Source organism: Sarcophilus harrisii, chromosome 4 (genome assembly GCF_902635505.1).
Source record: "Sarcophilus harrisii chromosome 4, mSarHar1.11, whole genome shotgun sequence".
In the NCBI taxonomy this organism is placed as follows: domain Eukaryota; kingdom Metazoa; phylum Chordata; class Mammalia; order Dasyuromorphia; family Dasyuridae; genus Sarcophilus; species Sarcophilus harrisii.
The window spans coordinates 86,314,357-86,386,445 of NC_045429.1; the positions used below are offsets into that span (position 1 = coordinate 86,314,357).

Genomic DNA, 72,089 nt, shown 5'->3' on the forward strand with positions numbered 1-72,089 from the left:
TGGTTTATGAGGAAATGGCTGACCACCACTACATAGCTCTTCTTCTTCTGACTATTGCAAATTGACTTCTTTCCTAATAGTACCTTCAAATCTACCTTAATATGAGGTAGACAATTTTTTTCCAAGAAGCTGCAGTGCTAGTCTCTTAAAGAAACACTTAAACCTATTTTCCTAAAGTTTGGTGGTTTTCTTCCCTTTTTTCTCTGTATAATTCTTTTCTTTCCCTCTACTAAATTCCTGAATACAAGTTAGGATTCTTTTCTTCTTTTCTGTATGCTTCTTTTTGTTATCTCTTTAAATAATTTTTCCATGAAATACTTTATTTCCCTTATAAAGCCAAAAATATCAAGCTAGTTTCCCAACCTTTTGATTTTCTCTTCTTGAAAACTTAATGTTTAAGACATATGTTTGTTTCTACATATAACATTTCTTTTACTTTAGCAGAAACAGAAATAGAGCATAATCTTCTGTACCTTACTGGAAAATTCCCTTAATTAAACATACTTATACAGATGATATTTTCAGCTCTTTTTTGTTGTTTGGATTTAATTCTTACCAATAATCATTATTTTGCCTTATGTTATATGCCATATTCACAGAGAAACAATACACACACAAATATCTGTATGTTTATATATTAGTCAATATCTAAGCATTTATAAATCACTGACACCTCAGTTCTTTTTACATCAAGGAAAAATTTAGAAAAACAGTATCCTGCAACTTTATACTTTTCACCTTTTGTTGGGAACACAATATATAACTTTGCTTTACCTCTGGTAGACTATTTCTTCTCTTCTTGTGAGAGGACAATGGTGATTCCAGACCGAGAGACAGTTGCTGTTCTCTGACCTCTCTCCTCTTCCCTTTCCCTCCAATTTATTTTCCCAGTCTACAAGCAATACCTGTGTTAGTAAAGGCTGCTTTGCAAAGCCTTCAGATGTTCACAGCTGTGGAGGGTCTTGGAGAATTGACCTGCCCCTTACAGTACACCTAGGCATGATCCTTAACAACGTTTTGTTCAATGAGCAAATATTTATTATCAAAAGGGGAGGGCAGAATATTATGTATTACCTAGTTCCCATCTTGTGGAATCTGGAGTCTATCAAGAGTACTGAAATTAACACAGTTCCCTGGTTTAATTCTATTTGCCTTCTCTAAAAATTAAAATAATAATTGATATTTATATCAATAAACCTGTCTAACTGGTCTGAATTTTTACCCTTTATATATATATATATATATATATATATATATATATGTGTGTGTGTGTGTGTGTGTATCTTTGTATATATATATATATATATATATATATATATATATATATGAATATATATGTGTGTATATATATATAACACATTCCTTAGTTTGAGATTAAGTGTGCAAGATGTAGCAAGTACAGTAAACAAGGTTTTCTTATGAACAGATAAAATTGCTTCTGGGTATATCTCAAAAACCTAGAGTTAAAATTTTCACAAAAAGCTCTGGTGATCAGAATAAATTGAGATTCAAAAGGACTCACTTGAGCTGGGGATGTTAATGGTGGCGGAAGGGAAAAGAAAGGGCAAAAATTTGATTATTTCCAATGGTATATTTCTATTGGAATTTTTCTATTTTAGTTTATGATGATTTTAAGGAATACCACATATATTGCTAAATGTTTTGTCTGCATGGGGAAACAACCTTGACCTCTAAAATTCTTTTAGATTTCTAATAATATATCAGTTGATATTCACAAAAAATAGAAAATTAAAGCATTTGCATAAATATCAAATACCTAACACGTGGAACACACACAAATAATGGGGAAGAATCAAAGTTTAGATAAGACATAGTCACTACCCTGAAGGAACTTATAAGCTACTAGGAGATAAGAGACTCATTATAGGAATATAAAACAAAATACCACATGATGTAACATCAGGAATGAATGGAGAAAGGGCAACATTCTTTTAGAAGACTGTGTTTTGTTGGGAAAAAAAGATGTATAAAAATTCAATAGGCAAAGAGAAGGAAACAAGGATATTCTTGATAAAAGAAAAAAGTGTTAAGAAATACTCAGAAACAGGAAGGTATAAACAATGTTTTGGGAAAAAAAGCCATAGTTTATTTTTTTTTTGTGAAAATAGAATTGTGGTGCTGTTAGTATGAAATGATTATACAAATGAAAGTAGAGTGGTTCTATATTCAATTCTAGTTTGCTAGTTTAATTGCTAAAAATAATAAGGTATCATTGAATATGAGAGATGTGAATGTAATTCACATATATATATATATATATATATATATATATGATTCTGAAGAGGGTATGAAGGACAGATTAAACAGAGTGAGAATAGATGAAGAAAATGAATAAGAAAGATATTAATAATCCAATTATGCATATGAGAACTTGTACTCAGATTGCAACAGTAGGAGTGGTGATGAGAGAAGCATTATGGAGGTGAAAATTATGAGAGGTATTTCTCATTTGATATGAGAAATACAAGATGGGAAGAATTAATGATAATCCAAAACTTCAAACTTGTGAGATATACTTCAGGATGGACTAGTGAAAGAGAAGCAGTGAAAAAGACAAATAATACTTTGTACATTTTTAGTTTGAATTTCCTGTCAGAATTCTAAAAGGATATGAAATTTAAGCAGGTGAAGAAACATGTCTGGAGTACAGAATAGAAGCAGGGCTACAGCTGACTTTTTTAGAAGATATCTATAAAAAAGTAGTTGTGGGAAAGATCCTTAGCAGGGAATGAAATTAGAAAACAAGAGTCAAGCTCAGAGATTCAGGGAACAATCATTCCAAGAGATCAAGAAAAACACAAAGATCTAATGAAGGGCACAAAAAAAGCACATATGAGAAAACCTATGATTGTAACTAAAAAAATACAATGAAAGGCATGATCTAGGAATAAAGGATGATCAACAAAATTAACTTATGTAGATAATGTCAAAAAAAAAAAAACTAACTAAAAATGCTAAAGGATTTGGCAATGAAAAGCAATCAATGACTTTCAAGGCAATAGTTTCACTAGTGTGGTAAATACAAAGTCAAATTTCAAAAGTGTGAGACCATAATGGATGGTTAGGAAGTAAAGACAAATGTCTTTATAGACAAATAGTAAAATATTACAAGACAATGAATAAGGCAGAAAGCAGATAATGGATATGTAAGTTATAGTTATCCTCGTGATATTTTTGCTAGGATTGTGAAAATTTGAATACATTAGTAGCTGGAAAGGAATAAACCATAGGAGAAAGAAGACTGGGGCTAGAATTGAATGGATATTGTTATTCAAGGCTGAGGGAGACAGAGTGAAATTAGATTAGGGGCAGTCATCATATTTCATTTTAATAAAGACCAGAAAAAGAAAAAAAAAACTGATAATGATGAGAGATTTTAGAGAATACAGAAGGAGAGTTGAGAGAGTTTGGCTGAATGGCTTCAATTTCCTCAATGAAGTAAGAGTTTTAAATCATTGGCTATATGTCTGCAAGACATGTATATAATTGTGGCTTGAGAAAAAGGTTTTTGAGAGTTCCTATGGAGAATTAGATAGAAAATCAATAAAAACAAGAGTAGGATAATTACCAAGCAGCAGAGAAGGTCCAGTTGAGGTCGTCTACCATAAATTTATAATGGATAAAATTTGCACAGTATCTTATAATCATCACTACCTTTTCAGATTTCCAAGCTTCCTTTAACATTAAGTTAGAATATCACATCATTTCTGAGGCCTTTTCTGATTCTTTTACCCTTTAACCCCCACACTCCATTCAGATGCTCCTGTTCTCCCTCTCAATATATTTTCTAGCAATTATGGATTTGTTCCACGTCTTATTCCCTCACCATAACAAACAAACAAATAAATAAATAAATATAAATTCAGTAAAGGTGGGAATTATTTCTTTTTTTTTTTCTATATACCTAATAATTGGCACACGGCCTTGCACATAGATACATGTTAAATGCATTTGAACTGAATGGTACAAAGGCAGAATTTTGAAATTTAGGATCTTGGAAATGATAAAATTCAGAGAAGTTATATAATGAAAGATATGACCATGTTAATGACTAGATGAATCTGTGAGGAGAAAATATCATCAGAATTGTAGACATTTAAGAGCTATATAGTTAGAATGTAGAAATGTCCTCCACATGATAATTAAGATGGTAAGAGAGATGGGCATTAATTTGAGGCTAGGTACTAATGACTTTGGGTGACTTAAGAAAGTAACCTGGAAGAGGGACAGTTACAAAACTGATGATGAGAGTAGGAATTCATAAATTTCATTAATCTCACAAGAAGAATGATCATGAATGACTATTTAGGGGAAATTATGCATCTTTATTTTGAGGCTAGGATTATACCTACTTTTCCCTTAGATTGTGAGTTGAGATAAGTTAGAAGAATGATTTCAAAAAAAAAAAAAAAATGTGAAGTCTTTATGGGAAAGTCAAATTTCAGTTAAATTAAGTAAATAGAAAGATTGTATATTCAAGAATTTGGATATCTATTAAAGTTTGCTGAGACTAAAATAAACCTAAAGAGAAATAGAACTCATTGAAACAGAATTATATGTAAAAATAGCATGAAGATGTAGTTTGTGTCTAAGATGGTGATTGGTAATCTAAGTTATGATATGAATAAGAGTACCTGTTACTTGGGAGGTAGACTGAAGTGATGTGTTAGAATGGGGAGGAAAAAAGGTGTTGGTGGGGAGAAAATTAAAGAGTTGATTCATCACAGAACATATACAGAAAATTAAGCAATGTACTTGAAATTTTTGTTATTCTTTAATTTAACTTACCCTAAAGTTCTCTTCAAATGTTTTATTAAGTTTAAAGGTAAGCTTACATTCTCAAAGACTTTGATGTTGGAACTGAATTTAATAAATTTTATCTCAGACAAGCTTTATATATGGGCCAAGTAATATACCATATGTCACCTATAGACCAGAGAAGCTCACCTACAATTTGGCTGGAGAGTGAATAATTGATTAATTAACTAATCAATTAATTACTTAACATCTATTCATTCCTTTCTTTAGTGATTTATCCATCTTTAAATGTGAATTGGTTTATTGATTATAGTGAAAACATTCATAATGGTAGTCTACTAAATTTTAGAAAGGTTATTTGTGTCAGTGTAGAGAAAAGAAGCTTCTTCAAGTATCAAAACAAAGGAACTGCAGAAGGCCAAAATATTTAATTTTAATTTTGTCTACTAGTATTTGGTATTCTCAAATAATTGCTTTATCTTTATCAATTAAGAATTTAATGACATATGAAAAATGCTCTAAATCACTATTGGTCAGAGAAATGCAAATTAAGACAACTCTGAGTACCACTACATCCCTCTCATATTGGCTAGATAACAAGAAAAGATAATGAATGTGAGAAAACTGGGACAGTCAATTGTTGGTGGCATTTTGAATTGATTCAACTATTCTGAGAAGCAATATGGTACTATGTTCACATGACTATCAAAGTGTTCATACCCTTTGATTCCACAATGTCTCCATGAACCTGTATCTCAGAGAAGTCATAAAAAGGGGGAAAATTCACATGTACAAAATGTTTTTAGCAGCCTTTTTCGTAATGACAAAGAACTGGAAATTGAGTGGATGCCCATCAGTTGTAGAATGACTGGATAAGTTATAGTATATGAGTGTTATGGAATATTGTTCTGTAAGAAATGACCAACAGGAAGATTTCAGAGAAGCCTGGAGAGACTTACATGAACTGATACCGAGTAAAGTGAATAGAACTAAGAACAATAGAACATCATTCACAGAAACAACAAAATTATATGATGATCAATTATGACAAACATGGCTTTTTTTCAAAATTGAGGTGATTCAAGCCAGTTTCAATGGTCTTGCAACGGAAAGAGCTATCTGCACCCAGAGAGAGGACTGTGGGGACTGAGTGTGTTATATCAAATTAAAAAGCCTTTGTACAAACAAAACTAACATAAATAAGATTAGAAGAGAAGCAACAAATTGGGAAAACATTTTCACAATTAAAGGTTCTGATAAAGACCTCATTTCCAAAATATATAGAGAATAGACTCTAATTTATAAGAAATCAAGCCATTCTCCAATTGATAAATGGTCAAAGGATATGAACAGACAATTTCAGATGATGAAATTGAAACTATTTCCACTCATATGAAAGTGTTCCAAATCACTATTGATCAGAGAAATACAAATTAAGACAACTCTTGACATACCACTACACACCTATCAGATTGGCTAAGATGACAGGAAAAAATAAAGACAAATGTTGGAGGAGATGCAGGAAAACTGGGACACTAATATATTATTGGTGGAGTTGTGAATGAATCCAACCATTCTGGAGAGCAATCTGGAATTATGCCCCAAAAGTTATCAAACTGTGCATACCCTTTGATCCAGCAGTGCTACTACCAGGCTTATATCCCAAAAAGATATTAAAGAAGGGAAAGGAACCTGTATGTGCCAAAATGTTTGTGGCAGCCCTGTTTGTAGTGGCTAGAAACTGGAAAATGAATGGATGCCCATCCATTGGAGAATGGTTGGGTAAATTGTGGTATATGAATGTTATGGGATATTATTGTTCTGTAAGAAATGACCAGCAGGATGAATACAGAGAGGGTTGGAGAGACTTACATGAACTGATGCTGAGTGAAATGAGCAGAACCAGGAGATCATTATATACTTCAACAACGATACTGTATGAGGATATATTCTGATGGAAGTGGATTTGTTCGACAAAGAGAAGATCTAACTCAGTTTCAATTGATCAATGATGGACAGAAGCAGCTACACCCAAAGAAAGAATACTGGGAAATGAATGTAAATTGCTTGCATTTTTGTTTTCCTTCCCAGGTTATTTTTACCTTCTGAATCCAATTCTTCCTGTGCAACAAGAGAACTATTAAATTCTGCACACATATATTGTACCTAGGATATACTGTGACATATTCAACATGTATGACTATTTACATTCTCATTGTAAATGAGGACTGCTTGCTATCTGGGGGAGGGGATAGAGGGAGGGAAAGGAAAAGTCAGAACAGAAGTGAGTTCAAGGGATAATGTTGTAAAAAATAACCCAGGCATGGGTTCTGTCGAAAAAAGTTATAATTATTTTAAAAAAGAAAAAAACATAATTACAAATGTAAACAGATATCAATATTTATCTGTTCCTTCTGATGTGTAAGCTTTGAGCACAAGATAGCAATCTTTCTAATAAAATAAATAAATTGAAAAGACATTATTTAAAAGTGCTTTATTTGCATATAATGCATTAAATAATAAGGATTATAAAGGTTTTTTTTTTTCGTAGCATAGATTCATTTAATAACATTTAAAGAATTTTATGGTAGTAAGTATGAAAAAAAAATTAAATGAGTTTATTCTAAACATAATGAAAATGCCTCTCATTCTTCGTTGTGAATTGCAGGTAACTTTATCAAAGGAAGTGAAAATGACTAAATTTTAACTTCCACAATTTGTGCAGGAAAAAAACACCCTAATTTTAAAATGCCAACATTAGTGGAAAAGCTACAGCAAATTGTAAATCACCCAATTTGTCAACGGCCTAATTTAGATGCCACTATATCAAAGTGTAAACAATTAATGATTTACATATGTGAAATGCATCTGCTGTCACCTTATAATTTATACTACAAATGTGCTAAACTATGAGAATTAAAGAATTAAGAATTAAGAAATTATTGAAATTATAAATCCTTACCATAATAGTCATTAGAAACATGATAAGGGACTATTGTGTCAACTTCATAAATAAAGTAGTAGTAATCTAGTGCTGGCTATCAAAAAAAAAAAAAAAAAGGTGGGAAGGAGCAAAAACAGCATTCAAGGAAATTGACCTTTAGTACTTTGAAATTACTAGAGAAATAAATGTAAATTAGAAATAGATTATCTGAAACAGTAAATAAGATTCTAATGGACAGAATTATAGCAATTTTTATGGTTTAAGCAAGTAGTGGCTATATGAATCTCTCTCACACACACACACATTCACTATATACATATACATACATATATGTATTGTGTATGTGTGTGTGAACTCCTACTATGTGCCACAAAGGAATAAATGATACACCATTTACAGAAACAATAAAAGTACTCATTTGATTTAGATTTAGATTGCAGAAATGTTGGTAGGGGAAGAGAGTAAAGGAAATTAAGATCCAAAGATAGTAATATAATTGGGGAGAAGATGATGGAGAACAAACTGAAATATGTCTTAAAGGGTTGTAATACATAGAGCCATTCTCTAAATAAGATAGAAAAGTTTTTATTTGTGGAAGGTGATGAGAAGTTATGGAGATGAACAGGACTGATCTTGACTTACTACCAAAAATAGAGAAGGTACACTTAGAATGATAAAGCATCTCTCACCTTTGAGGTATAAGACAAAATATCTTGCACAAAAATCATAGCAGTTTACCAAACAGAAAAATCTTCTCTTCTAGAATATACAAGATCACAGGATCATAGATCTATAACTGCAAAAAATGCTAGTAGTCATCTTGTTCAATCAACTAATTTTAAAGGTGAAGAAAATGTGAGGTTGAGTGAATTTTTCATGGTCAAACATGTATCATGTGGCAAATAAAGAATTCAAAACCAGGCCCCCTGAATCTATTTTTCTTTTTGCTTTTGACTACTATATGATTTGTTGTATACATAAATAGAACTTAGCCTAAATTACCTCAAGGAAATAGAAGGGAGGAGAAGAATTCAAAATAGCAGTAGTACCTAAAGGTTCTCTCCCACATACTAGTTTCTATCTGTGTTTAGAACATAGTGTCAATGAAGAAAGGAGGCAATACATTTAGTAACTGAACTTACTGTTATCCATCTGTCATAGGACTGGTATGAGTATTTTGAAGGAACTATTTAAATACACCTCAATTCCTAGAACTATTTAGTAGCTATGGGGCAAAAATATATTGCCTGGTTTTGGTATAGATAGTAGAAATGCACTTTTAACTTTATCATCATGAAATATAGGTAAGTCATCTCATTGAAGACATCCTGTTTTGTACTACTAGAAATCAGAATGGTTTGTAAAGCCTAAACTGAGCTTAGATCTCTTAGAATAGCTCAAAGTTCAATACTTTTCTTAGGAGAGATCATTGGTCCTTCTCAGGAAAAATCTTCAGTTAATTCTGAAGAGACATGCAGCACCATTTTCTCCCTAAAAGTTCTGAGTAAAGAAAAGGAAAGGCTTTTCTTTTAACTTTTTTGTGAGCTGTCACCTATTGATTGATAGGAGTAGTAGATATCCAATAGGACGATAAGCTCTCTTGACCTCAGGAATCCAGGTATTAAAGATGTGGAAGTGACTCACTCAGCATAAGAGGCAAGGATACATAGTGTAGAATCAGACACAGTAGCAGTTGTAGTCATAGGAAGGCGAATTCCTCGCTTTTCTCCCAATGATCCTCAACCAAGATCACAGTATCACAACACCACAGCAATAACTTCCCATTGAGGACCTCACCAGTTAAAATAGCAATAATGCCCCCTCTTTGTAATTTCTTTTAACATGAAATGGTTGATGCAGCATTAGACTGGAGTTACTAAGACAATTGTCAATATATGTTTGCTATCTTGAGGTATATTTAATTTTACAAGTTTTTAATTTTTTCTGTTGTTTTTCTATTTTGAAACCTATTTTGCAACTGCTCTCAGTTAAATTTAACTATTCTACTATCATCAGGACAGTTATCTGGTAACATAAATTAGATTGCAGTACTGATTGTTATAGATGAATATATATGTTATAGTTGCTCAAAGTCTTTATAGATGGAAATGTATCAGATCCCATTCACAGAAGTCAAATTGGAAAAGCTTAGCAGATACCTGGATTTGATAGAGAGAAAGAGAGAAGACAGACAGACAGAGACAGAGAGAGACAGAGAGAGACAGGAAGACAGAGAGACAGAGAGATACAGAGAGACAGAGATCTGGTGAGTTGGTTGATTGTTGTACTTTATGAAGAGTACCATAACAATACCATGTTAGAATTGAGTTGTGTGTGTCCAACTGTGCCTGATCAGACAAAATGAGCTCAGAATGCTCAGAGATTTCTAATTATTGAAACTCAATTCTATATCCACCATTATACACTTCATAATATATAGTATTCTTCCATATCCTTGGCCCTAAAGTCATAAGCACAATCTCATAAGATATTTAGGATTTGTTTTCCAGTCATTTTAGTGGGTAGTATAATCTACATTATTTGCATATTAATGAAGTCTCAGATACAAACAACTCCATCTACCTATCAGATGCCATGATGTTATTGAAGCAAAAAAAAAAAAAAGACAGAGAGAGAAAGAAAGAAAAGAAAAGAAAAGAAAAAAAGAAATTCTGTTAATATGCATTCTTTTCCTTTTTTTCTGGATGTATTCAAAACTAGTTTCACTATAGATGATATTTATGTAATGTTTAAGAACAATAATGAGAGGTAACACTCATATACTATCTTAACATTTATGAATAACTCAAAATACATTATATATATATATATATATATATCACAAAACACACAAACACGCATATGATCCAGTGTGTTGTAGCTATCCAGACTTATCTAATAACTTACAATAAGACAAATTATAATGTAGTCAGGATCATAGGCTCATTGACACACACACATATATAATGTCAGGAAGAGTTTTTGGTACAGTGCAGTGATCATTTTACCTTTGAGTTTTTGGTTCATAGTTCTATTTTGCTCTTATTTTTGTAGTAGTTTTGAAGAAATAAAATTTAATCATATTCATTCAGAAGTATGACTAGCCTGAGGTGAATAGGGCTGTCCTCCATGACAATGAGATTCAGTAATAAGGAAGACATAATTTCTTAGTAGAGAGCTATGTTTCTTCCCTTGATATCAACTATCCAAATGCTTCACCTTGACCTAAATACCACTTTTAGGGATACTACTGCTACAACTCCATCACTGTGTCACCTTTGTTGTGTGACTCAGAATCCCGCCCCCAAATACCCCAAAGAAAAAGATCAAATCACTTCCTCTCTGATAACAATAATACACACAGAGATTTCATTTGTACTTCTTCTACCAAATGGCACTACATTTTCCTTCCTTTGGGTAGAAATTATTTAAATTACTTATCTGTGTTTATTCCATTTTACTATACTAATATCCAAAATCACATCCTCTAGGAAGTCTATTAACAAATGAAAACATGGGGAATAGAAATAGTTCCTCCAGTAAAAAACTTAATATATCCTCTACTCCAGAATATTATGGGATTGGTGTTTAAAATGTATAAACTGTGTTGCACTGAAATATTTGATGTCAGAAGCATAAAATTTTTAAAAAGAGGGATTGTTTGATTCTGAAGAAAAACATACTTTATGTTTTCTATGCCTATCACAGTACCTTGCACAGTGTAGGTGTTTAGTAAATTTTTAATAATATTTTTGAATTGAATTTACATATTTTAAGATACTGTATAAATATGTCTCTAGGATATTGATTAATAGAACTAACAGTTAAAGAAATACCAAGACCAAGAAACAATGAACTTGGGACAATCATCACAGAAGTGAAAGGAGAGTCAATAGAAATATTGGTGGACAGAAGTTTAAAATTTATCACATAGAACTTGGAGTTGAAAGTAGGAGTTATAATCCAAAAATTGTTGGAACAATTCAAGGAATGATTGGACTGTGAATAAAACAGACCATCTTCAAAACAAACAGTCTTTCTCTGATAGTACTTCCATGCAAGCATAGCTTACACATGACATCAATAATATTTTTTTTAAAGAATAACCCACAAAAAGTTAGGAGCTTTACAAAGATCAGGTCTTTTTTTTTATTTTATTTTGGTCATACTATATGCAACACATCCCTGAACAATTCATGCAAAATTATTGGCTAAGATGAATTTGGTACTTTGGAATTTATTCTGCTTTGTAAAGTTTGTGAGGAGGTTTGAAACATGCCAAATTGTTCAGCTTTACTGCTGAACAAAGTCATTTGATTTTTAGTAGAAACCAACGCAAAAAAATCTCTTTAAGAATTTTTATTGATTTTTTTCTGAACCATTCTAGAGGAAGAAGAATTTTGGTATATTCTCTGAATGGTCCCTTAATTTCATCTTTAAATTTGCTATAATAATCAAAACTCAAGTTGAAACATCAAGATTCCCTGATACTATACTTTCTACTCATGGATTTAAATTTATATTTAATTTAACATAAGATCATTTTTGGTAGGAAGTTTATTAAAGTTGTCACTAGCATATATATCCACACTGTGAACTTTTGAAAGTCTAGTGTGGAGGAATATGAATGTTCTGAAACTGAAAATATATTTCTGAGACTTCTTATCCTTCAAAGTATCATTTCATGTTTAGCAATAGGAAGATGTCCAAGTGAATTCTCAATGAGAAATATGTATATATGTGTTTATATATACATGTACACACAAATGTACACATATGCATATATATCTATATCTATATATATACATATATCTATACACATGCATATATATCTATATCTATATATATACATATATCTATACACATGCATATCTATACATTTAGATACACACATACATCAACTGGCCACTGAGACCTCTTGTGGTTTTATATTTATGATCCAGTGTGTTGTAGCTATCCAGACTTATCTAATAACTTACAATAAGACAAATTATAATGTAGTCAGGATCATAGGCTCATTGAATGTAAAAAGGTCTTATAGACTTGTAGCCCAACACTTTCCTTTAGGAGATATGAAAACAAAATTTCTGTGAAATCAAATGTCTTTCTTAAAGTCATAATAATAAAGTGACATTAACTCTAATATTATAGAGTAAAGCTCAAACTCAGTTCCTCAGAATCTTAGTCTAGAGCTTTTTCCAATAAATATAATTACTACTTTTCTAACATATACTTCATTAATTTTTACATGAGATATAATCCTTATTAGTATTTTAAAACTATGCTAAGGTGGGTTTCTGATTAATTTGGGTCACAGAAATAATGTTATGTACAGATTCAGATAAGACAATGTGTAATTATCATGTTAATCAATTGTGAAAACCTAGCTCCCAGGATGTCTTGGTGGTAGAATCATTATGATTATTCCTCTTATATTCTTCAAGATTCTTCTGACATCATCTTCCATTGGCTTACTAGAGGCACAAAGTTAAAGAAAAAATAATTCAGTTATCTTCCACTAATGGTCATCTTAAATGTTCTCTTCTAATCTCAAATAACGGAGACAATCTCTCAAAAAGATTACAGTGATAGTAGTCAAAAGGAAAGCAATTTGAGGGTACATTTTGTTGCAATATTATGATTTTATCTTTTTATGTACTTTTTAAATTTTTACATCTTCTTAGTATTATGTTGCAATGATATTAGGTTATTTTTACTGCAATATTATTCAGTTGAAGTCTCTAAATTGCAAATGATTCAACAATAAAGCACGTCAGCAACATTTAGGCAAAGATTTAAACAATAAGTAGAATAAAGTTGTTTTTTTTTTCCTTGTTTCTTTGGTTTTGTTTTTGGGGTTTTGGTTTGTTTGATTTTGGGGCACTCTAGGCTAAGAAATACCATGTTTAAACTTCTGCCCTAACTCTGAATATCTTCACCTGACTTATGTTTCTAAATATGGCCATTTATTCTAGTGCCAGTTGGCAAAATCTGATATAAAAAGGAACTGGGATTTGTGAAAATACACAGCCTTTGCCTGCATATTTTTCAAACAGTCCAATTCAATGACATTTTAAACATATTAAATCCCTTAAGGAAAAGGAATACATCAAATACTTTGCATTATCCACAGTGCTTCCTGCAATGTTTTATTTTGTTTTTACATAGCAATAAATGTTTGCTGATTTGAATTAAATTCAGATGAATTGAATAGTTTCTATCTTATAAATAGTTATTGGAGAGAGAAAAAAAGCATCACCATGCAGCTGTATTTGAGAAACAAGAGCCCTGGATTTGAAATCAGTACAAATGGGTTTCAAGTCCTACATCTGTCATTTAGATATATGACTTCATTAAAAAAAAAACACACACACACATTTTTTTTTATATTTTTCAGGAAGAGGATGTGGGGTTCAGAAAGTGGACAAAGAAAGGGAGATAAAGAAAAAGAATTGTTAGAATCCTTACAAAGTATTAACTCACTGGAATTGATAGATACAATGCTTAAGTTTACACCTTTAAGAGTTCACATATTAGCTCACACATTAGAGTTCACAAGTCCAGGAGATTCACAAGTCAGGAACCCACAATCCCTCTCTCTCAGAGGAGGAGTCAACCTTTGGGTTCACACCTTTAAGAGATTATATATAAGAAGCTCTTAGAGCCTCAGTTAGGGGGAGTGAGGAGGCTTCAGGAGATTGAGAATGAAGGATTTGGAAGAGGAGAGGTTGTAGCTGGCAAAGGCAAAAGAATAGCAACAAGAGCTCTCTCGGAACCAAAGAAAGCTAACCGATCTATTTTGGAAGAGACAATAAAGGATTTGAACTTTTAACAGCTGGCTGCATTTGAGGTGATTATTACTTGGAAGTGAAACTAAGGCTGCCTCCAGAAGCCCCCCAAGAAATCTGCTCCCAGAGAACCATCATATTTTAGAAAAGAAAAGAACACTACAAATAATAAGCAGGCTTGAAGGATATTAAAGATATTTGCAGACTCCTATGAAACAATGAAATGATCTCTGAGTCCCTAGACGATTCCTAATCATTTTCGTAGTCCTCTTTCATTTCCCACTTAGAGGATTTGAGGAATTTCAGGTGTTTGAAGACTCTCTGCTTTGGTCAAATCTGAAAGTTTGTCTTCTATATAATGAAAAAGTAGATAGATGACAGGGCTTCTCCTTGAAAGAACAGAAGCCTATCCCATCTCTTCTAAGAATACTCTTGATGCATGTTTAGCAAAAAAGCAAAGTATCAGAGGTTTCAGGGAAAAGACTACTCAATCAAAGCAGTATCTGAACTCTGATTGTAGTAGTGGATGTTTCTTTTCTGTCCCTTGCCTTTTGTAAAATTCCACTCTTGTTGGAATTATCAGATTGTAAGGTTATTTTTTGTTTCTTTGTTTTTCTTTTTGTTTTAATAGAATAAAGGGCAGGGAGAAGGATAAGGGATTCTGTTTTCCTGAGGCCTTCAGAAGGGACATTTTCTGGCTGGTGCTGACTTTCCTCGAAATCTTAAATTTAAATTTTTCAAAGATACCAAATCCCGAGTTCCTTAATTTTTTCTACTAGTTGACTTGGACCTTCTTGATGTTTGGGTTTCTTCTGATTTCTGGAAAACATAAAAACTTATTCCAACATTGCCTTCTTTGAGAGTCTAGACCCTGAGAATTAATTGGCATTTAGTAAGTATTTGGAAATGCTAATTTACTAACTGCAGATTGTTTCTTCCAATATTTCACCCAGAGGTTTTTTTTTTTATTATTATAGTAAGTTTATTTATTTTTAATACACATTGCTTTATGAATCATGTTGGAAGAGAAAAATCAGAGCAAAAGGAAAAAACCATAGGAAACATAAAAACAAAATAAAACAGAAAAAAAAAGTGAACATAGTATATGTTGATTTACATTCAATCTCCATAGTTCTTTTTCTGGATAGAGAAGGCATTTTCTATTCAAAGAGTATTGGGATTGCTTTGGATCACTGAACCACTGAAAAGAACTAAGCCCTTCATAGTTGATCATTGAACATTCTTGCTGTTATTGTGTACAATGTCATCCTGGTTCTGCTTGTTTTACTCAGTATCACTTCATGTAAATCTTTCCAGGCTTTTCTATAATCAGCTTGTTCATCATTTTTTTCTCAGCCTTGAACTTCCATTTTAATCTTGTTTCTGTTGATTTTGTTTATGCAAAAGCTTTTTAATTTAATGCAACTGAAGCAGAGCCAATATAGAAGAAAGGACATATGTTTCTTACCTTCTCCCACGACCATCACAGTAATTACCAAATCCAGCCTCTGAATTAGTTCTGGACTGGCAGAACACATGAATATTGGGATTGTAGCAAATTACCAGAAGAAGATAATTTAGAAGCTCAACAGAAAAAGTCTGTTTCAATAGGGCATGGTGGGAGGCAGGCCAAGCACAAGCAGGCTGAATGCTTGGCAACTAAGACTCTGCGTGCAGGCAACACAGATCCAGGGAAGTGTGGGCTCCATGCACTGGAGAATCTAGGGGGAGGAATCTACAACAGTGCTGGCTACTCTGTCCTGGATACAAGCCAGTAGAACAGCAGAGAAGTTATAAAACATCCAACACAAACACACAAGGTAAATAGTGAACCCTGAAACTGCCAGAATCTCACATGACCTGGCTACACCAACCCAGAACTGGAAATCAGTAATAATTGACCTAGCCCAGCTGCTGCTACTTGTAGAGAAAGCTTGAACAATCTCCCTTCCCTTAAAAAAAAGATCTCAACTTTAAAAAAAGAAATGAATAAAAAAGCAAAAAGAAATCTGACCACAGACCACAGAAAGAGAAGAACAGATTTCAAACCCTAAGGAGACTAAAAGCAGATTGTCTCCAGGTGAAGCCCCAAAAGGTGATATAGGTTGGTCCCCATCATCCAAGACTCTCCTAGAAGAAACTATAAAAGATCTTAAAAGAGAACTATAAGAAAAATGGAGAAAGGAAATAATTTAATGCAATCAAAATTGTCCATTTTGCCTTTCATAATGTTTTCTGGTTCTTCTTTGGTCATAAATTCCTTCCTTATCCAAAGATCTGATAGGTAAATTATTTCTTGTTGTCTAATTTGTTTATGGTATCATCCTTTATGCCCAAATCATGTATCCATTTTGACCTTATTTTGGTATGGGATGTGAGTTGTAGGACTATGCCAAGTTTCTAATGTATGATTGTCCAGTTCCCCCAGAATTTTTTGTCAAAGCATGAGTTCTTATTCCAAAAGCTTGGAGGTTTATCAAATTCTAGATTGTTTGTAGGCCTTAATTGTTGAGTCATATTTATCTAACCTATTACACCGATCCACCACTCTATTTCTTAGCCATTACTAAATGGTTTTGATTACTGCTTCTTTATAATATAGTTTTAGGTTTGTTAATGCTAAATCACCCTCTTTGTATTTTTTTTTTCATTAATTCCCTTGATATTCTTGACCTTTTGTTCTTCCAGATGAATTTTGTAAATATTTTTTCTAGTTTTATAAAATAGTGTTTTGGCAGTTTGATTTGTTTGGCACTGAACAAGTAGGCCAACTGACATTGAATTGTCATTTTTATTATTTTAACTCAGCCTAGCTGTAAACATCTGATACTTTTCCAATTATATAGATCTGATTTTATTTCTGTAAGAAGTGCTTTATAGTTGTGTTTTTATATTTCTTAAGTTTGTCTTGGCAGATAGACCCCCACTGATTTTATTTTGTCTACAGTAATTTGAAATAGAATTTCTCTTTTTATCACCTGCTGATGGGCTTTGTCCACAATATATAGAAATGCTGATGATTTTTGTGGGTTTATTTTATATCCTGCAACTTTGCTAAATCTATGAATTGCTTCCTGTAGGGTTTTAGATGATGTGCTAGGATTTCCAATATATATCATCATATCATCTGTAAAGAGTAATAGATTATTTATTTATTGCCTATTCTAATTCCATTAATTTCTTTTTCTTTCTTTTTTTTTATTGCTAAAGCCAACATTTCTAGTACAATGTTGAATACTTGTGATAAAAAAGATCCTTACTTCACCCCTGTCCTTTTGAGAATGCATTCAGCCTCTCTCCAATACAGATAGTACTTATTGTAGGTTTTAAATAGATACTCATTATTTTAAGGAAAGATTCTTTATTCCCTATGCTTGCCAGTGTTTTATTTTATTTTATTTTTTATTTTTTTATTATAGTAACTTTTTATTGACAGAACCCATGCCAAGGTAATTTTTTTACATTATCCCTTGCACTCACTTCTGTTCTGATTTTTCCCTCCCACCCTCCACCCACTCCCCTAGATGGCAAGCAGTCTTATATATGTTGAATATGTTGTAACATATCCTAGATACAATGTATGTTTGCAGATCCAAACAGTTTTCTTGTTGCACAGGGAGAATTGGATTCAGAAGGTAAAAATAACCCGGGAAGAAAAACAAAAATGCAACCAGTTTACATTCATTTCCCAGTGTTTTTTCTTTGGGTGTAGCTGCTTCTGTCCATCATTGATCAATTAAAACTGAATTAGGTCTCTTTGTCAAAGAAATCCACTTCCATTAGATTACATCATCATACAGTATCGTTGTTGATGTATATAATGATCTCTTGGTTTTGCTCATTTCAGTTAGCATCAGTTCATGTAATTCTCTCCAAGCCTCTCTGTATTCATCCTGTTGGTCATTTCTTACAGAGCAATAATATTCCATAACATTCATATACCAGAATTTACCCAACCACTCTCCAATTGATGGGCATCCATTCATTTTCCAGTTTCTAGCCACTACAAACAGGGCTGCCACAAACATTTTGGCACATACTGGTCCCTTTCCCTTCTTCAGTATCTCCTTGGGGTATAAGCCCAGTAGAAATACTGCTGGATCAAAGGATATGCACAGTTTGATAACTTTTGGGGCATAATTCCAGATTGGTCTCCAGAATGGTTGGATTCGTTCACAACTCCATCAACAATGTCCCAGTTTTCCCGCATCCCCTCCAACAATCATCATTATTTTTTCCTCTCATCTTAGACAATCTGACAGGTGTGTAGTGGTATCTCAGAGTTGTATGAATTTGCATTTCTCTGATTAATAATGATTTGGAACACTCTTTCATATGAGTGGTAATAATTTCAATTTCATCATCTGAAAATTGTCTGTTCATATGCTTTGACCATTTGTCAATTGGAGAATGGCTTGGTTTCTTATAAATTAGAGTCAGTTCTCTATATATTTTGGAAATGAGGCCTTTATAAGAACCTTTAACTGTGAAGATGTTGTCCCAGTTTGTTGCTTCCCTTCTAATCTTATTTGCATTAGTTTTGTTTATACAGAAGCTTTTTAATTTGATGTAATCAAAATTTTCTATTTTGTGATCAATAATGGTTTCTAGTTTGTCTTTAGTCACAAATTTCTTCCTCCTCCACAAGTCTGTGAGATAAACTATCCTATATTCCTCCAATTTGTTTATAATCTTGTTCTTTATGTCTAAATCATGGACCCATTTTTATCTTATTTTGGTATATGGTGTTAAGTGTGGGTCCATGCCTAATTTCTGCCATACTAATTTCCAGTTATCCCAACAGTTTTTGTCAAATAATGAATTCTTATCCCAAAAGTTAGGATCTTTGGGTTTGTCAAACACTAGATTGCTATAGTTGACTATTCTGTCTTGTGAACCTAACCTGTTCCACTGATCAACTAATCTATTTCTTAGCCAATACCAAATGGTTTTGGTGACTGCTGCTTTATAATATAGTTTTAAGTCAGGTACAGCTAGGCCACCTTCATTTGAATTTTTTGTAATAATTCTTTTGAGATTCTTGAGCTTTTATTATTCCATATGAATTTTGTTATTTTTTCTAGATCATTAAAATATTTTCTTGGAAGTATGATTGGTATAGCACTAAATAAATAGATGAGTTTAGGGAGTGGAATCTTTATTATAAAGTATAAAAGTAAAAAAAAATAGTGTCATCTTTATTATATTCGCTCGACCTATTCAGGAGCACTTAATATTTTTCCAATTGTTTAAGTCTGACTTTATTTGTGTGGAAAGGTTTTTGTAGTTTTGCTCACATAATTCCTGACTTTCCTTTGGTAGATAGATTCCCAAATATTTTATGCTGTCAACAGTTATTCTGAATGGAATTTCTCTTTGTATCTCTTGCTGTTGGATTTTGTTGGTGATGTATAAAAATGCTGAGGATTTATGGGAATTTATTTTATAATCTGCAACTTTGCTAAAGTTATGGATTATTTCTAATAGCTTTTTAGTAGACTCTCTGGGGTTCTCTAAGTATACCATCATATCATCTGCAAAGAGTAATAGTTTGGTTTCCTCATTGCCTATTCTGTTTCCTTTAATCTCTTTCTCTGCTCTTATTGCTGAGGCTAGTGTTTCTAATACAATATTGAATAATAACGGTGACAGTGGGCAACCTTGCTTCACTCCAGATCTTACTGGGAAAGGTTCCAGTTTTTCCCCCTTGCATATGATGCTTACTGATGGTTTTAAATATATGCTCCTGACTATTTTAAGAAAAAGTCCATTTATTCATGTACTCTCAAGTGTTTTTTATTAGGAATGGATGTTGGATTTTATCAAATGCTTTTTCTGCATCTATTGAGATGATCATATGGTTTTTGTTAATTTGGTTATTAACATGGCCAATTATATTGATAGTTTTCCTAATATTGAACCAGCCCTGCATTCCTGATATAAATCCTACTTGGTCATAGTGTATTATCCTGGGAATGATTTTCTGTAATCTTTTTGCTAATATTTTATTTAAGATTTTAGCATCAATATTCATTAGGGAGATTGGCCTATAATTTTCTTTCTCTGTTTTCAGCCTACCTGGTTTAGGTATCAGTACCATGTCTGTGTCGTAAAAGGAGTTTGGTAGGACTCCTTCAATCCCTATTTTTTCAAATAGTTTATATAGCATTGGGGTTAATTGTTCTTTAAATGTTTGGTAGAATTCACATATAAATCCATCTGGTCCTGGGGATTTTTTCTTAGGGAGTTGGTTAATAGCTTGTTCTATTTCTTTTTCTAAGATGGGATTGTTTAGGATATTTACTTCTTCCTCTGTTAATCTGGGCAAGCTATATTTTTGAAGGTATTCTTCCATTTCATTTAAGTTGTCAAATTTATTGCCATAAAGTTGGGCAAAGTAATTCCTAATTATTGCTCTAATTTCCTCTTCATTAGTGGCGAGTTCTCCCTTTTCATTTTTAAGACTAACAATTTGATTTTCCTCTTTCTTTTTTTTTAATCAGATTTACTAAGGGTTTGTCTATTTTGTTGGTTTTTTCATAGAACCAACTCTTAGTTTTATTAATTCAATAGTTTTTTACTTTCAATTTTATTGATCTCTCCTTTTATTTTTAGAATTTCAAGTTTAGTGTTTGACTGGGGGGTTTTTAATTTGTTCCTTTTTTAGCATTTTTAGTTGCAAGCCCAATTTGCTGACCTTCACTTTCTCTATTTTATGCAAGTAGGCCTCTAGAGATGAAATCTCCCCTTATTACTGCTTTGGCTGCATCCCACACATTTTGGTATGATGTCTCATTATTGTCATTTTCTTGGGTGAAGTTATTAATTATGTCTATGATTTGCTGTTTCACCCAATCATTCTTTAGTATGAGATTATTTAGTTTCTAATTATTTTTTGGTCTACTTTCCCTGGCTTTTTGTTGAGTGTAATTTTATTGCATCGTGGTCTGAAAAGGATGCATTTACTATTTCTGCCTTACTGCATTTGAGTTTGAGGTTTTTATGTCCTAATATATGGTCTATTTTTGTATAGGTTCCATGAATTGCTGAAAAGAAAGTGTACTCCTTTCTGTCTCCATTTCGTTTTCTCCAGAGATCTATCATATGTAACTTTTCTGGTATTCTATTTACCTCTTTGACTTTTTTCTTATTTATTTTGTGGTTTGATTTATCTAATTCTGAGAGTGCAAGGTTGAGATCTCCCACTATTATAGTTTTGCTATCTATTTCTTCTTGCAGCTCTCTTAATTTCTCTTTTAAGAATTTAGATGCTACACCACTTGGTGCATATATGTTTAATATTGATATTGCTTCATTATCTATGCTACCCTTTAGCTTGCCAGTGTTTTAACTGAGAATGGATACTGTATTTTGTCAAAATCTTTTTTTGCACCCAATTATGGTATAGTTTTCCTGATATTGAATCAGCACTGCATTCCTGGTATAAATCCCACTTAGTCATAGTTTATTATCCTACAAATAAGTTTTTGTTATCTCTTTGCTAATATTTTGTTTAAAATTTAAGCATCAATATTCATTAACGAGATCAGTCTGTGACTTTGTTTCTCTGTTTTAGCTCTTCCTGGTTTAGGCATCAGTGCCATTTTTTGTGACATAGAAGGAATCTGGTCATACTCCTTCCTTACTGATTTTTCCAAATAGTTTATTTGGTATTGTATTTGATTGTTCTTTGATGGTTTGGTGGAATTCACTTGTGAATCTATCTGTCCCTGGAGATTTTTTCTTAGGAATTCATTAATGACTGTTCATTTTCTTTTTTCTAAAATGGGACTATTTAAATATTTTCTTTCATCTTCTGTTAATTTGGGTAATTAAATTTTTGTAAATATTCATCCATTTCAGATAGATTGTCAAACTTGATGCCATACTGTTAGGCAAAGTAGATCCTCATTATTACTTTAATTTCTTTTTCAGTGGTGGTAATTCACTCCTTTCATGTTTGATACTGGTGATTTGCTTTTTTTCCTTTCCTTTTCCTTATCAATTTAGCCAAAGGTTTATCTATTTTGTTATTTTTTTTCATAAAACCAACTCTTAGTTTTATTCATTAATTAGTTCAATAGTTTTCTTTGTTTCTATTTTATTAAGTTCTATGGGTTTTACAATTTCTAATTGGGTATTTAATTAAAGATTTTTAATTTGTTCTTTTTCTAGCTTTTTTTTAGTTGCATTCCTAATTCATTGATCTCCTTTTTCTCTATTTTATCAATGTAGCTTTTTAGAGATATAAAATTTCCCATACGAACTGCTTTAGCTGCATCCCAGAGGTTTTAGTGTGTTGTCTCGTTATTCTTTTCAATGAAATTATGGATTGTTTCTATGATTTCTTGTTTGACCCATTCATTCTTTTTAGAATTAGGTTATTTAATCTCCAATTGTTTTTGGTCTATCTTTCCCTGTCCCTTTATTGAACATAATTTTATTGAATCGTAGTATAAAAAGGAAGCATTTACTATTTCTATCTTTCTGCATTTGATTGTAAATTTTTAGTGCCCTAATACATGGTCAATTTTTGCATAGGTGACATGTACCACTGAGAAAAATGTATATTCCTTTCTGTCTCTTTTCACATTTCTCCAGAGGTCTATCACATGTAGGTTTTCTAGTATCCGATTAAACCCCATAGTTTCTTTCTTGTTTATTTTGTGGTTAAATTTGTCTGATTCTAAGAAGGGAAGTTTGAAACCCCCACTAATATAGTTTTGCTGTCTATTATCTTCTTGTAACTGGCTTTTTTAGGAATTTCCTGCTCTACTACTTGGTGCATACCCATTTAGTATGCTAACTACTTCATTATTTACAATACCTTTTATCAAGATATATTTTCCCCAATTATATCTTTTAATAAGAACCATTTTTACTTTTGCCTTATCTGAGATCAGAATTGCTATCACTTCTTTTTCTTTTAATTTCAGCTAAAGCATAATTAATTCTTTTCCAGACTTTTACCTTTATGCTGTATGTGTATCTCTGTGTCAAATGTGTTTCTTGTAAACAACACATTGTAGGGTTTTGTTTTTTTAATCCTCTCTACTATTTGCTTTTGTTTTATGGGAAAGTTCATCCCATTCACATTCATGGATATAATTATTAGCTCTTTTCTTCCCTCCATTCTATTTTTTCCCTTGTATATGCTTTTGTTCTCTCTTTCTATCCTGCCTTTGATCCTGTGTGTATGTGTGTGAGTGTGTGTTTTTTACCCACTCCACCCAGTATTTTATGTCCTATCACCCTTCTCCCCTTCTCTTAGTAGTATTTTAACCCACCCCACCCACTACCTTATCTTCTATCATTCTTCCCCCTTCTTCTTTGAATTCTTTTAGGGTTAGAAAAATTTCTATATCCAAAGGAATGATTAAGTTATTCCTTCTTAGAACCAAAACTGATGAGATCAAGCTTCAAACAGTACCCATTTCCCTCCCTTATTTCCCTTTATTGTAATAGTTTTTTGTACCTCTTCATGTAAACTAATTATTCTGTTTTATCTCCCCATCCTCTTTTTTCAGTACAGACTCTTTACCTGCCGCTTAATGTCTTTTTCTTTGGTAATATCACATCAGAGTCCATTCACAAACACACCTTCAGTTCCTGTGATTCCCCCCTTTATCTACAGAGTTCTCAAGAGTAACAAATATTGTTTTCTGTAGGGAAACATGTACAGGATGTAGATCTAGGGATACAAACAGTTTCATGTTTATTTTTCCCCTATTTACCTTTCTATGGTTCTCTTGTGACCTGTGTTTTTATAGATTAAATTTTCTGTTTAGTTCTGATTTCTTCAACAGGAATGATTGAAAGTTACTTACTTCATTGAAACTTCATATCTTCCCCTGAAAGATGATGCTCAGTCTCCTGAATAGTTAATTCTTGGTTATAATCCCAGTTCCTTTGCCTTCCAGAATATGGTATTCCAAGATCAATGATCCTTTATTGTAGAATCTGCAAGATCCTGGGTCATCCTGACTGTTGCTCCTTGATATTTGAATTGCTTTTGTCTGGCAGCTTGTTGTATTTTTTTCCTTGATATTGTACTAGCTATTAGTAGTAGTAGTAATAGCTGTAGTAGATATTGTTGGAGTTTTGTAACAATGTCCTTTGGGTTTTCCTTTTTATATCTCTTCTCGGAAGTGATCCATGGATTTTTTCATTGAGTATTTCCCCTTCTGTTTCTAGAGCATTGGAACATTTTTCCTTAATAATCTCTTGTAGAATGTTATCCAGGCTCTACTTTTGGTTAAGGCCTTCAAGTGGGCCAATAATTTTTAAATTTCTTCTGGATATATTTTCCAGGTCAGCTGTTTTTCCAATGAGTTATTTCTCATTTTCTTCCATTTTTTCCAGTTTTTTTTTTACTTTGACTGATTCTTGCTGTTTTACAATGTTATTAGCTTCCATTTTTCCTGTTATAGTTTTTAATGTGTATTTTTCTTTGTTTAAATTTTGTACCTCTTTTCGCAATTGCTTAATTCTATTGTCTAAGGAAATGTTTTCTTCAGATAATTTTTTTCTTCCTTTTCAAATCTGTTGACTCTCTCATGCATACCTCTCATTTCCTTTCTCATTTTTTTTTTCTTCAACTCTCTTATTTGCCTTTTAAAGTCTTTTATGAGCACTTCCAAGAAGCCTCTTTGGGCTTAAGACCAATTCATATCAGTCTTTGAGATTTCTTCTGTGGATATTCTGTCCTCATCCAAGTTTGTGTTTTGGTCTGCCCTGTCACCACAGTAGTTTCTATGGTCAAGGTTTTTTTTCCATTTCTTGCTCATTTTCTTTTCTTTTCTTTTGGTATTTCCTATTTTTTTTATTTTTCAGGTGTAGCTCTGCTCTTGGGCTATAGGGGGCACTGTGCCAAACTTCTGAGTTTTGGCTTTGAGCACAGTGTCCCCTTGTATTTGTAGGGAGTAGCTTTTCCTGTTCTATTTAGGAAACACTCTGGTTTCCCAGAGTTTGCTTTCTGAGCTGGGACTGGAGGCTGCCCCCTGCTGTGCTCCTCTGCTGAGCTAGGACTGAGGGTCTCAGTAGCTGATCTGATATAACCCTCTCACTGGCTTTTTCAGAGTCTGTATGACCTGGGATCAACATCTTCATCACCGGGGCGGAGCCAAGATGGTGGAGAAGGCACACACGACTTTCTAAGCCCTTCTCTTACCCTCTTTATCAATATTATATAGAGCCTCAAAAATAGTCTTGACTGCTACAATTCGTAAAGATAAGAAGTATATCAACTCACCAGCCGAAGAAAATCTGCAGTCTCGCCAAAAAAGGTTGGTTCCGGGGATAGGGGGGAGATCAGCTTAGACTGGAAGAGAAATTAGGTTCCAAGGAGAGCCTCAAACCAAAAGTGAAAGCACAGATCTCAGCACAAGCTCGCAGCCCCAACCCACAGTACAGGCTTTTCCTTGGGGCAGTTGTGAACCTGCACGGCAGGAGGGAACAGCCCAGGTTAGCCTCTAATCTGTGCAGTGGGGAGCTCGGCTAGAGCTTTCACAGGGTCGATTTGCAATCGGGCAAAGACATTGGGGCAGAGTTTGGGGCAAATTCCAAGCAAGTTGGGTGAACGGATCTGCATGGTTAATACCCAAACCCCCAAATCTGGCCTGGGGAAGTGCACTTTTTTAAGTCTTGCCTAAAGCATTGTAACCCAAGCCCAAGGGCAATTCGGAATTGCCAGTGCTAATCCACTTCCTTTAAAAAACCCCCAAAGGGCTCCCTCCTGGGGAAACCATTTCTTCCCCTGTTCTGCAAAGGGCATAACCCCCCAAACAACCCAAAGGCAAACTGGTAAAGTGAAAAGAAATCCACTTCTTGGAGAAAAAAGAGCATCCCAAACCTAAGAGCCAAAAATTAAAGGCCCAGCTTCCTCTTTTGTCTCAAGAAGAGAACCTTGTCTCAAAGAGGTTAGAAGATAAATGGGGAAAGGAAAGAAATTCTTACAAGACAACAACAACTTCCTGAAATACGATTGGAAAAAGTAAAAAATCTCAGGAAAGTAAGAATTGGTTGGAAAAAAAAATTTCACTAGAAAAAGTGGGTTTGTGAATTGGAAAGACAAAGAACCCAAAGAAATAGGATCGTTGGAAAAGAAAATAATTCACTAAAAAAAAAAAACAGTGAAATGGAAAAAATTACAGACCAAAAAATACATTTAAAACTAAAATTGGAAATACAGAAAAAGTAAAAAAAGCTAATGAAAACAATTCTTTAAAAATTTAGGGTTGAAAAAATAAAATAATGATTTTGAGACAGAAAATCAGTCAAGAAAAACAAAAAAATGACAACCTGGAAAAAACATGAATTATCTACCAAAAACGACAGACTTAGAAAAATAAAGGAGAAATAATCAGGGATTAGTGGACTTTCAAAACTATGATGAAAAAAAGAGCCAATCTATTTTAAAGAAATCATCAAAGAGAACTGCCCAGATGAAATAGAAACAGAAGGTAAAAATAGAATTGAAAGAATTCATCGAAAACTTCTGGAAAACCCAAAAAAAAAACCCCAAAGGAATATTGTGGAAATTTCGAACTATCAGATTAAGGAAAAAAAAAAAAAAAAACAATTTAAAAGGTGCCAAATGGATCCCCAAGATCGGCTGCCTCCCATTAAAGGACCGAAGGGCCTGAATCTGATATTCAGGCAAAAGAACTTGGGATGCACCAAGAATAACTACAGTGACATTTTTTTCCGGAAGAAAATGGAAACAAGAAACAAATGAATTCCATTTGTTTCTGGAAAAAGAACTAAACAAAATTTGATCTCAACCATAGAACCCAAAGAGATGCAGAAAAGGTAAAAAAAACTGAGGTATTTCTTTGTGGATAAAAAGAATAATTATAATTGATTTTACTGATGTAACAAAAAAGGGGTAGAATAGAAAAGGGATGATGGCAGAAAAGGTGGGAAGGAGGGATAAAAAGGGGAAACCACATCCCCAGAAGGAAAAGGGAAACTTATCATTCGGGGAATTTAGAGGGGGAACAGGGGAATCTTACTCTAGAGTTGGTCAAAGAAAAAAAATATTACTTTGTTTTAGGAAAATTCCTTCCTCAAAAAGGGGAAAAAGGGAAAAGAAAAAGTAAAAGGAAGGAAGGGAAAAGATTAAAGGGGGGAGGGTTAAAAAGGCACTGATACAACTGGGATCCTGTTCAAAAGGGGGAAAAGGGGTTGGGGGCAAAAGCGCCAAATCTGGGTTATTAGGATGGCAGGCAATTTAGTAATTTAACAAATGTGAATTGGATGAACTCCCCCATAAAGAGGAGGCAGATGCAGACTGGATCAAAAGTCGAACCCCAAATGTTATTTACAAAAACAAAAGCAGGAATACAAAGGAAGGTAAAGGCGGAGCAAAATCTAATGCTTCAGGTGAGCAAAAACCATCCATCTCAGATCAAAAAGCAAAATTGATCTAATTAAAAAGAGATAAAGAAAACCTCCGCTAAAAATAAACAACAAGTAATTTCAAATTAAACATATTGCATCAATGGTATGGCATCCAACTCCAAAGGAAGAAGAAATTCAAAAGAAAAGAAACAAAACTGTAAAGTGGGGACCAACCTTGCACTCTGGAATTAAAAATCAAACCAAAAAAAGTGAAAGAAAAAAGGGAAATAGAATATTGAAAAAATTTGGTATTTAGATCTTTTGGAAAAATTGAATGGAGGAAGAAAGGAAACTTTCTTTTCAGCAGTTCATGAAACCCTTTAAAATTGACCATTAGGACAAAAGACCTAAATTAAATGCAAGAAAGCGAAATGTAAATGCTTCTTTTCAGATCATGCATAAAAACATTCAACAAAATGTTAGGGGAAAGGACCAAAAAGAATTGGAAACTAAAAATCCATCTTAAGAATGATTGGGTGAACCACAAATTTAGATAAATTTAATTTCACCCAGATTGAAAATAACGTCATAAAAATCTGTGGGATGCAAAAGGGTAATAAGGGGAATTTTATATCCTTAGAAACTTGAATAAAACGGGAAAAAAAAGATTTAAATTTTCAACAAAAAAACAAAAAAAACCAAATTAAAACCCCCAAATACTAAATTTGAAATTTAAAAAAAAGGGAGAAATTAAAATTTTGAATATCCCTTTCAGAAAAAAATAGAACAGGCAATTAAAAACCCCTAAGAAAAAACCCCAGGAAAAGATGGTTTTAATTGAATTTTACCAAACATTTAAAAAATTGGCCCAAGTATATAAATTTTTGAAAATGGAAATGAAGGAGTCCTATAAATTCCTTCTATGATGAATTTTGATATAAAACCAGGTAGGTAAAACAGAAAAGAAAAATTTAGAAAATCTCCTTTGAATATTTTAAAATCTTAAGAAGATATTAGCAAAAGACCGAAAATCATCCAAGATAATAATATGATCAAAGTAGGATTTATACCAGGAATGGGGTTTAGGAAAACTATCAATATAATTGGATGTTAATAACAAATTAACAAAACCATATGATCATCTCAAAGATGCAGAAAAAGCATTTGATAAAATCAACATCCATTCCCTTAAAAACATTGAGGTATAGGAATAAATGGACTTTTCCTTAAAAAACGCAGCATCTTTAAAAACCATCAGTAAACTCATATGTAATGGGACAAACTGCAACCATTCCCAATAAAGATCTGGGGAAACAAGGGCCCATATACCTTACTATTTAATATTGTATTAAAATTAGTTTGGCAATAAGGCAGAAAGAGATTAAAAGGAATAGATTAGGCAATGAAACCCAAATTATCACTCTTTGCGATATGATGGTATATAGAGAACCCCAGAGTTCTACTAAAAGTTATTAGAAATAATCCACAACTTTAGAAAGTTTGGTTATAAAATAAACCCCATAAGTCATCAATTCTTATATATACTAAAAAATCCAAAATAGGTTACAAGAAATTCCATTAAAGTAACTACTGATAAATAAAATATTTGGAATCTATCGCCAAGGAAAATCAAACTTTATGGAAAATTACAGACCACTTTTCACAAAATTAAGTCTGATCTAACCAATTGGAAAAATATTAAATGCTCTTGGATGGGCGACAAATATAATAAAGATGACAATATTACTAAACTAATCTATTTATTTAGGCTAACCAATAGACTCCCAAAAAACTATTTTAATGACCGAAAAATAAAAAAAAATTCATATGGAAAACAAAAGTTAAAATTTCAAGGGAATTAATGAAAAATAAAAATGGCTTAGCGCCGGATCTAAAATTATATTATAGGCAGGGCCAAAAACTATTTGGTATTGGCTAAGGAATCGATTGTTGATCAGTGGAATAGGTTGGTTCAAAGGAAAAACAGTAACAAATTAGCAACCTAGTCTTTGAAAACCCAAAGACCCCAGCTTTGGGATAAGAACTTACTGTTTATAAAAATTGCTGGGAAAAATTGGAAACTAATTTGGCGAAACTAGGCATTGATCCATACTTAACCCTACACCAAGATAAGGTCAAAATGTGTTTTGTCCTAGGCGTAAGGAAATTATTGATAAATTGGAGGAACCGGATAGTTTACCTCTCAGACCTGTGGAAAGGGGGCTTTTTATGACCAAGAAGAACTAGAATCTACTGATCACAAAATGAAAATTTAAATTATACCAAACGAAAAGTTTTGTACAAACAAAACTAAGAGACAAGATTAGAAGGGAACAATAAACAAAATAGTTTTACAGTCAAAGGTTTTGATAAAGGCCTCATTTCCAAAATATATAAGAATTAACTCTAATTTATAAAAATCAAGCCATTCTCCAATTGAAAAATGGTCAAGGATATGAACAGACAAATTTCCAGATGAAAAATTGAAAATATTTCTAGTCAATGAAAAGCTCCAAGTCATTATTAATCAGAGAAATCAAATTAAGACAACTTAAGTAACCCTACACACCTGTCAGATTGGTAAGATGACAGGAAAAAAATAATGATGATTGTTGGAGGCGATGCGGGAAAACGGGACATTGATGCATTGTTTGGAATTGTGAACAATCCAACCATTCTGGGAGTAGTTTGGAACTATGCTCATAAAGTTATAAACTGTGCATACCCTTTGATCCACAGTGTTCTCCTGGGCTTATTCCCAAGGGATACTAAAGAAGGAAAGGGACCGTATGTGCACGAATGTTTGTGGAGCCCTCTTTGTAGCGGCTAGCTGGAAACTGAATGGATGTCCACGTTGGAGAATGGCTGAATAAATTGTGGTATATGAAAATTATGGAATATTCTGTTCTTGAAATGACCAACAGGATGATTTCAGAAGGCCTGGAGAGACACAGAACTGATGCTGAGTGAAATGAGCAGAACCAGGAGATCATTATATACTTCAACAACAATACTATATGACAATCAGTTCTGATGGATCTGGCCATGCTCAGCAAGGAGATCAACAAAATCATTTCCAATGGAGCAGTAATGAACTGAACCAGCTATGCCCAGAGAAAGAACTCTGAGTGATGACTAAAAACCATTACATTGAACTCCCAATCCCTATATTTATGCCCACCTGCATTTTTTATTTCCTTCACAAGCTAATTGTACACTATTTCAGAGTCTGATTCGTTTTGTACAGCAAAATAATGGTTTGGTCATGTATACTTATTGTGTATCTAATTTATATTTTAATATATTTAACATCTACTGGTCATCCTGCCATCTGGGGGAGGGGGTTGGGGGTAAGAGGTGAAAAATTGGAACAAGAGGTTTGGCAATTGTTAATGCTGTAAAGTTACCCATGCATACAACCTGTAAATAAAAGGCTATTAAATAAATTTAAAAAAAAAATCTTCATCACCCCAGTGAGACTGACCTTTCTTGAAGCTTTTTACACTATTTGTAGAGCTGGAGAAGACTTTCATTCTGTCAAACTTTGATCATCCTCTTGGTTTCATATGGTTTTCAAGGGAAACTGAGAGAGTTCAAGCAGCTTCCTGGCTTTACTCTGCCATCTTGTCTCTTCCCCCAGAAATTTTCTATTTTACCCAGAATGACATTATTTACTTGTAAAAATAAAGTGATTTACTATATTATGTCTACCTGAGGACTAAATCCCTAATCCCAGGCTATTGAGTATATAGTATATAGTATATGGTACTTTCCTTTTGCCCAAATTATCACACATATCTAATAAAGACATATAAAGCTTCTTTATAAGTATAGTCCCTTTTCTGAAAATAGGGAGAATAATTATAATTATAGGAAACATGACATGTAATTTGTTCTCAAGGGATTTATAATCCCATTAGGAAGAGAATAAAAAAAGTAAAGACATATTAAGCCATTTATTAATGATTAGATAGCATGCTAGGAGCAGGAGATAAAAGTGCAAAGCAAGAAAACATCTCTAATTTATAAAAGCTTACTTTATAATTTAAGAGATAAGTATGTGTATAATGTATGCAAAATAACTACAAAGTTAATAAATTTAAACATATGCAAAGTAGTTAAATATAAGATAGTATAGGAAAATACTAACAATTGGAGGCAAAGGGGAAGGAATATATTTATTAGACATTACTAAGAATTTATTAAACAACAACTGTTTGGCGGACACAAGACCATCTCTCTTTGCATGACCACATCAAAGAAGGCATGTGACAAAGCACAATTATAGTAACTCAAAAGAAGTATGTGATACACAAGTGTAGAGATATCTTTCCTTCAAATAGCCCTATGAGTTATTTATGCCCCATCTGTGGTAGCGCTTTCTGAGCTTATATTGGTCTGATTAACTACAATCCACACACAATTCTACTTTGACAGTAACATTAGTAATGTTATTTTAGTCATCTTTGAGAACAAAGGACAATACCCAACTACTTGTATGCCAGACACTGTGCTAAGCCCAGGAATACAAATACAGGCAAAAGCCAAATGGTTTCTGCCATTAAGGAATGCATTACATTATAATGGGAAAAAATAAAATATAAAAAGAAGTTGAAAATGTCTTGGAGATGAGAAGTACCTATGCAAGAAGATGCAAAAAAATTTCTGGGAGTCATGGGGTAACCAGTTTTGGGGTAAGTCTGGTGTGAGTACTTCCTCAAATAGAGGTTTGGAGATGAACTCAATGAGAGATGATTATAGAGATTGATTGAGTGAAAAAAGTAATTGCAGTGCAGTTCCAAAAGACCAGGGAATCATAAGATTAACACTTATGCAAGATTATTCAGGAGTCTGGAAAGAGGATTTCTTGGAAGATAATAATGTGGAGTGATCTGGTCTCTGAGGACTTGCTATTAAATCTCTATTCTTGCATGGAGTCACCTATGTGAACTTAATCACTGAACTGTTCTGGATCTTAGTTTCTCTACTGGCAAATAGAAAAGGTGACCTCGAAAGATATTTTTATTTTCAAATTTAGGATCCTATAATCAATAGGGAATAGACTTTAATTAGAAGATAAATGTAGATCTAGAGGCTGAATATTTTCTTAATTCAGCCAAGTGACTGGTCACTTTATTAAAGGGAAAAAAAAAACAATAAGGTGATGTTTCTATTGAATTAACTATTGGATGACAGACTGAATAATTGTCCATCGCATTAATTTGTTCAAACAAAGGAAAGATTTAACTAGGTTGCAGCCACTGTTGCCCTGTTCATGAAAATAAATTTAGAGTTGCTAATACCTCTATTTCAATTTTCTAACCTCCAAGATAAACTTCCCTCTTCTCATCCACAGCTCTTCCAAAGAACATAAATTGCTAGTTAGGGCTCCAAAACAAAGCCATGTGACCTGAACATTGCTTTTATTTTGCAAGTTAAAACCCCGTAAAACTAAATGCAATTACCACACTTTCCCACAAATAAATTATAGATCACTTAAAGTAATAGGTCCCAATTTTTTCTGCCTATGATGGGTAGGGTTTAAAAACCCATAATGAATTGCACACAGCATTGACATTCTGCAAGTTAATAAACCCCACAGAAGGCTTACTTTTAATAGGTAATAGTTGACCTATATAAGAAGGTAGTATTGGGAGATTTTATAAGACACTAGAAATAGTTACAGAAGTATTATATTGCTCATAAACTGCAAATTGAAGACCAATGATCTATAATAACAAGAACTTTCTGCATACCTCAAGACTTTCGCTTTTCAAATATATTCTGTCAGTCTTCATTTTTTATTCTCATGCTCAGCTTTTTTTCTATGTCTTCTCTCTTACAATGATTACTAATGTGTACACCTTCATTCAATTTTAAATGTACACCTTTTTCAAAGTGCAGATCAAGGGTGAAGGTAAAATCCTCGACACATTTAATTTTTTTTCCAATGGAAAGGTTAAGATATTCTAACTATTTATATTCCCTTTTATATTTTCAAGGCTATTTCCTCCTCATAATGATTCTTATGCCTCCAACAAAGGGCAAACTTCATCTATGATTCACTATCTTCTGATTTCTGACAGGTTTTGTTTATCCACAATGGGACTTGTCTTTTAATATTCAATATGCACAAACTGCCTGTCTTGCTGGTTACCCTTAAACGTTGACCCCATCAGGGCAAACTCCTATTCTGTGCATTTTGAAATCTAGGGAATTCTCATACATACTCTTTCTAGTTTTATATTTGTCCTTGTTCTTCTTAAATTGAAGTATGCTAGCTCATAACCTATAAATTATGTATATGCATCATTACCCACTATTGTCTGATTTCACTTGCTTTAAATAAAATACTATTTGGATTTCCCCTACATGAAGTACAAAGACACATTTACCTGTGTTCTATAATAGCAAGGGTGAGGGTTTTGAAATTAAGTAAATAAATTAGAGTTGTAAAAGAACATAAAGGGCATTGAGAACAATCCTCTTGTTTTACACTTGAGGAAACTGAGATTTAGTGAGGTTAAATTGTCCAGGATCAAAAAACTATTATACATGATGTAAGGATTGAAGCTGGATTTGTTTGTAATAGATTGTCTATTACTTTTTGCACCATGGCATATTGAGGAAGGAAAAGGAATGGAAAAGGGAAGAGAAAAGGGAAGTGAAGAAAGAAATATTTATTATATACTTACTGTTTCAGGAATCATGCCAAGTACCACAGATCTATAAATCAAAATGAATCAAGGTTATTTTCTAATGAGAGACACAAAGTTTTATAAAAGAAACTGTGACTAGAGGTTGTTTTGGTAAGGGCAGTCACAAAGAAGTGAGGTGATATATTTGATAATTTACTCTCTCTCCAGATGGAATGGTGCTATGAATATGATTACTATACTTAGAGCAAGAAATGGAAATGAAGGTGAAATATATGCAGTGCCAAGGAGTACGACTAGATGGCCTGCTTGGTTAGCTAGGTGATTGGATGAGATGTAAAATGTGGTCCTGTGGGCTTGTGGTTTGTATCACAAATTTCTCATTTACTGAATCCCCAAACCAATAGGCTCTTTTCCTCAGCAGAAATTCTAGAGTAGCATGAATTAAATACTCAAGAATATTGGTTTGGGGAGTCTGGTAAAGAAGTTTGTCCAGTTAGAGAAATGAATGCTTTATACAAGTAGATATTTATAATTGCTCAATGAAATTGATTTAGAGATATAAAAGATATAAAATTACATACACATATACATACATAGACACATACACACATATAATGGGAATCCTGATTGACAATTGGTATAGTCCACTCACTTATTTATGGATGCTAAAATAAAATAACATTGTCTATGTAAGATTTTCACTTCTTTGAATGTTAAAAACATAGAATGAGTGTTGGAGTCAGGAATACCTGGATCCAAGTTCTTCCAATGATTTTCTACTTAACCTCTGAATGCTCCAAAAAATACCCTAAGAAATGAAGTTGTAGTTGATTTGCTAGTTAGCATTGGTGAAAGGAGATGCTGTTCTTGGAGTGTGGTACACAAATGAAATCACAAATCTTAGCAAAAAATTTAATTTTAATAACTCATTTCCATCTTCCAAATAGAAGACAGTAAAGCTGATAACTGGTAAGATTCAGATTCAAGTGGTTCAAGATCCATAAAATCCATGATAGCCTAGGCCACCTCAGATCTATTCCAAATATTCATTTTCATTTCCAAAAATAATTCATTTTAGAATTATATGATTTCAGGACAGCCAGGTGGCACAGTGGATAGAAACTAGCCCTTGAATGAGGAAGATTTGAGTTCAAATTCCTCCTCAGACTCCTATTCTCAGAGTCCACATCTACTCTGATTCCTGGATTCGATACCACCATCCCAAGAATTCTTTGGCAGAGATATGGATATTAATGCTGCTTAGATGAGCAGGGAATCACTAACTACAATCTTTCTGGCAAAAATTTTATCTGATGGTCAGAATGGTTAAGCAATGTGTCAAGCTAGTAAATGTGAGAAATGTGACAAGTTCAATTCTTTCATATATTTCTAGCATATATCTTTCTTTTTTTTTATCTGCACAGCTATTGATCTTTAAGGTCCTTTAGGCTTTATCACATACCTTGCTATGATTGTTTTTAGATACCCAGATATTGCTATCTAGTTTAATTCTGCAGTCTAAGGATTTTCCAAATTCCTTTGGTATTGTACTCTAAAGACCACTAAACATTTTCTCATATCTTATAATGACCTCTATTTCATGTATTGCCTCCTCTAATTAACATGTAAACTACTTGATAGTAGGAACTAATTTCATTTTCTCTTTGGATTCTCATGCAATGCTTCTCATGCTTCTATCATGCTTTTTGCATGATATAAGTGTTATTCTTAAAATATCATTGTTAACTGAATAGAATATTCCAGGTATCTTCTAATCAAGGTGATATACATAGAGAATGTCACTTCCCTCATTCAAGAAAGGAATAAGGTATCAGGCTCGTCTTTTAGTATAATGAGTCATTTAGTATCAGGATTAATTGGAACCTTGTTAATAATGCTATGCTCAATTTTCCTTATAGTCCAACCTTCATAGCCATACATTTTACTGCAAAAACTATGGATCATTGCCTGCAAGATCTTTGTTTCCTTTTTTTTAGAATTCTGTCCAGATTCTCCATAGCTTTTTTGGTAAGAACCAAACATCTTTCAATTTCATGACTGGGTGTGAATTAGCAATTAAGATACTAACAAAAACAATCAAGAAGGCAAAAAAGACTTGATCTGATATAAAAATGTATGTGCATATTATAGTATCTGTGATTTTAATGGAATGAGTAGTTAGTAGGTACTTTTTAAAAATTTATTTGATGGTCAGAATGGTTAAGCAATGTGCCCAGCCAGTAAATGTGAGAAATTCTTTCATATATTTCTAGCATCTATCTTTCTTTTTTTATTTTAGCTTTTTATTTACAAGATTTATGCATGGGTAATTTTTCAGCATTGACAACTGCAAAACCTTTTGTTCCAAGTTTTCCCCTCCTTCCTCCCACCCCCTCCCCAGGATGGCAAATTAACCAATATATGTTAAATATGTTAAAGTATAAGTTCAATAAAATATATGTATTTATATCCATACAGTTATTTTATTTCTAGCATCTAAAATAGAGAGACTGATTGATAGATGAAAGAGATATATTTAAATACAAATAGATATGGATATGTACATAATATACAAATATAGATACGGATAAGGGTATATATAAACATAGACATAAAGCCATACATATTTTAAGATAGATATAGATAAAAATAGAAATAGATAGGAATAGAGATGTATATATCTATATAATATTTATCTCTATCTCCATACATATTTGTGTATACTTTTATATTTATTTAAATGTCTAACTACATATATGTTTTTATCTATGTATAGGTAGAAACTGTGATAGGGATTGGATCCATGATTTTATTATATAGGAATCTGAGAAAGGTACCATCTTAGCAACTTAAATTATCAGGGTTTCTGAAATTTTTTTGTGTCATGGACCTCTTTGCCAGTCTGGTGAACCCAATGGACCTTTCTCAGGATCCTTTTAAATTTATTAAATCAAATATGTAGGATTATAGAGGAAACCAATTATATTGAAATTGTGAGAACGTGATGAATACAGATATATGTGGAGCTACAATGGATAAAGAATAAGGAGATAGAGACTAAGTAGCCATAGTCCTTCAGCACCTTGTCTCCATTCTTTAAACTCTCCCCTTCTCCTAATAACCATCAATGAGGTATTCTAAAAACAAAGGATATCTATTTTGGAAAACATCATTAATTAAGTGAGACATGACAAAATAAAATGTGTCTTATTTAATTAAACATGAAATCATTCTTATGAGAATGCAACATAGGGTATATATAATGTATATATATATATATATATGCAATTTGCTGAGGCAATTGGAGGCAAGTGACTCAACCAGGGTCACACAGCCAGGAAATATTAAGTGTCTGAGGCCAGATTTGAACTCAGGTCTTCCTGACTTCAGGGCTGGTGCTCTATCCAATACATCAAGTAGCTGCTCTAACATATGGAATTTTAAAATATTAGGTTTTATTTAAAAGAACAGCTAAGGCAAAGTGTGTGGCATGTGGTGGTGCATTTTTATTTACATATGCCTGCTTACTACCATGTCAGCATCTGCTGTGTGTATACAGTATGATCAGCATCAGGTAAATGTATAGATCTTTGTTATTCTCCAGGGAGAGATGGAAGATAGAGTGTTGATTACATAAAAGGGAATACTCTATTTAATGTTGGGAAAACATAGCTGTGGAACCATTGCAGACAACAGTTTGCATGAATATGAAAGTTGCATGCTTCCCAAATGAAAGAGATCATACTGTTAAGAAATTAAATCATCCATAAATCATAGAGTGAATTCTAATGTGAAAAATGTAGCAATACAGGCAGGAAGCCTTTTAAACATATACCAATGTTTCAGCCACATTCATTTAAATAATGATGGGGTGTGAAAGAATTTTTAAGGCCATCTATTTCCTGTTCCTGATTTCACAAAGGATTGCAATGGATGCCTTAAACAACTCCATCATGTAGGTCAGTTCTTCCACTTCTAAGAGGACTATTCTTGGAAATAACTGCTCTGATTTCTAAAAAAAAAAGTCCTTCCTTCCTCTAGCTTGAAAACTGTTAGAAAGTCATTTCTGGAGGATGGGCCTCCTAATTATTGGAATAGTTCTTGCAGCACAGCTGTTCCACAGTTGTTTATTAATATTTCATTTGGATACTGTATTTCTTCCAGAGAGATATTAGGTTGTATAATTTTATTAGCTCTTGTGATAATTATATCCATCAAAAAGCTGCCAACATTTGAAATTCAATTCAACATTTATTATCGTGACTGGAAAGACAAACCCTAACACCATAATGAGTATGTCACTAGTCAATACTAAAATTATTGACTCCTGAATTTCCAAGTTTCCAAGGGAGGAAGAAGAATAGGAGGAAATCATCACACAAATGTCACAAAGAAAAACCAGGAATTCAAGTCCTCACTCAATATGCTTTCTCCAAATGATTCATTAACAGTGAAGAAGCTAGAGTTCCACCTCAATATCTGTATTAAGTAAATGAAGACCTATGTCAAAATCAAGGACTATTAAATTATTAATGGCATGTCATGTTCAGTTTTTTTTCCCCCTTAAAAAGTTGCATCATGAACTTTAAAACTTTGCATTTATTTCCTGATAAAAAGAGAATAGGTATATATTGTCAATTGTGGAATTGGGACTTAAGTCCCTAATCTTTCTGCAGTTCCATGTTTAAGAGATATGAAAAAGTGAGTAGAGTGAGAGAGAGAGAGTCTAAGAGATATGAAAAAGTGAGTAAAGTGAGAGCAGAATTGGGGACTTTAATGAAGTGATTGCCATAACTTTTTCCCTAGTTTGTTAAATATAGCCTGGAGCCACAGAATGAAACAAATCTGAACCAAATATGGATTTTGCTTGTCATCTAGTGATTTGTTTTAACCTCATCTTTCTAAGGTCTTTGTGGTTCTTCTGTGTTTTTTTGACTTTCTGCAACCTTTTCACAACTCTTTCTGCTTTGATCCAGATATGACATGTAATAATCATTAACTTATTCAATACACTATAGTAATGTTTTTAAAATGGAAAAAAAAATGGTGAATTAATTTAAACATATTGGGAAAAGAAAGCAATTCTAAAGAGGAAGAAATATTTTCAAATTATGTAATCTGAGACAAGGAGAATATAGTGTATAAATGCCATATGGAATGATACAGTTAATTATTTTTAATGTTCAAAACTGAGAAAATAAAAAGGAAAAGATTTTGTGGAAGATGAAATTCAGATCTAGAATAGAAGGTAAAAAGGATGAGAGAAGATTTATTTTAAGTTCCAAAAAGCATTTTCATTCTTCCCTTTCCCCTTCACCATGATTTGGATATTTAGAAGAGAAGAACGACACAGAAGAACAAAAATGAACAGAGTATTGAAGGAGAAAAAAAAATGATGAGACAATAGAGAGTAGGTGAGGAAATTCTGAGCAGTTTATTTCTATGTAGGGGACAGATTAAAGTCAAGAAAAGAAGTGAAGTGTATTTTCTCCCTAAGTAAATTTCAGTGTAAATCTTTTGATTTGGAGACTTATGAGGATTAATTAAAGGTCCTGAAGAATGGGAAGAGAATGAGAGCAAGAATGAGACTAAGCAATAAAGATAAAAATATAAACAATAAAAACATTCCTGGCTTTCCTTCAGGAAATTTGAATTCTTTTAAAAAAATTAAGTAATTATGGTATCATTTGACACCTAATATCATGTGAAATCACACAAACCATATTTCCACATTAGGTATCTTCTCCATGCCCACACACCTCAAAAAAAATAAGAAAAATAAACTGAAAAATGTATATTTTGCACTCAGAGTTCATACATTCTCTTTATGAAGATAGTTAGCATTTTTTTCATCACATGTCCTTTGGTATTGTTATGATCCTTTTATTGATCAGAGTAGCTAAGTCACACTTGATCATTATTACAGTATTATTGTTACTGTGTATAATGATCTCCTGGTTCTAGTCATTTCATTTTGCATCAATTCATATGGATTTCCCCAGGTTTTTTTTCCCCTTCTATCACCTTCCTTGTCATTTCTTATAACACTACAGCAATCTATCACAGTAACATATAACAGCTTATTCAACAATTACCCAATTGATGAGTATTCCTTATGGTACTTTTACCAAAATGTACCTTCTTTGCTTATCTTTCTTAATTAGAACTATTTTTAAAAGATCATCATTGACTATGCCTTGTTTACTTCATTTGAAGCATAACAAATAGATTCTATTATGGCTCCTATTTTAACTCTGTACCTATCTTTCTATTTTGAATATGTTTCTTTTAAACAACATATTATTGGATTCTGGTTTCTAATACATTCTACTATCTGCTTATATTTAATGGATGAGTTAAATCCATTCACATTCAAAGTTATGATTATTATTTAGTATGAGTTTCTATTAATTTTATTTTCTTTTGCTTATCCTTCTCTCTTGCTTTTTAAACTATATTTTCCAAAAGTCTCTTTTGCTTCTGATCACTGTGTCTCTTATTCTCCCCTACCTTTTATCATCCCTTTCCTTTTTGTTTTTAAATTCTTTTTGTTTCCTACTTACTTGTTTGGTAAAATAGATTTCTCTAATTGAGTATCTATTGAGGTCACTTCTAAATTTCTGGAAACTTATTTCCTTGATCAAAATCTATCATTAATTCATAAGCTCTGGTTAAGTCACTTCCACTCAATTTTCCAAGCTATAAATTGACCTCTACTCAAAGCCTTGTTCTGCCCTTTACTTTCTATATAATTTTTTTTAATCTCTTTGGATCTAAAGGCCCTCATCTATAAAATAAACATAATCTCTAAGTACTCTTTCAGCTAGAATCTATAATTTATGAGAAATGAAAATTTTTCTTGGGAATTATATTGATTAAAACTATAACACTTAAAAGGATAGAACTTAGATAAAATTAAAATTGAAGTTTTTTTTTTCCTCTTTTTTTCCTGAATGCTTTTGTCAAATGAAATATCATTCAGTTGCATGGCAGAATGCTTATTGTGTGCAAAGTTCTGTGCTAAGCATGGTAGGTAATGAAAAATTCATGACTTTTGCCCTGCATTTCATACCAATGTCATTGAAGAGCCAAGATATGTGCCTGTGTATGGATGTGTATGCATATATGCATACATAGCTGTATTTTGTGTTTAAATGCATGTGTAAATAAAAACAAAAACATGAACAAACGTTAAATATGTGGAATGGATAGTACAACCTATAAATTACTAATGTTGGATAAATTGATATATTTTAAAGTACCTTTTTTAGACACTGTGATAAACATATTAAACTAAGTCTTAAAATATAAGATCTAACTAGAAAGGTAAAAGAGACATAATCAGTGTGGGGCCTTGCTGGAAAGGAACACACAAGTCATGGCAAGAAGTTTTAAGAAATTTTAAAATAATGAATATGTTAATAATCGATCAGATTAAGGATCACTTTTAAAACTAGGTCAAGTAATTTCAATTTTGTTATGAGAAATAGAAGATATAGAATGTAAGCCTCTTGAAAGGATCTGAATTTCCTTCCTTCCTCCCTCCTCTTCCTTCTTTCCGTCCTCCCTCCTTTTTTTCTTTCTTTCTTTTCTAAGTATGCCTATTTTTTTTATTTGTTGCCTAATACGTATTTAGTTTGTTTAATTTAATTGTTGAATTGTAAAAGTCTATTTATTTTTAACAACAGGGTTTTACAGCAAAAATGATGTTTTAGGAAGAATAATCTTATGATGTATGTCATATGGGGAGATTATGGAGATAAGGATAATGGAAAGGTATTAAAGTGAATGATGTATTGAAGACCTAGCCTAAGTTTCTGATGATGAAATGGAACCAATGGACAAATACAAAATTTTATATCATAATAGCCTTCTGAGTGATATCTTAGTCTGGAATTCAAGAAACAAACAATAGCAAAAAAATGGTAGCATCACGTTCCACTCACCTACATGTATTGTCTTGAACATATACATTTTCTGCTTGATCAATTGTTTTGTTACTTGTAACGTGTACTAAATTTTAAAAATGTGGGCATACATTTATTATAAAATATTTTTTAAACATTAACAATAAAAAAAAAGAAAATGAGAGGACAAACATAGAAGACAAACACAAAGACAACCAGACAATGAGACAAACAGATTTAGAAATTGCCAAAGCCTGGAATCAGATTTAGGGTTTATGATAAAATACAATACTGTTGAACGCTATATTTTAGTAGTACTGTATAACATTTGTAAAGCCAATTTTTGTTCTACTTCTTCTAATCTAAATTTTAACATCTTTAGTTTTTTTTTTTTTTTAAATCCCCTTTTTTTCCATTCCCATCCTGCTGTAACAAGAGAAGTCTGAACAGTGAAGGGATATGAGAAGTGATGCTTGATGTATTCTGAAACATTTAGGGTATGTGGTAGAAGACTTGGGAAAAGAAATTGGTTTTATAACTTTTCTGCAGTGATATTAAGCAAGGCATTTGATGACTAGCAGCAGAAAAAAATTACAGACTTTGAGTCCCTTAGGAAACTTCTACCTCCTTTTCCTGCCAGCTTAAAGGTGGCTACGCTCTAAATAATTCCAATTGTGCAGTGATTTCAAAACTGCATGGTATTTGGCTACACCTAGACAGAGTGTCTGATGCAGCAGATTTCAGTATTGTCTTATTCTTCTAGTTGTAGGATTTCATTTGGAAATAATCCTCCTTAAAAGATCTATCAAAACATAATGTTTGATGTTATACCATTTATTTTATTGTAATGTAAAGTATGTTGCAATTTATAAAATTATAAAAAAATTAGTAATTAAAGAGAAAAGATAAATTGTCAAGACCACCAAGAAGCTAAATAGATTATTTAATTAATTTTAATAGAATTCAGCAAACATTTATTAAATACCTATTGTGTACCAAGTATTGCACTAGGTACCAGATGAGATAGATATAAAATTTAGATAAGATTCATACTTTCATGAAGTTTATAGTCTATCAAGGAAATATTACACATTCAGAAATTATTATACAGCATAATAAATTTGCCTAGAATATATTGCCAATTAAAGACTGTACTTCAAAGCACTGATTATATTGTGCATAGTATTTAACTATCTTCATATCCATTATGCTATAAATTATTCTAATCAAATGCTTTTTTAAGGCTGTCATAAAGGAGTTGAAGCGGCATATTAGTTTGGATGCTGGCTAAGTATAACTTCAAGATAACAATTTAAATTTAGTTCATTTTATTACCAGGACAATTTTGAATGAATCAATAATCTCTACCCTATTTCCATATTAACCAAATCCAGAAGATACAGAGAAAAATGTTTTAATAAATATAGGTATAAAATAATAATGATTTCCAAGGATAACATTCACTCTCTTGAAATCTAAATGCTAGATTTCCTGTTCAACAGAAGCAACTCTTTCCAAGACCACTTAAAATCTCTCATTTGATACATTTAGTTGTTGTTTATTTTCCCTTATTCTCATCCATGTTACATCTCTGTATCATTTGACACAGTGGAACCCTTAAACATGATTTTTTAAAGCATAACTTTGATAGTATTCTCAGAGTTCATAGACTCATAGTTGTAAGGATCCTTAGAGGCTAAATATTTCAACACCCTCTTTTTATAGATAAATAAACTTAGGGTCTAAGTCATTAAAGAGGTTAAATGTCTTTCACCAAAGTAAATATCTAAATCAGCATTTGAACACAGGCCCTCTTTTTATTTACCTGACTTTTGAAGTTTCTTCACTGTTGAGAACATATTTGCAGGGCATAGTTGCATATATTTTACATATATATATATATATATATATATATATATATATATATATGATATATTTCATATATGTACTTGTTATATATTTCATAGATGTATATAATTGTTTTATATATGTGTATATATTACATATGTTATATATGTGTATATGTATTTATTTATCTGTCTATTTATATTTGATATTTGCCTCCAAAGGGAAGCAATGAATGGAACAATGAATAGAAATGAGACAGAAGAAACTTTAGATTTAATGTTGGAAAAAATCAACTTAACAATTTAAAGCTGTCCAAAAGTAAAATAAGCTGCTTCAAGAAAAGCTGAGTAAGCCTTAATAAAGACTACCCCTATCAAGCAGAATCTTATCTAGTATACTGTTTTATGGTTCATTTTAGCCATGTTTTGGTTAGTTCCTTAATTTCCAAAAAAATTCTCAAATTCTGAAATGGTTTTTGCACTGGCTAAGTCCTGGAATGTATTTGCTCTTTATATGCCCATCACAGAAGCCCTAACTTTCTCTAGCCATAGCTCAAGTACCACCTTCTCAGAAATTTCATTAGTCTGCTAAAGGGATCCATGACTGAAGAAAAAGTTGAGAACCTCCTCTCTTCCACATGAAGCCACTGTTTTTTCCCATTTATAATATCCTCTCTCCCTAACTACCTTGGATTTTACTCTTTGAGGGGAAAGAGATTTGATTTGTGATTTAATTAATATAAGAAATCTAAGGTCACTAGCTTCCCCTACCAATCATACCTGATCAGCAATTTGCAGTCATAGAGAGCTGCCTGGCATTCTAAGAAATTAAATGATTTGCCAGGATCTCACAGACAACATGTAGCGAGGTTAGAATTTGAATACAGAATTTTCTAATTCCAAGACTAGGTCTCTGTTTACTATACTATACCACTCCTGACTATATTTAACTATGTAGTAATTATTTTTTTTTCTATATATACCTGTTGTCTCTGTATATTCTATATATATTCTGTTTTGTCTCTGTGACAGAATTTATACTCCCTAAGATTGAATATTGATTTATTTGTCCATCTTTTATTTTGCCTTTTTGTTTACTTATTCATTTACTCATTTATCTATCGTCTATCTGTCTCTCTGTTTAGTTTATTATTTAGGTGCTTCCACCTCTAATACTTAGTGCATTTTCTTGAACAAAATATATACCTAATAACTGCTTATTGATTGATTAATTCTATGAGTATTCCTCTTTCTCCACTGTCCCTAAATGTGAGTATTCAAAGTAGATTTTGACCTGCTTTCCTCCATTTAACCACTCCAATCAATTCATTTATTCCATCTATCAACAAGCCTTTATGTATCAATCATTATCTTAGATATTAAAGATAGAGAAACCAAAAAATGAAATAATCCTAACTCTAAAGAAGCTTAAAACTTCTACTTAGAAAACTTCTGAATCTCTATTTCTTCTATCATCTCTTCTTCACACACACACACACACACACACACACGCATGCGTGCGAATACGGACATTTTGTTAGATGTCCATTCCTGAATTTCTAAAATACCAGTTAGACATCTCTAATGGTATTGCCCAGTGTCATACAAATCTCACCTTGTCCAGACCTCATTCTTCACACCTTCCCATCACCTCAAAAAGCCTTTCTTTTGAAGATACAACATCTTCTCAATTATACTGGTGCCTGATTTGAGCCATCTTGCCTTTTTGGTATTTTTAGAAAATGTAAAACTTTTTCCCCTTTCCCTAGTACTAATCTTCTGCTATCATATTTTATGGTTTCTATACTAGCAATAACTTTCACATCATTCTCTCATTTTAATTTCTCTAAAAACCATCTGATTGCATACCTGGTCTTTCATCTATTTTATTCTTAAAGCCTCTAAATAGTATTCTTTTCTCTATTTTATTATATCTCCTGTCTTTAGCCTCCTAGTCAAGTAATGGCAAATATACCGCAATTCTCCCCCAAATCATCAGTGGTTCTATATTGCTTTCTTTTTCTTTTTAATTAAAGCTTTTTATTTTCACAACATAGGAATGGATAATTTTTCAACATTCAATGTTGAATGGATAAATTTTCAACATTCAACATTTCATCTATTCCATAGGAATGGATAAATTTTCAACAAGGTTCTTGCAAAACCTTGTAACCAGGACAGAGTAGTCTAAGAGCCTCACAGAAGATTCCTCAGTGTGTGAACACCACAAGGCCGTGGTTCCCACCCAGACTCTTGCCCTGGACTCCCTGTGCTGTTGTCTGGGTTCAGCAGCCTCTCCCCCAGCCCAATTGAAACAGACCTGTGCTGAAATTCTTCCAATTTATCTATTCTGAAAATTTATTGTATTCCAAATATTGTGTCCCAAAACCAGTTCAGAGCTTAATCTTCTGTTGATTTGAGGGACACTATGAGGAGCTCAGATAGGGACTGGTCTATCTCTGCCATCATGGTTTCATCCCTCTTCCTTCTTGCTTTCAATAGAGGACATATAGGGAATAGCTTTCAAAAGAACAAAAACAAAAACCTAACCCTCATAGTTAATGTTCCCACTAATTTCCATCTACATTTCTAGACTTATCTTTTACTCTACTGTGTTAGGAAAAAAAAAATGTATCCCATTCTTCCCAAGCAGGTAAGGCTATTTTCCCTTGAAATATGTTAAAACTCTCAAGTATTTAAGTGGCTCAAAGGACTGTGGCTTGGAACATTAATGTGATTTCTAGGTGGCCTCATATAAAACAAACAGAACAAGAATGGCTGGAGCTCTTCCCTCCAACTAGTCAATATATACTGTAGTATGAAAAGTACAGGGATGCTATGCTCATTTAAGTCATTGCTTTATCCTTGATGGACATCCCTCCTCTATTTTATTTTCTTTAGATTTAATTCTAATTCATTTATTTTTAATGTACATTGCTTTATGAATCATGTTGGAATAGAAAACTCAGAGCAAAAGGGAAAAATTGTGGAAGAGAAAAAGAAAAACAGACAATAACATAGCATGTGCTGATTTACATTCAATCTCAATAGTCATTTTTGTGTATGCAAATGGCATTTTCTGTCCCAAGTGTATTGAGGTTGCTTTGGATCACTAAATCACTGAGCAGAACCAAATTCTTGCTGTTATTGTGTACAATGTATTCCTGGTTCTGCTTGTTTTGCTCATCATCAATTCATGTAAATTTTTCTAAGCCTTTCTAAAATCAACATCATCATTTTTATAGAACAATAATATTCCATTATTTTCATATACCACATTTTATTCAGCCATTGCCCAAATGATGGGAATCCACTCCTTTTCCAATTCTTTGCTACCATAATAAAAGATGCTACAAATATTTTTGCACATGTGGGCTCTTTTTCCTTCTTTATGAACCCAATAATGGGTATCTGATAGTCCTTTAGGCATAGTTCCAAATTGCTCTCCAGAATGATTGAATTATTTCACAACTCTACCAACCATGTATTAGTGTCCCAGTTTTCCCACATCCCCTCCAACATTTATCCTTACTTTTCCCTGTCATCTTAATCAATCTGAGAGGTATGAGGCAGTACTCATAGATGTTTTAATTTGCATTTCTCTAATCAAGAGTGATTTAGAGCATTTTTTCATATGACTATATATAGTTTTAATTTCCTCATCTGTAAATTGTTTATATCCTTGGGCCATTTATCAATTGGGGAATGACTTGTATTATAAATTTGACACTTTTTTTATATATTTTAGAAATGAAACTTTTATCAGAAACACCAGCTAAAAGGATTTTTTCCCAGCTTTGTATTTTCTTTTTAATCTTGTTTCTGTTGGTTTTGGTGCAAAATATTTTTAATTTAATGTGATCAAATTTGCCCATTTTGCCTTTCATAAAGTTTTCTCGTTCTTCTTTGGTCATAAATTCCTTCCTTCTCCAACGATCTGATAGATGAATTATCCCTTGCTCTCCTAATCCCTTCTTTACTTTAACTATTCTTCTATTATAACAAAGTAAATATTTTTAGTTAACTGTTAGATAAATCAGTACTGTTTAATTTCATTCCATTTTCAGATCTAAAATACAAAAAATCCAGTCTAGATCAGGCTCAGTTTTTAACAGTTTCATACCCATTGTTAATTTTATTTTTTATTTAAATCAGATTCTTCATAATCATTCATCTTGTTTTGGTCTCTCAGTCTTTATGCTTTTGCTAAAGGTAGGACCTACGTGCAAAATGGATTCCTCTCAATTAGACCTGAAAATCTTTGTCTTGTTTATTATTTCTTCACAGGTGCCCTTTAATGCTAATATTAATGATAATAAAAACTAGCATTTACATGGTACTTATTATATGGCAAATACTTTACACATACTATTTCATTTAGTCTTCCCAATAATCACAGCAGGTAGGTCCTATTATTTTCTTCAATGTATAGTTGAGGAAACTGAGGCAAAGAACTTAACTGACTTGTCCAAGGTTCCACACCTAGTTAGCATTTGAAGGTTCATTTGCATCCAGGTTTTCCTGACTTCAGGTCCAGAGCTCTAGCCAATGTACCACCTATCTGCTTACCATTTCCTCCATGAAGTGATAATGATCTCTTCATTACTTTCACAAAGTTATAAAGCACTATTTGGTATTTTCTTGATTCTAAAATTTCTGCTTCTGATGATATGTGATATGATGAATATATTACAAAACTTGAAGTATATTCTACGAAGGATAAAGCTTTAAAATCCTCTTGGACCCATTTAGAAAAAAAATCATACAAGAAAGATAAGATCCTCTCAGAGATCTTGAGCAAAGTTCTCCAACTCTTCTAAGTAACCTATTCCAGTATTCACTCAAGAATTCCTTTTAAACATTATTCACTTAATAATAACCCTTCATATTTTCAATACAAAATTTAAATCATGCCTTACTATTCTTAAGCTAAATATAATTTTTTCAAACTTATAATTTCTTTCTGATTTTTTTTTTCCATATGATGCATTCCTTTCTGAATTGTCTACAATTACATTTGGTATGTATGAAATGTTCAGGAGGATTAGCACCTCTCATATAGGGACTTAATGAATAATTTTAATGATTTCTCATCCACATTTGATGCCCATGTTCAAGCAACTTTCTCTTGTGGCTCCATGAAGAATGGCCCTATCAAGTAAACCTCTATCTGCAGAGGAGATAACTAAGGTGAGGGTAACCAGCAGACCTCAAACTCTTAGGTGAGTTGGGGGAGGTCTACCTCAAGCACATGAAATGGGAATGGGGAAGTGAGAACAACTTGTTTTAACAGCCAAGAAGGGGACTGAAGCATGAATTGTAGAATCCTTAGAGGGTATTCAGAAGATGAAGACATTGAAGACATGAAGGTCATTCTCTGAATCCCTGGCCATCACTAATCATCATTTTTTGTTTGTTTGTTTGTTTTTTCCTTGTCACCAGACTTAGATGATCCTGAAAAAGAGAATGAGGCTAATGCTATCTCATTGAAATCCAATCCAATTTATGTGGGAATCAAGATATTACCCCATGGCATCACTGGTCTTTCTTGACAATGAAGGACAAATAACAACAATTATATTTGTAACCTTCTTTTAGAGACTCCCTTCTGACAAGGAGCCCTTAGATATGCTTTGTGGGAACTATCACTTATCTGGCTTGTTTCACCTACTGAGGCATAATCTGGATATTTTAGCATCTGATATTCTCCTAATAGTAGCAAAAGAAAATGAAAACTTTTAAAGTTATGAAGTTATCATGATTAAATAAAAAGAATAAATTATTAAATCCATGAAGAGTATCTACTAGGTAGTTCTCAGATAATGATATCACTATCTTCCTTACCTGTACTAAAGTGCACAAGAGATTTTACTTGCGTTATATAAGATAAAAAATAGATTATCTTTGAAGCCAATAAACATCAAAAGAGTACTTTTTCTTTCTCAGTGCCCTTTGTTTCTCCTTATCCCTCCATTCTTTGGGACCTGCACATTTTTAATAGAAAAATAATATGCCAGAAAGGCCTTCAAGAAACAATAGGGTAGGCTTTAGGTTTGTTGTTGCATGTCAGAATTTTGCCATCATGTTATTTCCTCCCCACGTCATTTCTCCCTTGCTCTAGATCTCTTCTTTGTTACACTTTTGCTGCCATTGTCTATTTTGTTAAATTCTAAGCACTCCACTTCATTCCTATTATATCCAGAGTTCTGTACTTATTGTGCAATTATTTTTCATTTTTTGATCAAAAGCTCACTAAGATAAAATAGTTTATTTGTGAGGCAGCTAGATGGTATAATAGATATAAACTCATCTTCCTGAGTCCAAATCTTATCTCAGACACTTATATGTGTGACCTTGGCCAAGTGTTTTAACCCTGTTTGTCTCATTTTCATCAATTGTAAAATAAGCTGGAGAAGAAAATTGCAAACTACTCAAACACCTTTGCTGAGAAAAACCCTAAATGGGGTCAAGAAGAATCAAATACAACTGAAAAAAATTGTCTTAACAACAATAACACCTTCAACTCCAGCTTCTGGGATAATAATTCATTATTTCACAAAAAATTTCAAGGAAAACTAAAAAATAATTTGTCAGAAACTCAACATAGACCTACATCTTATACCTCATAACAAAATAAGATCAGAATGGGTATATCATTTAGGCATAAAGGTTGATACTATAAGCAAGTTAGGTGATCAAGAGTTAATTTACCTATTAGATCTTTGGAGAAGGGAGCAATTTATGGCCAAGGAAGAATTAGAGCACATTATGAAATGCAAAATGGACAACTTTGATTATATTAAATTAAAAAGTTTTTTTTTTTTCCCACAAAAATAACCAACACAGCCAAGATTATAAGAAAAGGAGGGGAGGGGAATGTAGCCAGTATTTTTAATAAAAGCCTCATTTCTAAACTATATAAAAAACTGAGTCAAATTTATAAGAATTTATAAGAATAAAAATCATTCCCCAATTGATTGTTCAAAGGATAAGAACAGATAATTTTCAGGTGACAAAATTCAAGTCATCTATTGTCATATGAAAAAATGCTCTAAATCACTATTTATTAGAGAAATTCATTAAAAACAACTTTTTTTATACCACTTCACAACACTCACCTTGGCTAAGATGACAGGAAACGGCAATGATAAATGTTAGAGGACATGTGAGAAAACACTAATGTATTGTTCATAAAGTTGTGAAATGATCCAAATATTGTGGAGAACAATCTGGAACTATGCCCAAAGGGCTGTAAAAAATGCATACCCTTTGATCCAACAGTGTCTCTATTGGATCTGTATCCCAAAGAAATCATAAAGAAGGTTAAAGGACCCACATGTGCAAAAATATTTGTAGCAGCTCTTTCTGTGGTGGCAAAAAAAAATTGTAAAATGAGTAGATGCCCATCAATTGGGGAATGACTAAATAAGTTATGGTATATGAAAGTAATGGAATATTATAAATGATAAACAGGCTGCTTTTAGAGAGGCCTGGGATGACTTACATGAACTATCACTGAGTGAAACAAGCAGAACCAGAAAAACATACACATCAATAGCAAGATTGTGTAATCATCAACCATGACAGATTTGCTTCTTCTCAGCAGTTCAGTGATCCAAGGCAATCCCAATAAACTTTGGATGAAAAGCACTATCCACATCCAGAGAGTGAGCTATGGAGACTGAATATAAATCAACAGAAGATATGTTCTCTTCCCCCCCCCCCCCCCCGCCTTTTCTTTGTGATTTCTCCCTTTTGTTCTGATTTGTTTTTTGTCCCAACATGATTCATAAGAAAATATATATTAAAAACAAGGAATGAATAAGTATAAGCAAAAGAAAAAAAAAGAAAGAAAAGAAAATGGTTCTACATTTAATTGGTGAAAATAAAATATAAAAAAAAAAAAAAAAAAAAAACACAACATCAAAGAAAATTTCTGCCTAAGTCAATTTCTAAAGAGTTTTGGATTTTAAGCAGAGGATCTTCACTGGGAATTCTTATGTGCCTCTGTGACCTTAGGCAAATCATTTAACTTTGGTATAAATTTTCTCATTTGTAAATTAAGGAATTTAGATTAAATGACATTTAAGATCCCTCCTAAATTTCAAAACCATCCATGACCCCAAGGAGATTACAAGGTAACAAGGAAAAATAGTTTTTTTTTTTTAAAAAAGAAGTGAGTGATGTAGATTGGTACACAATGGAGAAGTCCAAAAAGGAAAAGTTGGTGGCAAATAATGTAATTGCTTTAACTTAGTGTCTTCTTTAAAAGAAGGTTCTGAGAGGAGTTTTCCTTTCTACTTTCCAATCAGAGGGGCCCAAGGGACAAGAGAGGATTAAGGAGATGTATGATATAGGGCTGATTGTTTGGCAGAATGAAGAGTTCCTAGAATATGACGGAGATGCTTAAAAACATGCAACTAGGTGGGAAATTAAGAAATTACTAATAACTTTCATTGGGTACATTTACACACAACTCAGTTAAGTTTGGCCTTTATGTAGTTAGAGAGAAATTTTGTATGAGACTAATGACTTTCACTTTGTTCCTACTGAATTGACAAGGCTCCTCAGCTACCTCAAATGATCCTGGTTAAAAACAAAAAACAAAAACAAAAACAAAACAAAACAAAACAACAACAACAACAAAAAAAAAACTGTGACTTTACTACTATTTTCCCAATATTTTTTGACTACTAGATTTAAAAGGTGTTCTAGCGTCCAAGAGTAACTCTAGCAGACATGTGAGCTTAATACTTCCTTGATTAGTTGAATTTCACTTACTTGCCAAGAAATGCTGCTAATTGGTTGTAAGTCATCCTGAAAAAAAGCATAAAAATAGATTCTGTATGTTAGGGTTCAAGGGGGAACTCCAAAAGGATGGGGTTCTAGACTGCTGTTATGAGATCTCTCAAAAGAATTTGCAGGCTCAGACCCATCTCCAAGTCAAGGGGCAAAATTTATTATAATATTAATGTCAATTACAATGGGCTAAGTTCCAAAAGAAGTTAGCAAAAAAGTAGGGGCAAGAAGATAAATTTATAGAAAAAAGTTAAAGAAATCAGATGCTTCATGTCACTGATATTCTAATTTTGTGACTTAGACATGGAGGGGAGTAGTGGTCTGGTTCTGACTTTGTACATAGATACAGATACCATAAATCTCTGGGCAGACCTCACAGGGGAACCTTCTGAAGCTTTGTTTTTAGGCCTGAAATGTCACAAGGTCAAATGGTGGACACCCAGTTTTGTTCTGCGCCATGTCAACTTTAAGCACTTCATTATTGTTGCTCATTAGTCTCAAAAATTCTGTTTTCACTGACTAACAAGCTATTATCTAATAGCCAGCTATATTTGTAGCTATTGCACCCTTATCATATAGAGTAAATTGGGGCAGGTTAGCCTAGGGGAAGAAATATAGTATTTCCAACTGCATTAATCCCAAGGCCAGATGGCCTTCCTAATGACTGCATCACATCAGTACACTAGGAATTGGAGAGTGCCACCAAAAGTTCATTGATTTTATTGTGTTAATAAATTTCTTTTCCTTTCAGTTTTTAAGTTTAGCTATTAACCTTTTTGGATTCTCATTCTTTTGGACAGTTGGTGGGTAAAATTATTCTATAAGATCATCTCTCTCCTGGCTTGACAATTCCCTAACATCTTTAATTATTAAAAAAAAAAAAAAAAACCTTCAAATTTTCTACACAATACCAATATTTCTTTTTTTCAAGAAGCATATGTATATGAGTGGTGCGTGTGTGGGGTGTGGGGTGTGGAATGGAATATGGTTCCAAGTTAGGGATGAATGTATCTGTGTTTAAGGTGAGAGGGACAGCCCTGTATTCCTCTGTGAAGTTTTGGGCTGTGTAGTTTCCTATGCCAGTTTGAATAGCAAATCAGAAAAAAAACTAATTCTCACCTCCAAGCTAATGGTCCACTAGAGAGACATTAATTATGCTTTTGCCCTGTAGACTTTGTTACTGCTTCACTTAATCAATTCAAGTCTCCCTAGTAAAGACCTAGGATTGCTAAAGACTTTAATTCTACCTAAATATTGAGCCCTAAGGATTTTGGATTCTAATATTCTCAAGCTGCAGGTTGGGCTTTAAATAGAACTTTAATGTTAGAATTACTAGCAAAAGGTTAATGTTTTACATATTCTTTTAGTTGTAAAAAAATTCTCAAAATGCCTAATAACAGGTACAAATTGTTAAAACTATAAATATAACAAACTACATATTAAGTGATAAATCCATTAAAAATAAGTAAAATAGGTCATCTTTATTAGAATTCAAATGAAAACTGGTTAAAACATTAAGAAAATTAACAAAGTTTATTGGATTAGGAAAATAAATCATTAAGTGATTGATTGTAGTTAATATAATTTTTAGATAAATTCTTCCCATGCTCATATTTATCTGAAGGGTTTTTTTTCCTTATCATATAAGCTTAGGGCAGCCAAGTGGCACGGTGGATAGCGTCCAAGGCCTGGAGTTAAACTGTCACATCTTCCTGAATTCAAATCTGGTCTCAGGTACTTATTAGCTATGTAATCTTAAGCAAGTCACCTAACCCTATTTTCCTCTGTTTCCTCACCTATAAAATGAACTGGAAAAGGAAATGACAAACCACTCCTACATCTTTGCCAAGAAAACCCCAAATGGGATCACAAAGAGTTGGGACAACTGAAAAATGAGTAAAGAACATCAACAATAGTAATCTTAAATAATAATGAAGTTCCAGTTCATGATGACTTTTTTTTTTTTTTTTGGAGGTGAGGAGGGGACAGTGGGGAAGGGAGGTAGGGCAGAATGATACTTGGACATATGGTTTCATTGACATACACAATTCCAAAATGGAAAAGTATTTTCATAAATATTGATCACTAACTCTTGTCCAATAATTTGGTTTCTGAGAAGGTAAATGACTTGTCCAAGATCAAAACTCTTAAATATATATCACAGCATCACCTGAAACTAGGTTTTCTTACCAGAGACCACCTGTATCCACCTTGGAAAAGCTAAATGATTCCGTGTATAAAAGTTTGGGGCCTAGAATAAGGAAGACTAGATCAAATTCAACTTCATATACTTAGTAGCTGTGTGATCCTGATCAAGTGACTTAATCTCAGTTTGTCTTAATTGCCTCAAAGATAGAATGAACAGCACCTGCATCGTAGGGTTATTTTGAGAATCAAATAAGATCATCACTGTAAAAGAACTTATTTCCTTTGGCTTTCCTATAACAGGTTTCCCTTCTGTAATATTTAGCAAACACAAATCATCACTTAAACACCTTACTAGATAGAAATAATAATACTTTTCTCATTTGAACCTAACAGCAATTTTGATATGTAGGTACCACAGATTACCTCTATTTTTTAATTAAGAAGAAAAGAGATAATAGGTGATTTGGCCAATACTTACTATTAGTAAGTATTAAAAGTGAAATAAAATGTAGCAACATATATAAGGATATAGTAGAGTAAGTGAAGTCTTCCACTGCTATAAAAATTATTTTTGGTTTTTAGATAAAAGATGTCTGTAGCCTTCTCTTAATGGTTACTTCAAAATTTTTTTTCTGTTTCTTCCTTTCTTTTTTCCTTCTTTTATCCTTCCCTTTCTGCCTCTTTCTCTTGCTCTTCCCCCTCTTTCTTTCTCTCTTCTTTTTCTTTCTTTCCTTCTTTATCCCTTCCTCCCTCTCTCCCACCCATGCTTCCTTCTTGCTTTTTCCTTCCTTTTTTCTTCTCTTCTTCCCTTTTCCCTTCCTTCCTTTTTTCTTCCTTCCTTCCTTCCTCCCTTCCTTCCTCCTTTCCTTCCTTCCTCCTTTCCTTCCTCCCACCTTCCTTTCCTTCCTCCCCTTCTTCCTCCCTTCTCTTTCTTTCTTTCTTTCTTTCTTTCTTTCTTTCTTTCTTTCTTTCTTTCTTTCTTTCTTTCTTTCTCTTTCTTTCTTTCTCTTTCTTTCTTTCTTTCTTTCTTTCTTTCTTTCTTTCTTTCTTTCTTTCTTCCTTCTTTCCTTCCTTCCTTCCTTCTTTTCTCTTTTTCTCTTTCTTTCTTTTTCTCTTTCTTTTTTTTTTTCCCTGACAATTGGAATTAAATGACTTATTTAAAGTTCCACATCTAGCAAGTGTCTGAGGCAGGATTTGCCCGCAAGTCCTCTTGACTCTAGGGCTAGTACTCTAACCACTGCTGCAACTAGCTGTCCCTCTTGTTTTCTTTTTAAAAAAAAAAGTCTATCTTTTTTTAAATTATTCACTCACCTTATCTTTTTTCTTTCCCTTGAACTTGTATGTTTTCACATTTTGATGATAAATTCTCCCAGTTGCATTCCAAATAATCTTCTTTTCTTCTCTTAATGATTACCTTTTCCTTTTCACCTCTATCTTTCCCAAAATGCCATAGAACATTGTTGACTGGCTGAATAATTCAACCTGAAAAATTGCCAAAACAAAACAAAACAAAACAAAAACAAAAACAATCTGTGTCCTAAAAATCTAAAGCTTCCATCTACCAGAATACATATTTTAGAATGTTAACATATCTTTTTGTTTCATTTTGTCTACTGAAGGTTTTTGAGCCCAAAACAGAAGATCCCATTGATAGGTGAACTCTCCCTATGCTCTTTAGAACTCAGGTTAAGAAACTGTTCAGAAACTCTACTTTAGAATTCAAAACCATTCCAATCCAATTTCAAGTCATTCATTCTAAGCCATTATGACATGCTACCTTTCTTTATCTGTTTTATTTCTAAAAGTTTGTGTGGAGAGAGCTAGGCTTGGTGGAATAAAAGATAAGTGTTTAATAACTATGGCCAAGTGAACAAATTGGATATTGTTCTGCTGTCCTATGCAGCTTCTTTTGAAAGATATGGCACACACACACACAAACGTGGGCAAAAGGATTGTCCAAAACTTGGTCATAGGTATCATGAGGGAAAAATTGTGAAATTTTTAACGAGTCAGATATGAAATTTTAGTATCTTTGTTGAATTGTTCACTGTTTCTTGACAAACTAGAACTTAGCAATCAAAAGATCTATTTGTCTAAGCATCAGTACATTTTTCTTACTGTGCATTATATTAAAATCACAGGGAAAAAATGACACCATAAACCAGAAAATATTAAACTACAGAACCCATCTGTGCATATCAGATCAGACTTTTTGCAAGATGGATGTTATAGTCCAGAAAATATTATGAGTCAGATGATAAAATTTGTATAGAGTGTATTTTCCTCAGGAAATATAATGGAGAACAGTACCATGTGAATTATTAAAAGCTTAATTCAAATTAGGGAATAACCTAGTGAGTAAGAAAATAAAAGATTTGAATTTAGTTTTTCTACAGTTTATAGAAGAAGTAAAGAGGAGATGACAATATTTCAAGTATTTCATACCTGCTTTTAAATGGGTAGAAGAGCAAAGAGTGAGAAAAATGATTTAATTAATTTTATTCAGGTTCTGTAGTAAAATCTTACTTGAAGAACTCAATAATTTTAAGGAGTGTTGATTGTAAGCACAATTGGAAAGTGCATTGATAGCTCTGGAAGGTATTACTAACAGGAAAAACTGAGCTCAAGCCCAGGTACATACTACATTTCTGTCATTAAACAAATATGTATTAAGTGTCTACTATGTTCTGAGAACTGTGCTAGGCTCCAAAGGTATTGATGCAAAAATAAAACCATGTTTAATATATTTATGTAAATATAATAGGCAACATATAAGTAATTTCTGATTAGTAGAACATAGAGTATTTTGTCTTAGATGAACAATGAAAAGATCAGGAAATACAAAAATTCAATGGATGGAATAGACTAATGAGAAGAAGAAGCAAAAAATGGTAGGTAGGAATGGGAAGCTCTAAAAGCCTAAAATTTAATCACAAGGATTCTAAGTGGAGATATAAAACATTAAATTGCCATAAATTTGACAGAATCAATGGTTCGTCAGTCAGTAGTCAATTTATTAAATACTATGTGCCAGTCCCTTTGCTGAGCATTGAGATAAAAACAAAGACAAAGACAGTCTCTGTTTTCCACAACTTCATAATCTAACATGGGTGACATGTACAAAAAAAAAAAAAATGTACAAACAAAATTTATACTGATTACATTTAAAACAATAACTAGATTGGGTGATGCCAATGTGCTTATAGATTGTGGAACAAGCAGTCAAGATAATACTAGAATGCTGAGGAAATATTGGATCCCAAGTCTGGCCTAAGCTATCAAAGCAATGGTGCTTGAACACCTCAGACTTGATAGAAGGTCAATATGTGTATGATTGTCTACATTTTACAATCCTCTGTTTAGTCAGTTGTGCCTCAGGGCTCACTGCAAAGATCAGTAGATAACTGTTTTAGTTAAAGGAAAATCAGATAAGCACCAGATGTAAGGATCTTCCCATGGGTGGAAATCTGAAAAGACAGAATCTTCCAAGCATATATTAAAATATTAAAAAATTAAATTTAAAAATTGCAATTTTAGTTAAATGTGAATTAAATTTAAAAAAATAAAAATTTTAAAATACCCTTTATTAAATACATTTAATAGAGATGTGTACTCAGAAAGAGTATACTAATTCAGCTCTCCACATATCTATGCATAGTAAGCAACAAAGTCTGTAATAATGGATCTAGAGAGTTTATCAAAAGTACTTTTTTAAAACTAAAAAAAAAAAAAAAAAAGATCAAGAGCCTGGCATATGATAAGTGTATAATAAATGTTTCTTTACTGACTAATAAGATATTAGGTGATTATTATTATTTTCATTGATCATAATGGTGATGATATTTTAATTGAAAAGAGGAATATTTTCAGTTCCAACTCAGAAAGACTTTCCTTTAATTTTAATATATATTTTATTTACCATGGCACATGGCATAAATATATTGATGAAATCATAGATCTGTGAAATAAGGAAGTAAATTTCATAATTTCTGAAATAAGTATTAGTGCAGTGTTGCCACTAAATCACCCTCTAATAGACATGGCCATTTAGTTGTTTTTCTGCTCTTCATGTTATACTTATTGAGCTCTTCTTCATTGCTTCATTGCTCCCTACTCCTACTCGGTACACACTTGTCTACTATTTTTTTTTTTTAATATTATATGCATCTGAGAGCCTTGAGCACAGAGATAGAAATATTATTTGTGACAATGAAGTAAGTGAGAGAAAAGTGACATCTTATAGTAGATAAATGTCTTCACATATATCTTAACACAGATCCATGAAGGTTTAAGGAATATAAAAATTACTAAAGAACATGCTCAGAATCAGATAGTATAAAGTAAGGCAGCTTTATTTAAAGAAGATACCCCATAAAAGGCAATCAGAGGGGAAATAGTTAAAAATTGATCTTTTCTAAGTCCTGGGTAGAAGTGGGAACTGTCCCACTGGGGATCCTAAGGAAATGCCATTCATTATAAAATCTCATGAGTTTTTAAAGAGTTTTGATCTATATCACATAAGACCAAACATGGAGGGATAAGACAGAGAATAAACAGTCTGGACCAGGAGACTGAAGTTGATTTATACTAGAAGGAAGTAGGAATGGGGGATGAGGAATTAGAGGCTAGCTGATATTCACACTCTTTTTGGATGTAAAACAAGGCAATAGACATTACAGGTGTTCTTATGGAGACAAAGTGACTTTTCCATATCAGGGAATTTTGTACTTCCCTAGGAGTTATTCATTTAACTGTTAAGGTAAAGGAAGCTACTTTATTCCTTAAAATAAAGAGCTGACTTTAAAATCAGGAATACTTACATTCAATTCAGACTATGTGATTTTAAATAAGAGAACTAAACTCTCATTCCTCTTGTTATTGTTATGTCTTGTTGATTCTTTATGACCCCATTTGACACTTTCTTGGCAAAGATACTGAAGTGATTTGGCATTTTTTTCCCCTTCAACTTATTTTCCAGATTAAAAAACTGAGGCAAACATAGTTAAGTGATTTGGCGGGGTCACACAGCCAGGATGTGCCTAAGTACCGAACTGAACTCAAGAAAATATTTTTCCTGGCTTCAAGCCCAGGGCTCTTTCCATTGCATCACTTAGCTGCCCTAGTGCTCCAGTAAACTCTTTAAGAGCACAAATTGATAAGGATGTTTCAGCTCATTGGTTGAATGTGTTCCTTCAATTGGAATTCCCTATTCTAATTAAATCACTGTTTTTAATTTTATGAAATAGGGTTAGGCTGTTCAAGACCTGAGTTCATGACCTTTACCTCATTAGTGTGAGACTCTAAGGAATTTAGAATCCCTCTTTATTAATCAGTGTCAAAATAATGGCCCCACTTCAAACTTTAACTTTCATTTGGCCCTGATTTAAATTTTGCCTTAAGGCAAGTGTTTGTGGATATACTAGGGAAGTAAACCCAAAGTGAATGTGTCTGAAAAGAAGGAGCTTAGAGGTACTGATCCCATCTTGATTCAATATATAGATAAATGTTGCCTATTTTCTTGTGCAACTTCTGCCTAGAAGAGTTAATAAAATTGAATAAAAAATGAATTTTAGGCAGACATTAAGAACTTTATTAGTAAGGCTATCTATCACCTCATATCTTTACAAAATAGGCAGTTAGTAGGTATGGTGGATAGAACTCTCACCTGGTATCAAAAAAACTTTAATACACATCTAGGCTCAGATATTTACTTTCTGTGAGATTCTGGGAAAATCACTTACCTTGATCATCCTCAGTTTCTTCATCTCTAAAATGGACATTATAATAACATCTACCTCCCAGGATTGTTGTGAGGATCAAATAAAATAATATTTGTAAAGCACTTGGGAAACCTTAAAATGTGCTATATAATGCTATTATCATTATTGATAGTAATTTTGTTGTTCTTGTTATTAAACCATTTTTTGTTCTTACATTTTCTACAGTAGCAGAAATACAAAGAATTTAAATTCTGGCTTTGATGTTTATGTATGTGACCTTGAATATGTCGCTGGCCTTTTGTTTCTACATCTGAAAAATGTAGAGGTTGCTGGAGGTGGCCTCTGAGATTTTTTCTAGCTTTAGATATAAGAGCAAATGATCCAAGTCGAGTACATTATGAGAGACAGTGCAATGAGAGATAACTGATAGATTGCCAATCATTTCCATCCTATGCCATCACCATGAAATAAGTAAGCTCTTGTTTTATTTGAACCTAAACTAAGTTTCCCCATCTTTGGGGGCCATATCCAAATCATGCTAGCTTGTCAGCTGCATATATCTACTCCTGCTTTGAAATCTCTTATTTTATTCTTCCATTAAAATGATTTCCTTGAGGGCATAAATAGTCATTCTTTCGTGTATTTGCTGCCCCAGGTCTTAGCACATTGATTTACATGTAGTGCTCATTTAGTAATTTCTTTACTGTCCATTCTTCTATGTCACAAGAAAGTTAAAAAGGCACTTAATCAATTGGTCACTTCATGGAAATATATAGGCAAGTATCTCAAAGGATGAGCAAGACTGATAAATGAATTATAATTGGCATCATGAAAGCACCTCTCAGTCATTTCCCTAGGATGTATGTATTGAATAATAGACAGAGTAAAATCAACATCAGTGGAGTTGACTATAAAAATTAACTATGATGGAAAAAAAAAAAAAAACTCAGATTCTTTGGATAGTCTGCATGTATTATTTTTATAACAGTGTTAGTAATTGCCTTGCTGTGGATTTCTGCCTTATCTGTAGTACACTTGTTGGATGTTCTTAAAAAATGCTACAAACAAGGAATAGTCATAGAAATGATAATTTTCTTTTTTATTTTGTAACATGACAGCTCATTCATCATTTCCCTGACTAGGTATAAGCTATGGAAAATCAGGATTTTAGCCATTTAGTAACAAAAATTGAAGACAGTTTTCCTTTATATGAAAGAAGCAAGTTATAGCAATAATATTATACCTTTAAGGAAATGCCTGTGGTCCAGTCCATGCCATGCCAGCAATGTCAAAGGGCAATGAGTGAAGTTTTATTTCCATCCTCTTGGGTCTAGCATATCTCATTATTTCTTTCACTAATGTCTCACTTTTATTTTTTCTGCACGTCAAGACAGCTAACTAAAAAGAACATATATTCCAGTGTATGAACATTAAAATGAGGAAAGAGCTCTACTCATTTTTAGAAGATACTAATAAAACTTCTACCATTGTTCAGATTCTTCCTCCTTTTTAATCAACTTTGGGTTTTACAAAATATTTTCCTATGAATAACTTTGTAAGCCAAGTTAGGCAAAGTCATGTCTTATAGTTAGGGCCAGATGCAAGATTTAAATGGAATTCTATTTTCTTCAGATTTCTATTCTATTGTTTTATCCCACAACATTGTCTCTGCTAAGCCACATAAACTAAATAAAACATATTATCTTGTATAAATCAAAGAGTCACAAATGATTTAATTGTATTTGGATAATTTTGATAATTGCCTAAACTCTCCATTTTATGTGCTTGTGTTCTGAAAGCTTTGCTTTTTCCTTACCTGTCTTTAAAAACAAAGCATTTTTTTAAGTTGCTATTTAAAAATCACTAACATTCTATCTTTTTTGATTGCTTCAAAGCTGAGTAGACTTAATATGTCTGAATTTGGCATTCAAATGTCATTCAGAGGGTAAAGTAAGTGTGAATATTTTAAATTTGGGAGGATTGCATGTATGTGTTGGTGTCATTACATATATTGGGACCTTATTATATCACTATAAAGTAGAATTTAACATAGAGCATGTCTGTTACACATTCCATCTAAGGGATTATAGTTATTGAACAACTAAATGAATTGTATTATTTATTTAAAATGTAGTATATGATTTTCATATGATTAAATGCTATCAAATTCCACAGTTATTAAATTTCTACTATAAACAAGATACTATATAGGAGAGAAAGAAAGAAAAAAAGAAAGGAAGGAAGGAAAGCAAGAAACAATGAAAAATAAGGGAGGAAGGGAGGAAAGAGAGGAAGGGAGGAAGAAGGAAGGAAGGAAATAAGAAAGGAAGGGAGGATAAGTGAGGAAGAGAGGAAAGAAGGAAGAAAGGAAGGAACAGAAAAGAAAGGAAGAAAAAAGAGGGAAGGTGGAGAGGAAGAAAAGAAGGAAGGAAGCAAGGAAGGAAAGAGAGAAGGAAGGGAGGGAGGAAGGAAGGAAAGGAAGGGAGGGAGGGAGGAAGGAAGGAAGGAAGGAAAGGAAAAAACAAAGAAAAATAAGGGAGGAAGGGAAGAAAGAGAGGAAGGGAGGTAGAAGGAAGGAAGGAAAGAAGAAAGGAAGGAATAAAGGAAGGAACAGAAAAGAAAGGAAGAAAAAAGAGAGAAGGTAGAGAGGAAGAAAAGAAGGAAGGAAGCAAGGAAGGAAAGAGGGAGGAAAGGAAGGAAGGGAGCGAGGGAGGGAGGAAGGAAGGAAAGAAAGAGGGAAGGAGGAAAAGAAGGAAGGAGGAAGGGAGGAAGGGGGGAAGGAAGGAAGAAAGGAAAGAGGGAAGGAGGAAAAGAAGGAAGGAGGAAGGGAAGGAAAGAAGTAAAGGAGAAAGGGAAGAAGCAAAAAATGAGGGAAGGAGAAGAGAAAATAAAGGAAGATTCCCAAGAAACTTTGTCCAGGAGGATACAACCTTTACCCAAATAAACAAGTACAGATAAAATATTTTCAAGAGAAATAAAACACTAAAATTTGGGACTGGGAATTGGGTTGGGCATTAAGAAAATCTTATTGCTCATTTATTTCTAATCAAAACTAACTTAACTCTATCACAGATGATAGGCATATTGATCAATACCCTATTTATCTAAACTTAAATTAAAATCCCATTCTCCCAATAAAAAATTCTCTGTAACAACAATCTGCAATGATTTCCCCCCTCTTATTGAGATTATGATATATTTAATAGTGAGTGAGTAGAGCCCATGCCAGCCAGACTTCATTCTTCTCCAGGCTCTGCTTATGAGTTTCCTGACTTCACCATCACACTTCAATTGATGTCAGTGCACAATTTTCATCAGCAACTGAAGCCTCTTTATCTTGGCACTTCCCTCTGCCATGACCCTTTTCTTCCATTTGCCAATTCTGACAAGTCACCAATTTGAGAAATATCCCAGGTTGGTCAGACTTTATTTCCTTCCTGCTTTTGCTTTTGATCTTTTGAATTCACTATTATTCCCTTGCATAGGAGCTTTTTTTTTTTTTTTTTTTTTAATGTATTTTATTCCCCTATTAAAGTTCCTTAAATGTAGGAACTACCTTTTTTTTTTTTTTTTTTTTTGCTTGTATCCATATCCCCAACATGAACATTTTTAAAAAGCTTGGGGTCTCCCTATTTCAATTTCACAATGGTAGGTTCTGCCTTGAATTATATAGCATTGTTGTGCTTATGTGATGTCTTTTCAAATTTGGTAACAGGATAAAAGGTGGGGGAGGTGGAGGGGGGGGAGGGAGAGAATCAGGGAGTACAGTTGAGATTTGTTATATAACCAGAGAAAAATTATAATATCTGGAAGGCTGATAACATGTGCCATAGTGCCTTAAAGTCCCTTAGTGGACAGCATTGTTCTTTGTACACAAAAAACACTGGAGTCTCTTGAAATGCTTTACTTTTCAAATTCCCATGCTTGCAGGGCTGGGTCCTTCATCCCCCTTAATCTCTCCATCTAATTCTTGCCTATGAAAATCCTACCCCTCCAGCAAACCCACTTATATAATTCTAAGGCTTCATCCCCTAGTAAGTCTTTCCCAACCATCTCCCACCCCCACCCAATCCAGAAATGTTCCCTACCTTCCTTGAATTTTCCCTCTAGCACTTCAGCATTATACACAATGATGTTATCACTAAACTTGATGAGCATTTTAAACTGTTGATTAGAATTTTGATTGCCTACCTATAGAAACTGCAATATCAAACCACTCATGTGGCACCTATCATATATTGTCTTTTATTACATTTAATTGAGTGCAAAAAAGCAGAGTGCTTAGCTAAAAGCACACTGAATATGGAGTCAAAGGACATTCAATGACTAGCTATGCTACCAATTTTGTGACTTTGAGTAACTCACTGAATTTTTCTTAAACCCCTAGACTTATTAGTGTTCAAAATGGGGTTAATTATACTATGTATTTCAAGGGGGTGGTTATGAGAATTAAATAGTATAATGAATATAAAGTGTTATATTGCTTATTGTTATTACCTTTTCTATTTCTTTAATTATACTATAAATTTTCACTTGGTAGAGTCTACCTTTTATGCTTTGTATCTCTCACAATGCCTTGCAAAATATTTTTATTTGTCTTGGATTTCAGTAAATATTATTACCATTTACTTTTCTTTCAGTGAGAAATATTTTTGGCCCCCAAAAATTGCATTCATATTCTCTCTAAGGGAAATCTGTGCCCTAGTACTAGAAACATGGCTCAGAGGAGGTTCAGTCCTAAAGTATCCTGTTCTTTAAAGAGGGATTATGTAATACCAGAGAATCTTTATCTTTTAATCTTTAATGTGGAGTTTAAGCTAGCCAACCAGATGGGACTCTTGTCCAAAGCATTTGGCCTGATAACCGGAGACAGGGAATTTATATACGGTTTTAGCTAGCTAGAATTTGCAAACAGAGTACCTAACCTGAGTATACAATCTTATAGGGGAAACAAAGACGAATAAAGGAGGCAAGGACACTAAGAGGGTGGACCAGCCATAATTCTAGGAAAAGATCATAATTTAATCCTGACAGAATAGGGGTCAAGATAAGAAAGTCAAGGGCAGGCAACATCAAGGTGAGGGGCAATACTCAAAAGGAGGGGGAATTATCCTAGCAAGGATCAAGATAATGCACTTAGAGTTTATGACACAATGGCATGTAAAAGTGATTGGAGCTCCAAGGTGCTTTCTGGGCTTTTTTTTTTTTTTTATTAATTGATTTTCTAGTCCTAATGGCAGAGCTCAACATATCCCATTTCCTCTAGTGAGTATTCAAATCCTTGAATCATCTTGGAAGCTCTCAGCACCATGATTTTGACTGATCCTACATGGAAGGGGATAAATGAAACAGGATTAGAAGAGGTGCAAGGACCTATGGTGAGGGCCAGAGTCTCTTTGGTTACCCCAGGGTATAGAGCACCAAAAATAGAAGATCAGGTCCCTGCAGTTCTGGAGCACCATCTCAGCCTGGGAATCCAGTTTGAGATGGACAATCCAATGCGAGTCAGTTCTGCAGTCATTTGTGCACTTAACTCGGCATCTGCTTATAGAGGGAGAAGTGTGCTCAAGGCTGTTGTGCTGGCTAATTCTAATCCTTCTAGGAGAGGAAGGAGCTGCACTACATGGCTAATGGAAAGATTACAAGGGGGAAAGGTGAGACCTGAAATAGTTCTACCTGTCCCTACCCAGAAAAAATAGACAGCCAAGGGAACACTGCTAACAGGATACTGAAAAAATGTGAGAGTATGCACACTTCAGGAGCCTAGCACTAAACTGCAGTGCCCTTTGAGCATACTGAAATATGAATTAAGGAACTGGGGTCACAGAACTGGAGGAATGAATCAGAAAGATTAGTAGAAGAAGTCACAAGACAGGTGCCTGTATGTTGGAGATTTCCAGGAGTGACTTTTGGTTGTTCTCTAGAACAGGTAATCAGAGAATGGTTCCAGAAACTGAGTCTGTAGGGTAATTCCAACAAAATAAGGGGTTCAAAGTTAAAGCAGGGCCAGCAATCATATCTCATTTGGGGTTTAAAATGAATGTACAATTGCTAATAAACCTGTAATGCCAGAGAAACTTGCAAGACAGAGGTTAGAGACCAATTCAATAGTTTATTAAATGGAGAGATATACTGGGACCAGATGGTCCCAGGGGTGGACAAGACTATCATATCAAAGAATCCAGCCCCGAGTACTGGGACAGCAAACTTTTTTATAGTATAACAAGAACAGTGACATAATGGGGGAGGTACCTAGGTGGAGATAACCTTATGGTAGGGGAGGCCCCTAGGATGACACAATGGAGGGAGGTTACTAATATTCTAATGACATCTAAAATGGATAAACCTTTATCCTCTCAAACATTAAGAAGGAATGTCTATAACCTAAAGATATAAAACCTTCATCTCATCAACCATTTAAGAGGGAATGATTATAGCCTGGGGTTCTGGGCAGAGCAACTGAGGTAGACCTTTATCTCATTAAACATTAAGAGGGAAAGGTTACAACCTGAGGCAGAATAACTAGGACAATTGGAGAAACTAGGTCAAGACATTAAAAGGGACCTTTGGCACAACAATTAGAGAACAATTCAATAGTTTATTAAATGGAGATATGTACTGGGCCAAATGATCCATGTTTGGTCCCAGGGATGAACAAGACTATCTTCTCAAAGAATCCAGCTTTGAATATCAGACAGCAAGACTCTTATAGGATAACAAGAACAATGACATAATGGGGAAAGTATCTGGATGGGGATAACCTAATGGGGGGAGGCACATAATGAAGGGAGGTACTGGAGAGGTCACTGATATTCTAATGATGTCTAAAATGGATAGACCTTTATCCTGTCAAACATTAAGAAGGAATGATTATAGCCTAAAGATATAAAATCTTTATCTCATCAAACATTAAGAGGGAAAGGTTATAATCTGAGGCAGAGTAACTAAGTAAGACAATTGGAGAAATTGGGTCAGCACATTAAAAGGGAACTGTGGCACAACAAACCAAGCAAGGTGTAAGCTCTGAAGGATCACATATCCTAAATAGGTATTGACTATGATCTTATATTGATAACAGTAAGAGATTCATCCTAGAAAGTTCACAGCTTATATAAGCTTTCATAGTCTTTCATATCTAAGTAAATGGTTTTAAGTTAGACATTACCTATGTCATCTTGCCTTTAAAATACTCAATACATAGAAAAATTGTAAGTTACATATTGTCTATAGTAGAAACATTTTCAAAGGGACTGAGGCTATAAATGAGTATAACTTTGAGATGACTCAATACAATCAATTAAAACTCATACAGAATATAGAGTATCTTAATCACATAAAGGAACCTTATCACAATTAACATCGATAACTTCTTCATTCTAAAAAAAAAAATAATTCATCTTTCTCCAATTGATGATTTCCTATAAACTTTTGGAAATATAAATAATAGGTGCAACAAGGTCTATGTAAAGCAAAAATATGTCACAAACAATTGTGCATACCCTATCAGAACAGGTAAAAATCCTACTCCAAGTATTTAAATAAAGCTATAGATGACATTTGTTATCATATTCATTAAACAAGGAGACAATTATTCACTTACATAAACATTAATTAATTTGCTGAAGACAGATGGAGACCTTTGTAGAAATAATCACTTCCTGCATTGCTAATCAGTGGAATCTATGATGCAGCATCAAAAATGACCTTGCCTTAAAGCAACCATAGACTTGAAAAAAAATAATAAAAACAAACATTTAGTAATTAACACCATGTAAATGTAGGTTATTCCTTTAAATGATAAAAATAATTGATGCTTCAACCAGATGAGAGTTTTTCACTTTTAAGGAGCAGCCACACCTAGTGAGGAGATTAAATCATCTTTGTTTTTTTTTTTTTTGTTTGTTTTTGTTTTTGTTTTTTTTAATGGACCCTTTTCCCTTCTTTATTTGTGGCAGGAAGAGTTGAATCTCAGGCAGCCAGAGGTTTGCATATTGCTTCCTCTGGATTTAGAGAATCATCCCATTCATATACAAGTTTAACTTTTGTCACCTAATCCTCAGAAGACCTTTATTTAATGTCCTTCAATGTCCCTTAATGGCCTATGATTCCATCTGTCTTCTTTTGTAACTTCCTGCTTATGTTTGGATATGAATTTGTTACAAAATGTATCATTCAATATAAGCTTGTTATCCAGACCTGAAGGATCCAGATCTGGGTATTTCCTTTCACTAAATTCACTCAGCTTTTTAAGTTGCTCTATTTCCCTCCTCAGAAATCCAGGGAGAGGGGTGGAGGGAGTTAATAAGTCCTCCAGAGGATTGCAAGGGCCAAAGATGGTTGAGGTGAAGCGATAGAGAGGAGCATGTCTGAGGAAGAGGAGGAGGAGAAGTATATGGGAGAGGGAGAGAGAATGTAGTACCTTGGGTATGGTGGGACAGACTCCCATTCTGTCCTCCCCTACCCCACTCTACTTGGTGTCTCTCCTAATTTTACCATGCTGTCCTTTTGTTCCTTTCTAAAACATTCCATTTCTCTCTTTCTCTCTGACTACAACATATTAATCCCCTCTCTTGTGGGAAAACTGGGACATTGATGCATTGTTGGTGGAGTTGTGAACGAATCCAATCATTTTGGAGAGTAGTTTGGAACTATGCTCAAAAAGTTATCAAACTGTGCATACCCTTTGATCCAGAAGTGTTACTATTGGGCTTATATCCCAAAGAGATTATAAAGAAGGGAAAGGGACCTGTATGTGCACGAATGTTTGTGGCAGCCCTTTTTGTAGTGGCTAGAAACTGGAAACTAAATGGATGTCCATCAGTTGGAGAATGGCTGAATAAATTGTGGTATATGAATATTATGGAATATTACTGTTCTGTAAGAAATGACCAACAGGATGATTTCAGAAAGGCCTGGAGAGACTTACATGAACTGATGCTGAGTGAAATAAGCAGGACCAGGAGATCATTATATACTTCAACAACAATACTATATGATGACCAGTTCTGATGGACCTGGCCATCCTCAGCAATGAGATCAACCAAATCATTTCCAGTGGAGCAGTAATGAACTGAACCAGCTATACCCAGAAAAAGAACTCTGGGAGATGACTAAAAACCATTACATTGAATTCCCAATCCATATATTTATGCCCACCTGCATTTTTGATTTCCCTCACAAGCTAATCGTACAATATTTCAGTCTGATTCTTTTTGTACAGCAAAATAACGTTTTGGTCATGTATACTTATTGTGTATCTAATTTATATTTTAATGTATTTAACATCTACTGGTCATCCTGCCATCTAGGAGAGGGGGTGGGGGGGTAAGAGGTGAAAAATTGGAACAAGAGGTTTGGCAATTATTAATGCTGTAAAGTTACCCATGCATATAACCTGTAAATAAAAGGCTATTAAAAATAAATAAATTTAAAAAATAATCCCCTCTCTTTTCAACAACCTATCAAATCAATAATCTTTAACAATTGTAGGTTTCAATATTCCAATAACCCCTACTTATCAATTTCACAATTTTCACCAATAGCCAAATAAACATAACATATCCTTTCACAAAAAGGGATAGTAATGTCATTTAATTTACAGTCATCTCCGATTTTAACATACACACCAATTAACAGTTAAAAAAATACTTAAATTTGTGACAGTCTGACAAGATATTCCATTCAAATTACCAATTATTACTGCAATTCAATCTTTCTTGTCCCATGTATGTAAAATCATTTCTTCTTTCCTTTTTTTCTTTTTCCTCAAAACTTTTAAGATGCACAATATCTTAACAGCTAATAACTGTTATTTATTATAAATATTTTTATATAAAAATTTAACAGCTAAATAACTTCATAAAGTTTATAAACGTGTTCAAAAGAGCAGACAAAATTTAAAAGCCTAGCTCATAGGGAATGCAAATATGTGACTTCTTCAGGTAAGTTAACTTTGTTTTTACAAGCTTTTTTTAAACCAAATCAAATCAAATATTACTGCAAATTTCCAATAGTAATGTTTCAATATTCAAAAAAATTTCTAAGATCTTATACCCAAAATAAAAATATTGTCATACCCCTTTCCCCACTTAAATGATCTTTGCTAAATTCTAATTAAATGCTGCAGACAAACTGAATTACTTATTTGGTTATTCTTCAGTACATACAAAAGTAGGCCTCAAAAGTCTGAGCAGGCTCAGAAATCTGACTAGATAAGGAGGTTAGTCCTTGTCAATATTTTGCTTGTTTGTTTATTTGTTTTTTGCTGAAGCAATTGAAGTTAAGTGACTTGCTCAGAGTCACACAGTTGGAAGTGTTAAATGTCTAAGGTCAAATTTGAACTCAAATCTTCCTGACTTAAGAGCCTGATGCTCTAACCAGTATGCCACCTAGCTGCCCCAATTTTTTTTTTTTTTTTTTTTTTTTTTTTTTTTAAGCAATTGACAGGTTCTTTTTGTTCTTTCTCATCTCCTTCCCTTCAGATCTGCAACCTGATCCAGATAGGGTTTTTACTCTTTTTTTTTTTCTTCCTTCTAACAGGTTTCTGTTTTCTGCCAGATTTAAAAAGCAGTCAAGGATTTTTTCGTTTGGTTTTTCCCCAAATTTATTGCAAATGGGTTACAATTAAGTCTAATAAAGAAGTTAACACTTATAAAGCATTTGTTTTCTGCTAAATGACAAATTGCCAAATTCCTCAATCATTTTTCTTAAAACTTACAGAACTTCTTAAATCAACGTATAACAGACAGATAAGTCACAAACACAGACCACACAAGCCCAACAATTCTCACCATATATCCACAAATACAAATTAGGAGCAAGCTCCTGATATCTCAAGAGTGCCATGAGGGGAATTTTTGGTTTGACAATCTCTTCTTCCCAGAAACAGAAAAACCCAAATTGAACCTTTTCAAAGATTAACCAGGCTTTTGGATTCCAGAATAAAATGAGGAATCTGACTAGGTATATTCTCTGCCTTCACAGATAGTGCCCAGATATATTTTCCTGTGTTTTATACACAAAAAATACCTAGGACCAAGTTGTGTCTAATGATACCCATATTTATGCCCAAAGGCACTCAGACTAGATAGCACCACATGGCATCCCACTGGCATTTCTCAGAGTTGTATGGCTCATCAGCCCAGCTTTTTCTGGGGA

General features: G+C 33.2%; 1 long non-coding RNA gene across 1 annotated transcript; it reads right to left on the reverse strand.

The window, feature by feature from the left end:
• Positions 1-34,546: 34,546 nt before the first annotated feature.
• Positions 34,547-56,891, reverse strand: LOC116423549. Its single transcript, XR_004234158.1, has 3 exons — positions 56,524-56,891; positions 53,047-53,082; positions 34,547-34,578 (listed from the first exon to the last, which is right to left on the reverse strand). It is a non-coding gene; the product is annotated as an uncharacterized LOC116423549 (long non-coding RNA).
• Between the last annotated feature and the right edge of the window lie 15,198 nt (positions 56,892-72,089).